Source organism: Hyaena hyaena, unplaced genomic scaffold, assembly GCF_003009895.1.
Source record: "Hyaena hyaena isolate Hyena2069 unplaced genomic scaffold, ASM300989v1 scaffold_226, whole genome shotgun sequence".
NCBI lineage: Eukaryota > Metazoa > Chordata > Mammalia > Carnivora > Hyaenidae > Hyaena > Hyaena hyaena.
The window spans coordinates 800,238-872,326 of record NW_024080858.1 but is presented as its reverse complement, the minus strand read 5'-3'; the positions used below and the strand labels follow the sequence as shown (position 1 = coordinate 872,326).

Here is a 72,089-nt window from a genome sequence, read left to right as displayed (position 1 = left end):
GGAGGAGGGGCAGAGAGAGAGAGAGAGAGAAGAGAGAGAATTCCAAGCAGGCTCCACACTGTCAGCACAGGGCTCGATTTCATGCACTCAGGAGACCATGACCTGAGCCAAAATCAAGAGCAAGGCAAATGCTGATAGAGCCACCCAGGTGTCCCTTAGCTCAGACTTATAATGGAGAAAAAAAAAAAAAACCATGAAAATACTGAATTTTGAATCTGAACTCTAAAAAAATTAGAAGTTTTTATTCTATATAATAATGGACCCTAAACCTGTCAATTATCAGAATCCCTTGATCACATAGGGTTTTCCAAAAACAACAGTTCCAGGGGCCCAACCCAGTAAAGTCTGAATCCCTGGTCCTAGGGTCAAATCTGTAATTTTAATGCTTTCCCAGATGACTCCAATTTTTTTTTCAAGTAGTCTTTATACCCAATGTGGAGTCTAAAGTGGGGCTTGACCTCACCACCCTGAGATCAAGACTTGAGCTGAGATCAAAAGTCCAAGGCTTAACCAACTGAGCCACCCAGGGGCCTCCAAACCAAACATTTTTAAATGTAACCTTAGAGATGCCATTTGAACATACTGCTTGCACTTTCAACATTCAATTCCAATATCCTACTAAATCACACTATCTCTTTCCACTGTCTTGGAATGGTTAATCTGTGGTTTATAATCATGGTCAGTATGGCCCTGCAGAAGGATTACATTTCATTACATTTTACTAAAATCACTGAGTAACTTAACAAATGAAAAGAAATTCATAATTCTATTTTAATAACACCCCAGAATGTATCCTATTATTTCAAGTGGTGTGAAATTTTCAAAATGAAACTTCGAGTCACTTGAATGTCCAAAGTCTGAAAAACACCGCTCTAGACTCAAGGCAGGAATTCAAGTCTTTTTGTCCCCATCTCTTCTACCCCCTCTCCCAGCCTCCCTCCACCCCCAAAGGCTCCCCTGTGCAGGAGCTCTCATGCACATTCTTTTTTCCGCTGAGGTCTAGTTAGGAAAATAGATACCACACTAGGTATCTGAATAGAGAGAATTCGATATGGGAAACTTGTTGCAGATGTTGGAGGGCTAAAAACAGCAAAAAGGAACACTGAGATAACACAGTTAGGCAGCAAGCGGCTTCCACTCTTAAGGAAGAGGTTGGAATTGCCAGAACTGGAAGTTGGGGGAGGGTCACCCAGAGGCAGGGCCCACCCTCGGGCGGAGCAGTGCCAAGCCAGCCTTGGTAGTCAGGCGCTTTGAGGAGAAGCCTCATGGATCCCGGGCTCTGACTCCCAAGAGGACCCCTACGTGGAGCCGCTGCCACCTCATCTCAGACTGCAGCAAGGCTCTGGGATGTAGAGGGAAGCTGAAGACAGCAGCTCGTTATTGCTGCCAAGTAAAAGAGCACTGATAGGATGATGCCTAGAAACAGCAAACAGAAAGGAGGAAGGAATAGCCCTCTACCTTCCACCTGTACCCAGTCTCTCTCAAGGGCATCTCCCAAAGAAGCCAGATGACCAAAGAGAAATATGGTTTTCAGAGGTTTGGCCCCTGTATCACAAAACAGAGTAGAGAGGGGAAGGGTTTGGAGCTGGGAGGATAGTATTTTAATCAAGCACAGCATCAGACAATCCTTTGAGTCAAGACAGTAGTGAAATTTGCATCGGCAGGAAAAACTTCACAGCTTTTGTTTCCAGGACTATGATTTTTTGATGGTCAAATAATTGTCAGGAAAGTGTGATCTACTGTAGAAGTGCCACAATGCCCATTAGCATATTAAAGGAACTGAAGAGTCTTGCAGTAAAGAAATCTGCTTTATTTTTTAAAATTTTTATTATTTATTTATTTTTATTTTTTAAAGTTTATTTATTTATTTTGAGAGAGAGTGAGCATGAGCCGGAGAGGGGCAGAGAGAGAGAGAACCCTAAGGAGGGTCCACACTGTCAGCGCAGAGTCTGACGTAGGGCTGAAAGTGGGGCTTGATGTGGGCCTCGAACTCATGAACCTGAGACCAAGACTGGAGCCAAGATCAACAGTTGGATGCTCAACTGACAGAACCACCCAGGCATCCCTCTGTTTTGTTTAATTAACTATTTCTAAAGCCCGTTTAATGTGAATTCCTTATTTTTTTCAGATATAATATTCCTCAGAACATGCAAACAGTATCATAAATCATAAATGCTGTTCTAAAAAACAAACAAACAAAATGGCACGACTTAAGTCTAAACTGCTTTTTTATGTTAGTTTCTAAAGCTGGGGAAAAAGGACATATCCAAGTAAAATAGGAAGAAAAATAGAATTCTATCTGTAAAGGATTTGATCTATTTCTCTTTCATGTTTCCTGATATCTGTAAAAGGAACATTCTCCTCTCCCCTTAACCACACTCTTAGGTATTCACTCAACTCCCAGAACAATCACTATGACTTGTAACAAAAATCATTAGCTTCAACAAAATCTGAAAGAACCAGGAAAGTGTTACATGAAACTATATGAATCACCCCAAGAGCCCTGGGATACCGGCTTCCCTTAAATACGAAATGATCCCATGGGGCAAAGGATGACTTTATCTTTATTCAAGGAGATAAAAAGAAACTTTATTACTTTTAGGACTATGGTTATTTCTGCCCCTTCCATGCCTGCCTCGGGCTGGAAGAGGTGTCAGACTGTAGCCCCTGACACAGACCGAGACTGAAATACAGACTACAGCACAGTCATCTTGGGGGTGGGTCTGAGGCCACCATATGGCGGATGCGGATGAGTGGGGAGAGAAATCTGTCTGCAAAGGTGGATGCTGAGAGAAAAGGAACAGCCATGATGGAGAGAGAGGGAGAAGAGAAGGAGGCGAGGGAAGGAGGAGGAGGAAGACAGGGAAGAGGAAAAGGAGGAGAAAGGGAGGGGAGGAAGAAAGGAAGGGAGTAGGGGAGGAAGGAATTAAAAATAACTGCCTGATGATTTTCCAGATTCCTTGGGGATTTGCTCTAAGTTGTCCCTATTGAACCAGAATGTTTCATTTTATAGCACCACAATGTCCAACTATTGAGTGTCCCCCTGAAGTTACGCTAATCTGGTTTTTGCCTTTGAGTTGGACTTTGCTCTTGAAGACAGCGGATTCCTATCGGGAAATCTGGAAATTTCTTAAGCAAAAGCAGTTTGAATTAATTTTATCTATTCCATTCCTTGTCCTAAAAACAGGTACCAAAAAGTTCCAAACAATTGATTGTGGATAAAGGTATCCATCACATGGCTTGAGCCCACTTCCTTTCATTGTGATGTGTTACCTACAGACCCGACATGGTGTTAAATCCATATTAAGATAAGACATTAAGACTCAGTTCTAGTTCTGAGGAACTTTTCTGTCCTATTCGTTTGGAAGCTGATCAGTTGAGACAGAAGACTCTGGTAGTTTTGTCTCCAACAGCAACATAACAAGGGACTGAAGTTCCTGAGCCAGAGACAGGAAAAACCAAGGCCTAGTAGTTAAGTATGTATAGTTCCAGGGGTTCAGAATTGATATGGGCATCTGGGTGGCTCAGTCGGTTAAGTGTCTGACTTTGGGTAAGGTCATGATCTCACCGTTCATTGGTCCAATCCCTGCATCGGGCTCTGTGTGGATAGCTCGGAGCCTGGACCCTGCTTTGGATTCTGTGTCTCCCTCTTTCTCTGGCCCTCCCCTGCTCACACTCTGTCTCTCTCAGTCTCTCAAAAATAAACATTAAAAAATTATTTTAAGTTTGCTATGGGTGCCTGGGCTGGCTTCATTCATAGAGCATGCAACTCTTGGTCTTTTAAGTTTGGAGCCCCATGTTGAGTATATCAATTTACTTAAAAATAAAATCCTTAAAAAGAAAACAAAATAAACTAAACTCTCTTATTCACATCCGAGCAGAGACAGTCTTCTGAAATTAGTCTTTTCTCGCTGGACCTGGCCTCACTTCATAGTCAAAACAAGGCTTCTGAATATTTCCGCAAACCTCAGTCCCCTTTGAAGGTGACCTACAAAGGGTCACTTCCATTTGTATTCTCTTGCCTGAAGGAACACCACATCCTCCACCTCCTGAATTCACTGGTTTTGTCTTGCTTCTTTTTTATTTAGTTCTCACTCTTTCCACCCTTTTGGAATTAGTCTACCTTCCAAACTTGACTTCAGCTGGAACACAAAGTTAAACTTCCTTTTGCTCAATGGTCCACAGTTGAAGGCTGGCAACTGTGTCCATTCTGGTTTAGGTTTGCTCATGGAACCCCTGCAGATGCAAGAGGGGATGTTCTGAAAATAACAGAGTGTCCTCTTGCCCAAAAGCAGAACTCTGGTCTTGGTTTATTTCATGAGTCAAACAACCTATGTAGTGTTTGTTTCTTCTCTTTAACACTTTTTTTTAATGTTTATTTACTTTTGAGAGAGAGAGACAGAGTGTGAGCAAGGGAGGGGCAGAGAGGGAAGGAGGACAGAATCGGAAACAGGCTCTAGGCTGTAGGCTCTGTGCTGTCAACACAGAGCCTGATGCAGGACTCGGAAACTCATGAATCGTGAGATCATGACCTGAGTGCAAGTCAGATGCTTAACCGACTGAGCCACCGAGGCGCCCCTTCTTTAACATTTTTAAATATATTTATTTTATAATCTATTTCTGAAGTTCTTAGGGTCTAAGAAGTTTGTTATTGCTCATGATTCTGGATTGTTTCTTCATGTATTTTGTAATTTAGGACTACGAGTTCATGTTTGGTGATTTACCTTGAGGTATCCTGTTCAGAGTTGAAAATATGTCTTTCTAGAGAAGACTTTTAATTACTTTTGTTGAGAGCACCAGTATGGTCATCAGCCAGAGAACAGTTTTTATACTATTTTGTTGGAGAATCTAGGCCTTCCAGAGAGTGTAAACTCAAACCTCAAATTTGAGAGGAGACTGAGGTTTTCAGACTTTTTTTTCAGGTTTTTCAGGTTCTTTCTTTCCTTCCCTTCCCCCTTCCCTAGCTGATGAGGCTAAACAAAAGAATTTCCTTTAAACCTTCCTTTGGGAGAGAATGAAAATTTTCAGTTCTCTTTCATAGATGTACAGTCATTTAAGGGTTCTTTATTTGAGGGTTTTATATCCAAATTTCTGCCCCTCACTGACCCCAAAATGTGTCTCCTATACTTTCATAGCCATTAAAACACAAACCCATTGTTAACTAGACTGGCAAAAAAATAAATCCCAAACTGTAAAAAGATCAGTTTCCAGAGTATTTCTTTACTTTCTTATTAGCACTTAAAAGTATTTTATTATATTTGTATCCAATATATCTGGACAACTTTTAATAAGAGAGTTTTCATATTAATCAGCAATATTGTGAGAAATGGAAGTCCTCTGTTGTTATTTTTCAAGTATTTATACTTCTAACATTTCTGTTCTTGTTATCTGTTAAGCTTCCTTTGTATAGAAATCACTTCTCAAAATGGACTTGCTTGGTAACCACTTTTGACCCCTTATAGACTTATAATGAAAATATCCTCTTAGGCAAAGTGAAAAGAAGATTTGTGCAGTTATCTTCTGGTCTCCATCAACAGACACAATCAATATGGAGAGTGCAGCACCGCTTGTTGTATACCTCTCACAAACATTGTTCAAAAGTGTTCTGGTACTCTTCAACACAAAACAGATACTATGAATGCTTCCTTATAAGAAAGCGTCTTTGGAATCAGCTTTGAGAAAGGGGAGGGAAGGAAGGAAGGAAGGAAGGAAGGAAGGAAGGAAGGAAGGAAGGAAGGAAGGAAGGAAGGAAAGAAGGAAGGAAGGAAGGAAGGAAGGAAGGAAGGAAGGAAGGAAGGGAGGAAGGGAGGAAGGAAAGGAAGGGAGGGAGGAAGGGAGGGAGGGAGGAAAGGAGGGAGGGAAGAAGATGGATTCCTATCCTTTAAGAAATCTAGACTCTTCCTAAGAAAATCAGGATTTAGAACCTAAATCTAATATTTAAAACTCTCTCCAATTTCAATTTTCTTTGGCTTGCCTTAAATGGAAGTCTTTGAGTGGGAAAATTATAACCCATATAACACTAAACACTGAATTTCACTTTCAATTTGGTCAATTTAATCAAACTCAACCATCCATTAAAATATATATATTATAGAGAAAAGAGTTATACTGAAAAATTGCCTAGAGTAATGCAAATCTCATATAATGGATAGAATATTCATAAGGCCCTATGATTTTTGAAAACTATCAACAATGCAATTTCTGTCATAATTTTACAGATCTTCTTAGGAATGGTATTACTTAGCCTTTCTTGGGCATCTATTTTACTGATTACCAATACAGAGACTATTTGGATCTAGCCTAAATTCTTCCTTCTGCAAATCAAACATATTTCCTCTTGTTCTATTCTTAATGGGGACCAGATTCTTACATAATAACCCTTCATCTTCTTGAAGACCCACCCTCTCAGCTATGCATTCCACTGCATTGTCTTAGTTACCCAACACCATGGAGGATATCCTAAAGGGAAAAGTTTAAGATCAAACAAGATGTCTCTCTTCATGAAATAGCAAATATAATTTTCCCCTTTCTAGTTTTATTAACAGTGAGAATTTCTCTTCAAATAACACTCTGAAACCAAACGTGCCACAGAAAACGCATCACTTTTAAATTCCATAGAGGCTAGTAAACACTTTCCAAATAATACTATTTGTGAATAATTACAGTCTGAGTTTTTCTGTCATTAGAATCAAGTGACTGATTGTCTAATGACTCTGTTTGCTCTAAAAATATGATTCAGACTGTTTCTGGCATGGATTATATTGTTCAAAGGTAAACTTTGATTCTGTGTCTCTCTTTAATTCTGTTTTCAAAGTCAAGTAAAACCCAGTGTTAATCAATTCAAAATCAATCAATCTGGATAATTAAATTCTATGCCCTTCATTCATGATCTATCCTATATTCCTACTCTTTCCCACTTCTACCCCAAACACATACATAAATATAAAGCCTTTTATTCTCAATAATTGTTCTTATGTCTGACATTTTTGGTTTATTAATACTTTTTCCCTATATAGGCCCTCTCTATATATGTCTATTAATCCTAGATAGTAACCATGTATTTATAAGATCATTACAAAGAACAGAAGGCAAAACCATTAATAGCAAATAGATACTTGCTATTTAAGTACTTCTCATAACCCAAGGTTTCTGCTAGGTACTTTATATAAGTTACCATATTTAATTCCTTTAGCAACCTATTATGAGTTGACTTTGTTCCTTCCAAAAAGACAAGTTGGAATCCTAACTCCTAAGATCTCAAAGTGTGACCTTATTTGGACATAGGGTCTTTACAGGAGTAATTAGGTTAAAGTGAGGTCTTTAGGAGGGGTTCTAATCCAGTATGACTGATGTCCTTATAAAAGGTGGAAATTTGGACACAGAGATGCACATATGGGGAGAACACCATGTGAATATAAAGACAGCCATCTAGAATCCAAGGAGCAAGGCCCCAGACCAGAGCCTGCAGAAGGAACCAACCTTGCCCACGCCTTAATTTCAAACTTCCAATCTCTAGAACAGAATACATTTTTGCTGTTCAAGTTATCCAGTTTGTGGTACTTTGTTATGGCAGCCATAGAAGACTAAAGCACACCTCTACAATTTAAGCCTTATTCTCTTTTTATAAACAAAGAAACTAAGGAATAGGAAGATTAAAGACTTTCCCCAGAGATACATTGGTTCTAAGTGCGGGGCTATCATTTGCCACAGATCTGTTTTGCTAGAAAGCCTGAGAGCTTTCCACTATATATACTGTCTCCAAACTTAAGTTCTTAGTTATTTTTTTCACCTGCGTATCTAAGAAAGCACACACAAACACACACATTGTACACGGGCTTACAGAGTACACCTAAAATTGTATAGTCAAGGTATTTTTATATTGTTTTTTTCTGAAAAGAGCTTGGTGAAGACACTTCTCCATGTTTCAGGAGCTACCACAGAAAGCTCAAGAGGTAGAAGAACCATTGACCTGATCTGGAAAAGCAAGGTTATTCACTGGTGCCAAGGGTATCAAATCCCTTGCTCTGGACATCCGTGGGCAATTGAAAAGACATGAGTGGGAGGGCCTTTGGACGGTTGGAGACTTTGTCCTTCCCTGACTGATTGAGATTGGATATGGGGAATGGAAGGAAATATTTGATTAATTTTCCTGGGAGAGGATCCCAGTTCAAGTTGGTAGGGAGGCAGTAAGAGACAAAGAAAGCAGGTGGTTAAAAAGCAGACAAAGATCTGAGAGGAAAGAAGAATTTCCCCACTTTAATAGCTCCTCCAGCCGACACCGTGGACAGATGGTCACCTATGCCAAGAAAGGAGCCATTACACACAAAAGAGTGGATTGTTCACCCCATGAAGGTGTCTGGCCAATGCGGCAAATGGGGACTGAAATTCAGCCTGTATTCCCCCTCCCAAGCTGTGTGCCATGGGGCTGTGCTGTGTCTAGTCAGCAAAAAGTGCATCTCTTTTCTAATTTACACAAAGGCATTGCAAAGGTTACCTGTGGCCCAAGAAATCATTACTTCAAGATCAGGGCCTTTGCATCAGACCCTCAGATCATCCCTCTGTTCTGTGGGGTAGAACAGAGCTTGTTGGTTATTGTAGAATCAGAAAGTAATACTGTATAAACATAATAGTTTTATGTTTTTGAGATTTTTTAAAAATTTCCCTTAAAGTTTTTGTTCTTGTTGTTGCTATTGTTGGGAAGTTCCTTTTTTTTTTTTTTTTTTTCCAGATAAAGAAGTAAAGAAATGTTTCTTCTGCTTTTCTCAAATTGGGGCCAAAGTTACAAGAAAAAAAAAAAAAGGAGGGATGTGTGAGCTGTTAGAGAGCAGACAGGTAGATATAAATGCTGGAGTGAAGGGCTAGGGCTCACCAGCTGGTTGGCTCCTTTCTTGGCAAAGGTGGCCACCCATTCACAGTTTCTGGCTAGAGGAGCTCTTAGAAGTTGAGAAATTCTTCTTTTCTCTTAGATCTCTGTTTTTTAACTACCTGCCCTCTGGATCTCTTCCTGCCTCCCTCCCAACTTGAACTGGAAAATTAATCAAATATTTCCTTCCATTCCCCATATCTAATCTCAATCAGTCAGGAAAGGACGGTCTCCCGTCATCCCCACATCACCCTAGGAGACCCAGCTCTACTATGCAAATTGGGCCAACTGACTTCCTAAGTCTCATTTCCTCACTGCAAAATGCAAGTTTGTTCATTCATCCAACAAATATTTACTAGGTGGCCACTATGCGCCTGGTATTGTTTTAATATTCCCAGGCCAGGGCACCTGGATGGCTCAGTCCTTTAAGCGCCTGACTTCAGCTCAGGTCATGATCTCACGGTTTGTGGGTTGGAGCCCTCACTGGGCTCTGTGCTGACAGCATGGAGCTTGCTTGGGATTCTTTCTCTCCCTCTTTCTCTGTCCCTCCCCCAACCTCAAAAATAAATAAATTTACTTAAAAAAAAGATTCCCAGGGCAAGGTCCATGTTCTCATGGAGATTAAGTTCTAGATTGGGGTAGGAGGAAAAGACAAACAATAAGCAAAATATCTGTATAATTTAATGGACGAAATCCCTCTCCTTACAAATATATCAATGTGCCTTTCTCTTTTGCATTTCTTGGTATCCTGTTAAGCAGAGCCGTTTATCTACCAAGGAGTAGAGAAGGGGATAGAGTAATGTAGCAGGAATGCAAAATTATTTAGAGTATTCAGTTGCTGAAATCCAAGTAAGATCTCTAAATCAACAGCAGGATAATGTATGAAACCCAGGTTTTTTAACAAACTGAATCAAGAAGATTGACTGACTAGGGGCACCTGGGTGGCGCAGTCGGTTAAAGGTCTCTGGATTTCAGCTCAGGCCATGATCTCACGTCGGTGAGTTCAAACCCTGTGTGGGGCTCTGTGCTGACAGTGTGGAGCCTGCTTGGGATTCTCTCTCTTCCTCTCTCTCTGCCCCTCCCCCACTCACACGTGTGCAGGCTTTCTCAAAATAAATAAATAATCTTAAAAAGAAAAAGAAGACTGACTGACTAGACATAGTTTTAAGTATGCCTGGAGTAACAAGAAGGAGGGTATGGAGGGGAGGAATCTGGAAGTCCAAGAAGGGGGAAAACGGAGGGCAAGAGGAAGTCAGACACCGGTGTCTTTGTTCTCTGTACTCATTTCCTTGGGCGGGAGATGGAACACGTGGATGGGTGTGGGAAAGCTGGAGGACATCCGGGTCTGTGGCTCACGTCCTCAGATGCAGCACAGGAAGGCTCCCAGATAGGGTTGCCAGATAAACGGCAGAAAATCTAATTAAATTTGAATTTCAAAGAAACAAAGAGTAATTTTTTAATGTAAGTACCCCCCACCTCAGCAATATTTGGGACATACTTCCGCTAATTTTTTCCCTATTGTTTACTTGAAATGCAAATTTAATTGGGCTTTCTGTGTTTTTATTTGCTAAGTGTGGCAACCCTACTCCAGGAGAACCTTCAGCGTGGGCCGCCAGCTCCTGATGGCTTGTAAGTGATAGCACAGAAGTGGTAGCAGGAGAGTTGATAGCTAGGCCTAAGGAAACACTCTTGTTCCACGTGTAAAGTTCTTGGATTGACCCTGAACATAGTAGTCTCTCAATAAATCCTTAATTAATTAATTGGGACCCAATCAGTTGTGCCTTCTGGCTATTGTCACATCTAAGCAGAAGCTGGTTGTAACTATAATACCATATGAAACTACCAGTGGGCATAAATCATATTTTAAAAAGTTAATGTGAGAATTAATGCCCACTCCAAATGCATATGTGCTTTATTATTCCAGTCTCACAAAGCACATGAAAACCACAGCTGTTGATAATGCTTTTGATTTGCCAGATCCTGTAACAGTCCACTTACTTTGCCTTGAACATGGCATTTGTACCACATTAAAGCTTGGCAAGCTTAATCTTTGCTAACCACTGGCAAATGTGAACATGCTATAAAATATAAAAATATATTTCAGCCAAAGCCATTATCAGGTATATATTTGTTTGGATTTGACTAAGAACCTCTAATTTGTTCATGTGTACTTGGCATCTTTATGTTCTTTGTGGTCATTATGCTTGCAATGAATATATTGCAAGTCAACTAAAGCTCTAAGTGTGGTAGAGGAGGAAAAGAGGGGAGAGGAGGAAAGAAGTCCTATTTCACTTCTGCTGGGGTGAGAAAGATCCTCTATAAACTCTTAGAGAAAACTCTTCCATTGGCCACCCTTGCCCATCCTCCCACTTGAGCTGCCTGACGCTAAAAATATTTTTTGAGTAGTTTGTGTATTCTCTTTCGTATAATCACATAAGAGAATCTACCCTGATGTAATCAGCCACAAGCCTCAGAATAAAAGTATGTGATCTGGCTATTCACCAACGCAAAGCTCAAGAAAACCACCATCTCTAATATTCTAACACAATGGAGTTCTTCTGTCTGGAAATCCAGAATAGGTGTAGGTGGTATATACCCTTGAGATTATTGTTCTGTTTTGTTCATCCACTCCTTTAGACAAAGACAGCAGAGCAACATCATATTTCCTCCCCAAAGGACATTACAGAAAAATTCTCCTTAAACCCCCATTTATTCACTTTCCCTAAATCTTAATCACCTCTTTCAAATATGACATCTCAGACTTATCTCATGACATGTTGTAAAACAGGAAAGGTGGGAATTATGTAATTATTATTTTCATTGTACAGAATGAAAGGTTCTATAGCAGGACTACTTAATTTAGCTCTCTATCCATGCCCGCTTTTCAGTATCCCAGTGAACCACATTGTATGCATACTTTTCAGTGCCCAGGAAATGGACACACGTAATGAGTAAAGAACGCTGAATATAAGTGTACCCATATCCTGGGTTTAAATTGGATTTTGTACCATCAAGGAAATAAAATAAGCCAAACCAAAACAAAGAAACAGATCCTTTTTCTAAAAGTCATTTACTCATTCATACATTCTGTAATTATTTGAGTTTCTACTAAATTCAAAGTGCTATCTTTGACTCTGTTTGCTTCAGAGAGTGAGATAAGTAAAAGTACTTGTCACAAGGCCTGATGTGGGGGAGGTAGCCAATAACATTAAGTTTCCTTCCTTCTCAAATTTTTATCCTTGAGTTAATCAATCAGTCAAAACCAATATGCAATCTAAAGAAAATGATTTGCTTCCAATCTACTGTCATTTCTTTAATCCCTCGTTCTATGTAGTTATATACTGTAAACATTAGGAATGAACTATAAGCCAGGGAGAATAAAACACACTCAGGCACAATCATGGCTTCTATCACTTAGCTTGCCATTTTGTGTTGTAAAAGAGGAGAGGAAAAGTCAGTCAAGTGTTCTAGTATTAATAGGTATTATCTGTGAACACACGCACAGACAGACACACTTTGGGGAGCCTGTGTTCTTAATCTAAGCAATAAGTTTATAATTAAAATTAAGCATTTATTATCTTCTCTGGTTGTTTGTAACTTTTATTCACATAAAAGTTATATAAATAATTTATATAAATAAACCTAACTCTGAAGCCAACACTTTCTGTCCCATCTTGCATCCTATTTTCTATCTCTATTTGCTCTCACCCCTACCCCCACCTGCATGCTTGGCTCCCAGGACTAGGTCATGTGTGGAGGAGAAACCAATCTGAGGCATCAACTACCTTTCAGTGGTTTTCATGGTCTATGCTCATGGCCACCACCATATTGGCTATGTAGCAACCCACACTAATTCCTGAGACATCCAGAGTCAACAGATTCTTGTATAAATAGACACAGAAGTAGTTGCAGGTCCAAAATATTTAAAGAACTCATCTCTGACCTCTACTGGTCATCTTATTAAAATACAACATCTACCGTTCTTTCAGAAGCACTTTCACATTTTTCGTTCACTCATTTACCAAATGCTTTTTAGCACCTACGATGTACCAGGCACTGTTCAAGGAGTTACAGTAAACAAAACAGACCAAAAAACCCCACTTCCTTCTTAACATTCAGCTGGGGATTTAAACGACATGTCTTGTAAATAATTTAATTGTAGAGCATTTGGGAAGGTAATGAGTGCTTTTAAAAAGAGAAAAGATAAATCAGGATGAAGGGAATCAAAAGTACGGAGGAGCGGAGCCAGAGAGCTGGTTGTAGAATTAAACTGGACCTTCAGGGCAAGTGTCAGAGAGTAGAGTTTAGTGGACTTGAAGGAGGTAAGAATTTCAGCGACTTAAGATCTAATGCATAGGGTTCTCAAAGTAATGAAATTAAATATCATCCCAGGAGCAGAGCTCTTCAGAGTTTCCAAAGAGATTCTGAAGTCGGTCAGACTGGTGTTTAAACCCTCTATTGGTCAGCTTTGGCCACAGCAACCAAATTCTCAGCAGCTTATAAAACAAGTATTTATTTTTTGCTCACATTTTATGAGGGCTGTAGGTTAACTGTGGGTCAGCTATGACTCTGACGAGTCAGCTCATCTGGCTTTGGCTCAGCTGTATGTGTCACTTCATTCCAGGAGCCACGGTTGAAGAGACAGACACTCTCTAAAGCTTGTTGTTTTCGTGGAGGAACGAAGTCAGGCTGAAGTGCACCTAATCAAATCACAAAGTTTAAAGCTTCTGCTCACGTGTGGCACATATCGAGTTCAATCACATTCCACTGACCAAAGAAAGTCAAAAAGGCCAAGCCCAAAGTCAATGGGGGCAGGGGAGTAAATATTTGGCCTGTGCATAGAAGTATGGCAACAGCAAAGAGGGAGTGATTAAAATCGTGAACAAATAATACAACAAAACTTTAATGAGTTCCTCAATATCTCTGAATCATACGTTGTCCATCTGTGAAACAGAAATAAGGACAGACTATAAAGAATAAATTAGATATTTGTAAGTGTATTTATCATAATAACTGGATTGTAATAAAGGATCAGTTATTATTTTTTTGTCTTCTTCCAAAGGTAGCGTCATCACTCTGGCTCAATTCCGTTGGAGGCTAAAGAGGCTATGAAGATGTGTTAGAAAATTGAGGCGCATGGGATTCAAGAAATCTGAATTCAGTTCTTCCTCTAAATCCTGAATGAATCACTAATCTATAAAATGAGGCAGCTGTCTAAATAATCTTTAACTTTTCTTTCCAGTGCTAAAGGTCTGGAAATGAACCCTGTATAGCAGATTGTTTTTCTCTACAGCCGCTGTTTAGTTTTAGCACAAGGTGGCGCTAGATAACAACTTAATGAAAGAAGATAAAAGCTTTTTTGTGAAGACTGAAGAGTTCTAGACTATTCTTTTCTTCTTATAGATAGTTATAAAAAAGAACTCTTGTATCTGATAGTTTCCCCCAGAAAGCATCATTCTGAGGAAATAGCATCCAAAAACAAAATGAACACTCTAGTTCTAGGACCTTGTACTTTGGGAGAGGACCCCAGGAACCTAGTGACTTTCCTGAGCAATTTCTAAGGTTTGACTTTAGAATTTAGGAGCTTCTTTCCTTTTTAGCAGAAGGATGAGCTGTGATTTAGGATGACACAACTAGTATCCATGTTATGGGAGAAAGGAGTGTCTGGTAAGGGGGAGAATTGCTTAGGAGACTCTTACCATAGACCAGAATCCACATACAAGGGTCCGAAATATAGTAGTAGGCATGAGCATAGACATATTAAGATGCTGCAATAATAGAATCTTTAGAGCTTGGCAACTATTTAGATAAAGAAGCTTCAAGTAAGATAAGTAATTCTGAGAGATGACTCTTTGAAAACTAGGTAAATGTTAGGGTCACAGAAAGTGGCAGAATGACTTTGAGTTGCCAGTATTGTTATTATTCCTGTACTTCTCATATAAACTGAGAAGAAACCATAAGTGTTTCTGCCTTCTTAGGTACTGAGGTTAACCTCTGGTATACAAACGCTTGTCCTAAAAAAGCCAGACTTGCCTGCTAGACTTGCCTGCCATGGAGAACATTGAAATACTCCAACTTGATAATTGGTCTTTTTTAAAAAAAATTTTTTTACACATTTTATTAGTGGTTATTTAAAATCTTGAGGCATTTCTCTTTTGATAATGGGCACAACTATAGGACATCTGGGTGGCTCAGTCAGTTAAACATCCAACTTCAGCTAAGGTTATGATCTCACCATTCATGAGTTCGAGCCCTGCATCGGGCTCTGTGCTGACAGCTCAGAGCCTGAAGCCTGCTTCAGATTCTTTCTGTTTCTCTCTGCCCCTTCCTCACTCACACTCTGTCTCTTTCTCTCAAAAATAAATAAATGTCTAAAAAAGTAAAAGTAAGAAAGATAATGGGGAAGACTATACCTATCAGGCAGGGGGTATATGGAAAATCTCTGTGTCTTCCACTCAACCTAAAACTGCTCTAAAAAATGAAATTTATTTTTTAAAATCCTAGAAGATTCTGGAAAGATGGTGGGGCAGGAAGCACTAAGAATCTGTCTCCTCCACTAGGCAACAATTGCATTGGTGGAATTAGTCTTATGTAACTATTTTGGAACTCTGGACAGTGTACTGGAGGCATGCAATTTTTGGGGCAAGACTTGGAATTTCAGTTTTGGTCTCATTTGGAGGGTCTTAGCACAGTAGCAGCTACCCATTCCCCACCTCCAGCCATGAGGCAGGCAGCTGTGCACATGCTCCTAAAGCAGCTTGCATGCAGCTTGCAGGAGCGAGGGTAGGTGAAAAGGTCCCAGTCTTCCAAATATCAAGGATCTGTGCACTGATCATTGATTGCTGCTTCTGATCACAGAGGTGCAGACAAAGAGGCAGGCAGCCATTGATGTTGCACCTACCTCCATTAAGCAAATCTCTCCCCATCTGGGTGAAATGACATCCAGGATATTTAAAAGGCTAGCACCCTTTCTGTACCCCTTTCATTTCCTTTTTCCCCTTCTTAGTAGTCAGACATTAAAGACCAGAACATTAAAATACAGCTGTATATATAGGGAAAATCAGAAAGTAACCAGGCACCCAGGATAAGGTTTAGCAAAGATCTAAGACTTTAAGTTTACACTTTGACACAGAGACTGCCTACACAATCAAAAACAAAACAACAACAATAACAACAACAGCAACAACAACAAAAACAGTAAACCCTAGGAAAGGGGGAGAATCCAATTTCCAGAGTTACCACATTATTAGAGTAAAATGTTCAGTTTTCAACAAAAAAATCACAAGGCATACAAAGAAAAAAGCAAGTATGGCTTATTAAAAGATTAAATTAACAGAAACTGACCCTGAAAAAATTCTGATAGCAGAAATACCAGACCAAAACTTTAAAAAAGCTATCTTAAAGATGCTCAAAGAACTAAAGGAAGATGTGGAGAAAGTCAAGAAAGCAATGTATGAACCAAATGGAAATATCAATAAAGAAAAGGAAACTTACCAAAAAGAAGCAGAAAGTAATTCTACAGCTGAAAAGTTCAACAAATGAAACAAAAAATTCACTGAAGGAATTCAAAGGCAGATTTGAACAGGTAGAAGAAAGAGTCAGTGAATATGAGGAAAAGACAATGGAAATTATTGAGTCTGAGGAACAGAAAGGAAAAAGATGGAAGAAAAGTGAACAGAGCTTATGGAACCTGTGGGACACTCTCAAGTAGATGAACATACACATTGTGGGAATCCCAGAAGGAGAAGAGAGAGAAAGGGCAGAAAGAATATTTGAAGAAAATAATGGCTGAAAACTTCCCAAACTTGATGAAAGACAGGACTATAAACATCAAAGAGTCTCAATGAATTTCAAGATGAACTCAAAGAGATTCACACCAAGATACATTATCATCAAACTTTCAAAAGCCAAAACCAAAATGATAGTCTAGAAAATAGCAAAAGAAAAGCAAATAATCACATAAAAAAGGATCCTCATTAAGATTATAAGATTTTTTTTATCAGAAACTTTGGAGGCCAAAAGGCAGTGGGTTGATTTAGTCAAAGTGCTAAAAGAAAAAAAAGTCAACCAAGAATCCTATATCCAGAAAATTATATATCCTTCAAAAGTAAGGAAGAAGTTAAGACATTCCAAGATATATAAAAGCTGAAGAAATTTGTTACCACTGGACCTGCTCTGGAAGACATGCTTAAGGGAGTCCTGCAAGGTGAAATAGGAAGAACATGAAACCATCACAATAACTAAGGGTCTATGGAGAAATGAAGATCTCAGTAAAGGTAAATGCATGAAAATTAAAAGGTAGTATCATTGTAACAATGATTTATAATTGTATTTTTTGTTTTCTATATGATTTGAGAAACTAATAGGGTTAAAGAAGAAAAATTACTAGTCTGAAAGTTAGTATTATAGTAACTTTAGTTTGTAACTCCAAAGCTTGCTTTTTATATTTTTCTTTAAGAGAGAGAGAGAGAGAGAGCGAGCAAGCATGCACCAGGAGAGGTTTGGGGAGGGGTGGTGTGGAGAGAGAGAATCTTAAGCAGGCTTCATGCTTAGCATACAGCCTGATGCAGGGCTGAATCTCAAGACTGTGAGATCATGACCTGAGCTGAAATCAAGAGTCAGACACTTAACCAACTGAGCCACCCAAGCATCCCATCTTTTTACATTTTTTAAGAGACAAATGCTTTTTAAAAAGTATTGGTTTATATTTTGGGGCATACAATATATAATGATGTAATTTCTAAGACATCATGAGCTGAAAGGTGTGGGATGGAGCTATAGCAGGGCAGAGTTTTTATAAATTATTAAAGTTAGGCTGGTATAAATTCAAGTTATAGTGTTACAACTCTAGGACATTAACCATGTCCCTTGTCACCACAAAGAAAATAGCTAAAGTATATTAAGAAAAGGAAATGAGAAAAGAATTAAACATTTTACTACAAAAATCATCTAAACACAAAAGAAGACAATAATGTCAGAAATGAAGGATAAAAAACCTATAAGGCATTTAGAAAACAAATAGGATAATGACAAAAGTAAACCTCCCAATCAGTAATTACTTTAAATGTAAATGGATTGAACTCTCCAATCAAAAGACAAAGATCTGCAGAATCCAATTCAATGATCTAACAATATGTTGTCGACAAAAGATTTGCCTTAGATCTATATACAAATAGATTAGAAGTGAAAGGATGAAAAAAGATATTCTATGCAAATAGCAACTAAAATTGAGCACAGGTGGATATATTATTAGACAAAATACACTTTAAATAGCAAAAACTTACAAGAAGTCAAAGAAGTGCATAAAAGATTAATAAAAGTTTCAGTATAGCAAGAAGATATAAACATTTGTGTACTTAATGACAGCCCATCAAAATATATAAAGTAAAAACTGACAGAATTGAAGGGAAAATATGACAGCTCCAGAATAATAATTTGGAGATTTTAACACTTATTATCATAATAACAAACAAATCAACTAGACAGAAGATAAATAAGGAAATGAACACTTATCACAATAGACCAACTAGATCTAACAGACATACCGAACACTTTTACCAACAACAGCATACCACATTCTTCTCAAGTGCACATGGGATATTTCACAGGATAGGTCATATGTTAGGCCACAAATTAAGTCTAAATAGATTTTAAAAGGTAGATATCAATCAAAGCATCCTCTTTGACCATAATGGATAAAACTTAGAAATCAATAACAGAAGGAAAGCTGGAAAATTCACAGAATTGTGTTAATTAAATAATATACTTTTAAACAACCAATGAGTCAAAGAAGAAATTACAAGGAAATTTTGAAAATCCTTAGAAACTAATGAAAGCAAAATCAAAACATGCCATAACTATGGGATGCAGAGAAAGTTGCACCAATGGGGAAATCTGTAGCTATAAATACTTACATTAAAAACAACAAAGATATGGGGCGCCTGGGTGGCTTAGTCGGTTAAGCGTCCGACTTTCGCTTGGGTCATGATCTCGCGGTTCGTGGGTTCGAGCCCCGCGTCGGGCTCTGTGCTGACTGCCAGCTCAGAGCCTGGAGCTTGTTTCAGAGTCTGTAACTCCCTCTCTCTCTGACCCTCCCCTGCTCACGCTGTCTCTCTCTCTCTCCTAGAAATAAATAAAACATTAAAAAAAAATTAAAAAAAAAAAAAAACAACAAAGATGTCAAATCAACACCCTAACTTTATAACTTAGGGAACTAGGAAAAAAAAGAAAAAACTAAATTGAAAGCTAGCATTAGCAAGAAAAGAATAAAGATTAGAGCAGGGATAAACAAATAGAGAATAGTAAAACAGTAGAGAAAATCAGTCAAACCAGGAGTTGGCTCTTCAAAATGATCAACAAAATTGACAAACTTTTAGTTACATGGACTAAGAAAAAAAGAAAGAATAATCAAATTACTGAAGTCAGAAGTGAAAATGGAGACATCACTACTGATTCCATAGAAATAAAAAGGATATGAGTACTATCAACAATTATATGCCAATATATTGGATAACCTAGATGAAATTGACAATTTCCCGGAAATGCAGAATCAACCAAGACTAAATCACGAGGAAATAGAAAATGTGAATAGACCTATAACTAACAAAGAGATTGAATTATCAATAAAAAAAAAAAAAATCTGACAAAGAGAAGCCCTGGACTGAGTTGCTTTACTGGTACACTCTACCAAACATTTAAAGAACTAATACCAATCTGTCTTAAACTTTTTCAAAAAATTGAAGAGAAGAAAACACTTTTTAACTCATTCTATGAAGCCAGAATTATTCTCATACCAAAATCAGACAGATACTAAGAGAAAATTACAGACTAACATCCCTTGTGAACACGGATGCAAAAAAATCCTCAACAAAACACTAGCAAATCAAATTCCCCAGCATACTAACAGGATTATGCATCATGACTAAGAGGATTTATTCCTGGAATGCAACGATTATTTAACATACAAAAAAATAATCAATGTAATAAATTACATTAACAGAATAAAAGGGGAAACATGATCATCACAATTGATGCAAAAAAGTACCTGACAAAGCTTTAACACCATTTCACGGTAAAAGCAAAGCAAACAAAATGAAACAACTAGAAATAGAAAGAAACTACCTCAACGTATGAAAAACCCAAAGCAAACGTCATACTCAATGATGAAAGACTAAAAGCTTTTTCTCTAAGTTCAAAAAAAAGGCAAGGATACCTGGTTTTAGCACCTCTACTTTACATAATCTTGAAAGTTCCCGTCAGAGCAATTAGGCAAGAAAAACAAATAAAAAGCATCCAAATTGGAAAAGAAATAAAATGATCTCTGACATGATCTTATGTGTAGAAAACTAAAGTTCACACACACACACACACACACACACACACACACAAAACCATTAGAATACATAAACTCAGCAAAATAGTAGGATACAAAGACAACACATGAAACTTAGTTGCAGTTCTATACACTAACAATGAACAATCTGAACAGGATATTACAAAAGAGTTTCATTTATAATAGCATGAAAAATATAAAATACTTTGCAATTAACAAACAAGGAAGGGAAGGATTTGTACAATGAAAAATATATAACATTGTTGAAAGAAATTAAAGAAGACAAATAAATAGAAACACATTCCATATTCATGGATTGGAAGACCTAACATTATTAAAATTAGGATATTACCCAAAGCAATCTACAGATTAAATGTGATTCCTATCAAAATTGCAATGACACTTTTTTTTTTTTGCAGAAATAGAAAAACTCATTCTAAAATTCAGATAGAACCTCAAGAAATCTTGAATAGCTAAAATAATCTTGAAAAAGAAGAACAAAACTGGGGGACTCAGACTTCCGGATTTCAAAACTTATGACAAAGCTACAGTAATCAAAACAGAGTGACACTATGAGGAAGACAGACCTACATGCCATTGGAATAGAATAAAGAACCCAGAAATAAACCCTTGCATATGTGGTCAATTGATTTTTGATAAGGGTGCCAAGACATTCAATGGAAATGAACAGACTTTTCAACAAATCATGCTGGGAAAAGTGAATATCCACATGCAAAAGAATGAAGTTGGATCCCTACCTAACACTATATATAAAAATTAACTCAAAATGGACCTAAATGGAAGACCTAAAACAAGAAAATTCTATGAAGAAAACAGTCAAAAGCTTCAGATTTGGCAATGATTTCTTAAAAGTGATAGCATACGGGGCTTCATGAAAACTAAACAGTTTTTTTTTTTTTAAACGTTTTATTTATTTTTTGAGAGAGTGAGAGATAGAGATAGAGACAGCATGAGCAGGGGAGGGTCAGAGAGAGAGAGGGAGACACAGAATCTGAAGACAGGCTCCAGGCTCCGAGCTGGCAGTCAGCACAGAGCCCAATGTGGGGCCTGAACCCACGAACTGCGAGATCATGACCCGAGCCGAAGTCAGACACTTAACCGACTAAGCCACCCAGGCACCCCGAAAACTGAACAGTTTTGTGCATCAAAAGACACCATCAACAGAGTAAAAAGGCAGCCTACAGAATGGGAGAGAATATTTGCAAATAATATATCTGATTGGTATCTGGGTTAAATCCAGAATGTATAGAGAACTCCTAAAACTCAACAACATAAAAAACAACCCAATCAAAAATTGGTAAAGGACTTGAACAGACATTTCTCCAAAGATATACAAGTGGTCAATAAACACGTGAAAAAGATATTCAACATCGCTAATCATTAAGGAAATGCAAATCAAAACTACAATGAGATACCACCTCATACCCATTAAGGTGACTACTATGAAAGAAAAAAAAACTGTTGGCAAGGATGTAGAGAAATTAAAACCTCTGTGCTCTGTTGGTGGGAATATGATATGGGACAGCCACTGTGGGAAACAGTATGGAGTTTCCTCAACAAATTAAAAGTAGAATTTTTTCTACCTTTTTTTCATACGATCCAGTGATTCTACTTTCAGGTATATACCTAAGAGAATTGAAAGCAGGGTCTCAAAGAAACATTTTATACTCATGTTCATAACAGTATTATTCACAATAGATAAAAAGTCAAGAATCCATCAACAAATGAATAGATAAGTAAAATGTGGTACATATGTACATGGAATACTATTCGGCTTTAAAAACTGAAGGAAATTTGGGGCTGGGTGGTTCAGTTGGTTAAGCAGCTGACTCTTGTTTCAGGTCAGGTCATGACCTCACAGTTTGTGAGACTGAGCCTCATGTCAGGTTCTACATTGCCTGCTTGAGAATCTCTTTCTTCCTCTCTCTCTCGGCCCCTCTCCCACTTGTGTTTTCTCCCCTCTCAAAAATAAATAAACATTTTTAAAAATGAAGGAAATTCTATAATATACCACAATATGCATGAATCGTGAAGATATTATGCTAAAATAAGGCAGTTACAAAGAGGCAAATACTGTATGATTTGACTTAAATGAGGTTCTTAGATTGGTCAAATTCATAGAAATAAAGTACAGCCATGGTTGCCAAGAAGTGGGGGGAAAGAGGAATGGGCAGTTACCGTTTAATGGAAATAAAGTTTCAGTTCTATAAGATGAAAAAAGTTATGAAAATGGATGGTGGTGATGGTTGTACTTTATGAATATATTTAATACTGTTGAACTGTACCCTTAAAAATGGTTAAGGTGGTAAATCGTATGTTATGTGTATTTTACCACGCCAAAACCAAAATGTGAAAAAAAGGGGCAGTAAAATGCAACAAAAAGGAGAAAGAACACACGAACTCTGTGGCAATTCTCTAGCTTCTTGTACGTTAATATGGCAGCATGGTGTAGAAAAGAGCAGTGGTTTGTGGGTCAGAGAGACTGGGTTTAAATCCTAAAGTCCAGCTCTACGGTACTATCACTTCGCTTCTGTATAATATTGGCCAGAAGAGAACATGCTCATTTAGGCTTCTAAGCTACTCTATTATCTTCAAATGATTTAATCTCTCTGAGTCTCAATCCCATTCATAACACAGGAGAAACAGTATCAAACTCAGAGATTTGTCAATAAAGGTATTGTGGCTACAGAGTAAGTAATCAGTAAATGTCAATTCTCTTTCCCTTTAAAGACAAAGCTATTAGGATCTTCTTATGTGAACTCTGACAGACAAATTCAATATCAGTACAGAGACATAATGGCTTTCATTATCTGTAACACTTTTTATAAGAAATGCTGAACTCTCATGATCCAAGATACTAAAAAATTAAATATATTAAGCTGGCCTGTAGCTTGAGACTTAAGATATTCACTGGTTCGCAGTAAATAAGAAGGAAGAAGGAGTTACACAATGTATCTGTGTTCTAATTACTCAATCTCCACCCAACTGAAACTTTGCTTCATAAGGGATTAGCCATAGCCCCTGAGAGCAATAAACATCCTCAATTGCAAACCCCATTTTGCTATCTTACAGAACGCTTATAAATCTCAGTTGCAGTGAATGTATCTCTTATATTATTCATGAAATGAATATTTTGAGAAAGTTTTTACGGTAGTCATCATTGTTAATCCTTCAGTCAACTCTCCAACAGAGGAGAAGAAGAAATTAATGTGCAACATTAATATTTCTATTTTGCACTGAAAGGGTATACAGTTGCTCTTTTCAAGGGATACAGGACAATTTCTGGGACGTAAGACCAATAGATAATTATCAGAGTTGGGTCGTTGCTGCTTCCATCTCATTTTGGAGACAGGCAAAATTTATTCCTCACCGAAAACTCAGTGGACAAATGCCCTACAGCAAACAAGTGTGCAGTATCCACCAAGGGGGTGCATTTGCTCCCTAGGAGAGAGACAACCAAGCAAGAGTACTTGAAGGGTTGGTGCTCCAGCTTTATGAGAGTCAGGGAAGAGAATGCCAGGGCAAGTCATAGAAGCATACATTCTCTCTGATGGAGAGAAAGGGACAAAGCTCCACACTCTCTCACAGCTAATGTGAGTACCACTGACAGAAAGAAGTAACATTCTAGTTCTGCTCTTTTGGTTGAGAACACTCTATGTTTTCTTCATTTGACCCAATTACCTTCCCTTTCAAATTACTTGTCCCTTGTATTTGATCGCATGAGGGCATCCAGATAGGAACAGTGTTTGCTAGTGTAATCTTTCCTTTCCCACCCCTTATTGAAGGACCTTCGGTACATCATCATGTGGCCTCACCATGGCCCCCACTCTTGAGATGAAGAGAACAGCAAGGCCCACAAGAAAGTGTAAGATTGCTACTTGGTGAAACTATATGGTTACAGTGTATTCAGTGAAACTACATGGTCACAGATAACGTGACTTGTTTCCTAAGGTTCAGGGCTGTGAGACACTAGAATGCATTACAGAGAACATAATTTAGATTATCCTCTGCTGATTTCAAAGAAGTAAGGAGATAACTTTTGGGGATGGTTTGTGTTGAATTTAAAGAGAGCACAGATGTTCCAGAAGGTGGCCTCAGGCCACATGAGTGAGGCCTATGTGAGGGCAATATGGGGGGAGGGGTCACAGTGTTCTAGGGTTTGATACCAGCTATGCAGGTCCAAAAAGTGGATTTTGTCTGTAGTGCTAGGAAGTTAGGTTGCAGAGCTAACCTATGCAAGCCAAATCCTCAAAAGATGGCCACATCAAAGAAAACACAAATTTAATTGTTTGTAACAGGTATATAATAAATCTCTCCAGTGACCTCCAAACTTGTTGCCTCAATCCTGCCCATTATTAAGGTAGCTGAGAGACCAAATTCATAATCAGAATGTTACTTGTTGAACACACATTTAGAACAAATGAGTTGGATAAACGTAAGGAGTGTTCCACCTGCGTATTCGAAAAGCCATCTGAGGGGACTGTGCTTTCCCGGTGATCTGACACGGGTAGCCTCCAGGAAAAGTGTCTCATGAGATATGATCAGCAACAAATTCTCACTGCCTAGTCTCACCTTTTCTAAACAAATGCAGATGACCTATCTACCATCCCTCTAGCCATACGAATCCTAGTTTTCTTCAAATGGAGCACAATCCAATTCTCACTGCTTGGTTTTCTATTCAGCCATTCTCCTAAACCTGTATCTGGCTCATCTCAACTAGTCCCAGTCTCTTCAGTCTTCCATTAATTACCAGCTTTCAGGGCGGGCCACTGACAGTTCGTCTCTTCAGTTATGTGTCGGTTCTTATTACTTCCTCTGACAGGAATGATTTTCAGGTTCTGGGGGCACTTTGATGTACATGTGATGAGCTCCTACAGGCTGCCTGGAGGCAGGAAGATGCCTCCCATTGGCTTGTTCAGCACCATTTATTGTGTTCATCTGTGGAATGCGTTTGTAATGTGTTTTGTTTATTTTGCCTACGCACATTCCCGCCTTCCTAGAGGAAGAGATGAATAAACCACCCTGCCTTTTCCCCCAAGAAAGTAATTTTTTCACCTTAGGTGGGCCATCTGTTTCTCCTAACACAGCTCTGCTTTGACTTGAATTGAATACATCTTGTCCCAGGCATTTTGCCAGCTGTAGGCTCCAGGAAATGGAGCAACTAAAAGTGGTTTCCTTGTGATGTCACAGTCTTTTTTTTTTTTTGAAATGCAACTTATGGAATTAACCTAAAGGAAATTGTGCATCACTGTTCATAGAAGTGGTTCGCAGAGTGGCAGGAGTCCCAAAGTAACAACCAAACTGTTTATGAATTTCCTAAGAATTAATCCCGTTGAGGCATGAGGGTACATCTGGCAGTGGGCCAGGGGAAATTTGAGGATTTGCTTTGGAGCCAAAACAGACCCCTAAGCTAAGGGTTCTCAACCCTGGATGTGTATCCAACTGACCTAGGGAGTTTTTCATGTCTTGGTCCCACACAACTGGCTGCTTCTGAGGCCCAGCCATATTGAGAACAATTCCCCTAAACCACTGAGAATCAAAGATCTCTTCTTAAGCTCTCAAGCTATTGGGGGAAAAAATTACCCAGGGCAAAAAGATTGTCAAAATCTATAGGCTGCACAACAAAAGAAATGATTAACACCCTACAGAGTGGGACAAAAAGCATTTGTAAATCATATATTTGCTAAGAGGTTAGTATCTAAAATATATAAAGAGCTCATACAACTCAATAGCAAAACAAAACAAAGATAAATAATCCAATTAAAAATGGGAAAAGTTCTATTTTTAGTTCCATAAAAATAGGACTACTGTATGATCCAGCCATTCAATTTCTGGGAATGTGTGGGAATGGAATGAAAACAGATTGGCAAAGAGATATCTGAATCCCCCTATTCATAGAAGCAGTATTTACAATATCTAAGACATAGAAACAATGTGTCTGTAGGCAGATGAAGGATAAAGAAGTCATATATATATATGTATGTATATATATATGTGTGTGTGTGTATATGTATGTACATATATATGTGTGTATGCAAAATTATAATTACAATATTACACAATTGTGGTAATTGGGGTAATTTTTTAAATTGAGGTAATTTAAATCATTTTTACTTATATACTGATTTATCAAATTAAATTAAGTATGTTTATAAAACTTACATATGTTGTTACATATCATCCTTAGACTGGGCAATGTGGATTTGGAGGAGTAGTGATTCAGCTGGTGGGGTTTGCAATGGCTTCATTGGACCCCTGCCCCAATCCCAAAAGGTTGGTTTGACTTTGGTAAATATGGATTTTATTTGATTCATAAGTAAAATTTATAATAAAATTTATTTTTCATTTGTTTTAGAGAATTGGGACTACCAAACCAAGTCAAGATTTCCTGGTCATTACTATTCTCACACTTCCTGAATTTTCAGAAGAATCTATTTTGCAGCTGTAAGGTATAAGTATGCAAACAAACAAAACAACAACAAAAAGGCTAAGTTAAATTTTCAGTAAATTTTCCAGTGAAGGCCAGAAGTTCATTCATTCAATAAATAGCTAAACAAATTATCGAAAGCATGCATGGTGCTAAACAAAGTTATAGGCACTGAGTATACTTAACAGGGTAACATGAAAATCCTTCCTCATGGGGAGCCAACAAGTGATTGCAGGAGGTGATCATTACTCAAAGGCAAAGCATAGATGGAGCCAAGGAGAAAGCTGTGAATATTATTTCAGCACCCTCTCCTTGCGCACTCTGCTCTCCTTGAGTTAGAGTTACTAGAATATTGTCATTGATGACACAGAACTGTTAAGCAATTATATGAGTGGGTGCCATTTACTGCTCCTTTGTCATGATTTAGTATAGAAAATTCTACCATTTGAGAAGCATTTTCCAGCAAGCGTCCCCTGGAATCTAGTCCCTTGAGATATCTACTTTAGGGGAAAAAATGTTTGGTGGTTAAATAAATTTGGCAAACACTTCATCTTTTGGAGAGTCACAATGAACTAACATAAAATATAATCCATATGACCTCCATCAGTTTGGATTCCAAATTTGGGCATCTTCTTTTTCTAACTACTTGCTTAAGCCTCCATTCCTCCATATTGTAGGTAATTCAGTATCTCTCTCTCAAGGACTCACCATTCTTCAACGTGTCGAGGAACCCTGGGAAGTTACTTAGTCCAAAGGGATCAGTATTGTTTCAAAGTTCCATGTGGAAAGAACTAAATAGTTCACTTAAAGTTCTGATTTTAGGGGCGCCTGGGTGGGTTAGTCGGTTAAGCATCCGACTTTCGTTTAGGTCATGATCTCGCGGTTCGTGGGTTCGAGCCCCGCGTCGGGCTCTGTGCTGACTGTCAGCTCAGAGCCTGGAGCCAATTTCAGAGTCTGTGTCTCCCTCTCTCTCTGACCCTCCCCTGCTCACGCTGTCTCTCTCTCTCTCTCCGAAATAAATAAAAAATATTTTTTAAAAAGTTCTGATTTTAGTCACTTCTACATGGTGTTATTGTTGAAAACCAGTTCCTAAGCTTCCAATGAGTCCTTGGCTTGCTATAAGGGTGTCCTTTAAGCTGCAGAACACTGTAGAGGCAGCAGAGTGGCGCTGAGGACATGGATTCCCAACATGAGAGCTTATTGGCTTTGTACTCATATAATCAGCCACTGTTCTCTAGACATGAGGGCTTTGCCAAAGTGGCCAGGTATAATTGGGTTTCTAACCACAGCTACACACTGTATCTAAACACGCTGTCCCTAAATACACTGTCCTTACAAACCTCTAGCCCCTGGTGTTGAGCCTAAATCACTATGCCAGACTCCCTCTTTCTTCCTGAGGGAACTTCGATGGGTTTTACTGCCATGTGACCTTTTTTAGGGCTTTCTCAGCCCTTCAGAAAGCTCTCATCTCCAAAAGGTAGGGGATAAGGCCTTGATCCCTTTCTTTCTGGAGGATCTTTGGCCCAGGTAAGTTTAATTAGGCAAATCAGGGAGAAAGGGGGAAGAGCAATCTTTGTAAATTTCCTTTCCCCAGAGACATGTATATCAACTCACTTCATGGTGGCATAATTAAGAGTATTCAGGGAACTATAAAGAAGATCCAGGGAGTAAATATCTTGTTCTATCTTGCCGCTTTTCCAGACAAACAAACAAAGTTTCAAATTACTATGAATGTTTCTAGGAAGCTGGAACACTTAAAAATTATTGATTATAATTTGGCCTTATTTGAGAGGTAGCTAAAATATGGGAGTAAATAGAGCATATCACTTATAAGCTTTCATGGATAAAGGATAAAAAGAAATTCTAGGATATGGAGGCACTAAGTGACTGAAGGGCCCCCTGATACATGCAGAAGAGAAAATGAAAGAGAGAAAGAGAAGGATTTTCCTTGTTTTATTTTTTGTAATTAAAAGCTGCGAAGTGTCTGGGTAGCTCAGCCAATTAAGCATGCAGTGCTTGATTTCGGCTCAGGTCAGGATCCTAGAGTTGTGGGATCGAGCCCTACATTGTGCTCTGCACTGGACATGGAGCCTGCTTAAGATTCTCTCTCTCTTTGCACCTAAAACCATAAAATGTCTAGGAATAAATCTAACCAAATAGGTGAGACATCTATACACTGAAAACTACAAAGCTTATGAAATAAATTGAAGAAGACACAAAAAAAACGGAAAAATATTCCATGCTCCTGCATAGGAAGAATAAATATTGTTAAAATGTCAATACTACACAAAGCAATCTACATATTCAATGCAATCCCTATCCTAATAACACCAGCATTCTGCACAGAGCTAGAACAATCCTAAAATTTGTATGGAACCAGAAAAGACCCTGACTGAATAGCCAAAGCAATCTTGAAAAAGAAAACCAAAACAAGAGGCATCCCAGACTTCAATCTGTATTACAAAGCATTATTTGATGGAATAAAGACAGTCTCTGTAGCAAGTGGTGCTGGGTAAACTGGACAGTGACAGGCAGAAAAATAAACCTGGACCACTTTCTTACACCATAAACAAAAATAAACTCAAAATGGATGAAAGACCTAAATGTAAGACAGGAAGCCATCAAAATCCTCGAGGAGAAAGCAGGCAAGAACCTCTTTGACCTTGGCCCCAGCAACTTCTTACTCAACACTCTCCAGAGGCAAGGGAAACAAAAGCAAAAATGAATTATTGGGACCTCATCAAAATCAAAAGCCTCTGCACAGCAAAGGAAACAATCAGCAAAACTAAAAGCCAACTGATGGGATGGGAGAAGATATTTACAAATGACATATCAGATAAAGGGTTGGTATCCAAAACCTATAAAGAACTTATCAAACTCAACACCCAAAAAACAAATAATCCAGTGAAGAAATGGGCTAACAATATGAACAGACACTTCTCCAAAGAGGACATCCAGATGGCCAATGAAACAATGCTCAGCGTCACTCATCATCAGGGAAATACAAGTCAAAATCACAATGAGATACCACCTCACACCCATCAGAATGGCCAACATTAACAACTCAGGCAACAACAGATGCTGGCGAGGATGTGGAAAAAGAGGATCTCTTTTGCACAGCTGGTGGGAATGCAAACTGGTGCAGCCACACAGAAAAACAGTATGGAGATTCCTCAAAAAATTAAAAATAGAACTACCCTACAACCCAGCAATTGCACTACTAGGTATTTATCCAAAGGATACAAAATGCTGATTTGAGGGGGCAAATGCACCCCAATGTTTATAGCAGCACTATCAACAAGGTATGGAAAGAACCCATATGTCCATCAACTGATGAATGGATAAAGAAGATGTGGTGTATATATATATGTACACAATGGAGTATTACTCGGCAATCAAAAAGAATGAAGTCTTGCCATTTGCAACTATGTGGATGGAACTAGAGGGTATCATGCTAAGAGAAATTAGTCAGTCAGAGAAAGACAAATATAAGACTTCACTCATATGAGGACTTTAAGATACAAAACAGATGAACATAACGGAAGGGAAGCAAAAATAATATAAAAACAGGAAGAGGGACAAAAACATCAGAGACTCTTAAATATGGAGAACAAACAGAGGGTTACTGGAGGGGTTGTGGGGGATGGGCTAAATGGGTAAAGGGCATTAAGGAATCTACTCCTGAAATCATTGCTGCACTATATGCTAACTCACTTGGATGTAAATTTAAAAAAAATTAATTAAAAAAAAGAGTCTGTCTCTCTTTCCCTCTGCCTCTCTCCTCCACTCATGTTCTCTCTAAAATAATAATAATCATAGTAGTAGTAGCAGTAGTAGTAATGGGGAATAGTGTATCTACAGAAGTCCCCATATAATGCATCATAAAATATGTTCTGCTTCAGAGAGAATCTGACTCCCAAAAATTCTCTTGTGAATTTCTTCCACTGAACTAAAGCCCTTAAATCCTCCAGGCTTCTTAGTAAACCAGTCCTTATCTCTCAGTGAGTCAGGTTCCTGACAGAAAAATCTCAGAACCTTTTGGTCAGGGAATGTCAGCATTTGCCAACATGGCTTTAGACTCATTAGTTTTCTGATACTAAAAAGATCATAATTCCTATGGAGAGGAGAAATATATTGAACTAGATATTCTTTTTTTAAATGTTTACTTATTTTTGAGAGAGAAAGAGAGAGAGTGAGCAAGCTCAACTAGCAGGGGAGGGGAAGAGAGAGGAAGACACAGAATCCAAAGCAGGCTCCAGGCTCTGAGCTGTCAGCACAGGGCCTGATGCAGCGCTCAAACTCACAAACCATGAGATCATGATCTGAGCCAAAGTCAAAAGCTTCACTGACTAGCCACCCAGGTGCCCCAAAACAGTATATTCTTAGGCCCCTCATTCTCACTAGTACTTGGCCTCTCCATTTTTTCAAATATTTTACATCAAATAACTTAAGACATAAAACCCAACATTCAATGTTAAAGCTTTCTTGATGCCAGGATATTTTACACTTCAGCTTTGCTGGACCAGTCAGCACAAGTCACTTGGATACCGTGGGAAAATATAGTGAAAATTCTATAAGGTGGTAGGTAACAGTGTGGGGCAATTTTTTGTTAATTCATCCCCAAAGAAGGAACCCACTTTGAATTCTAGTATTAAAGGCAAAGACTAACTTGCAATTGATAAAAGACAGTGTTATAGAAAGGCTTTTTTCTTTTCTTTCTTCTTTTCTTTTTTCTCTTTCTTTCTTTCCTTTTGTAGAATTGTTGCCATGTTTTTAGACTTTCAGCAAATATATTTGCCTCCCACTCTAATATATACCCATATCCTATAGAATAATGAGTTATGTGTTAATAAGATTATACTATATGTAAAACATTCATGCATTTAGAGATGAAATATCTAGGGAAAATATTTCCATTGCTTGTTATTACTTGGCATTTCATGTGTCCTATCTGATATTATTCACATAAAGGAAGCTGGTTTTAGTTATCTAATATAGTTCTATATTTATTACTTCAACTTAAAAATGCTTGTATTTAGATTTCCAAACATGTAACTTTTAACATGTTTTATTAGTGGGGGTGCAATAAAGGAACAATTTTGCAGCTAATTTAACACCTAATAATGTCCCTGTTTGTGATATGAAAGAAATGGCCTGTCAGACCACAGGTCTGCTCATATTTCAAAAAACATTATATGTAAATATTTCTAAAATGCCCTATATTTGAAGTTCGCCTTATTCCATAAAATATTTATGGGTTTATTGTTTATACTTTTATAAAAGATGATACCTGATTCTGAACAGATTTATTATGTGAAACTGTTCAGTATTTTTTGAATATCTATATTTGAGAAGTTATATAAAAGTTAGATGATTACAAACCAACAATTGCAAACTGGAAATGAATGTTAAAAAGATGCCGATTAACTTATTTCAAAATTTATGTCCAAACAAAACCTGCACACAAATGTATACAGCACCTTTATTCATAATTGCAAAAACTATAAGCAATTAAGATGTCCTTTAACAAGTAAAAGAATAACTGAACGGTGGCATATCTCTATAATGGAGTATGATGCAGTGATAAAAAGAAATACACCATCAAACCATAAAAATATGAAGATGACTTTTAAATCCATATTACTAAGTAAGAGAATCCAGCCTACAGAGAAGGTAAAACTACAGAAATGGTAAAAAGATCAATAGTTCCCAGGAGTCCCAGGAGGGAAAGACTACAGAGACGAGGCACAGGAGATAGTTTAGATATTCTGTATCATAATGTAATGGTGAATACATGATGTTATGCATTCATCAAAACCCATAGACAGTACAGCACAAAAACTGACTCTTAATGCATGCAAATTAAAAAAAAACAAAACACTTGATGATGGTGTATACCAAAAGGACACAGAATACAGTTGAAAGAGCTCCCAATGGCCAAAGCTAGAACCATTAGAGCAACAAAAAAACGTTAAAAGTAATATTGGATTATAATCTTAAGTATAAAATATATAGCCATGAGTTCATACCAATATAAATTAATAAATAAATAAGAATAGATAAATCTCATGTGCAGAAGAATCCCAAAAAATTATGTAGCTACTCTCTCCTCAAGAAGATGGAACATAATTCCCCACCCCTTCAGTGTAGACTGAGCATAGTAACTTCCTTCCAAAGAGTGCAGTATGGAGAGAAGGAGAAAAAGAACAACTTTACAGTGGAGAAACCTGGTAAACACCACCTCAGCCAGGTGACTAAGGCTACTATCAACACTGATAAGTCACATTCATAGTATACACCTTTCATATGATGTGATGAAAACGGCGCTTTAACTCAGTGGTTTTCTTCCCCGAAACATACAAGCCAGGTTTAATAACATGATAAATACTAGGCAAATCTCAATTGAGGGACATTCTATAAAACATCTAACCAACACTCTTCAAAACTTGTCAAGATAAGGGGCATCTGGCTGGCTGTTGGAAAGCATGTGACCCTTAGTCTCAGGGTCATGAATTCAAGCCCCACATTGGGTGTAGAGATTACTTAAAAAACTTTTTAAAAGATCCTCAGATCCTCAGAAACAAGGAAACAAGGAAAGATCCTCAGAAACAAGGAAAGTCTAAGTAGCTGTCACAACCAAGATAAGCCTAAGGAGATGTGACAAGTAAATATAATGTGTCCTGGAAAGGATCCTAGAACAGGATATTAGGTAAAAATGAGAGAAAAGAAAAGAAAAGAAAAGAAAAGAAAAAAGTATGGATTTTAGTTAATAGTAATGTACCAATATTGACTAGTTGTAACAAATGCACCACAATAATCTGAGATGTGAAATAATAAAGAATACTGGGTATAGGGTATATAGGCAGTTTCTGTACTGTTAGCTATTTTTTTCTGTACATCTAAAACTATTCTAAAATTTTAAGTTTATTAAAATAATGTTGAGAAGCATACAATCATAGAAAGTGGGAAACAGAAGGGACCATAAAAATCACCAATTAAACCCTTTAATTTACAAGGTGGAAAACTGAGGATGTATAGTAGAACTTAATAGCCTGCACTTTGGAGAAGTCCTTGAGAAAACCATGGTGGCTGGCTGCTGAACTTCATTCTCAGGGACACTATAACATTAGTCATAGTATGTGATAGATGATTAAGTAATTACTGAATGGTGAATAATTTCCCAAACCTACCCTCTACCCAAGTATTTTGTCCATTCAATGTATTTACTTTAAAAAATGTTTTTTGCTGTTTATTTATGTGTGTGTGTGTGTGTGAGAGAGAGAGAGAGAGAGAGACAGAGTGCAAGAGGGGGAGGGGCAGAGAGAGAGGAGACAGAATGTGAAGCAGGCTCCAGGCTCTGAGCTGTCAGCACAGAGCAGGATGTGGGGCTTGAACTCATGGACCGCGAGATCATGACCTGAGCAAAAGTCGGATGCTCTACCTACTGAGCCACTCAGGTGCCCCTCTTCAAGCTATTTATTTACTCATTCATTTGTTTAAGAAATATTTACTCAGTGTCTGGTATCGTAAGTTTTACTCCTAGAACTATTACTACTTAGAAACTCTATCCAAAGGAATGATATTTTGGCCATTTTCCATACTTGACTTTGTAGGAAACTCTGTTCAGCTGATTTAAGTTTATAAGTGCCCAAGGAAGAGTTGTCTCAAGCCACGTATTAACAGGAAACAGACTGAGGAGGCACCTTAAGAGAACAATGGCTCTTATGAGTCACAGAGTATATATGTGGTCCATTTACACTCAAATCATGGGCTACGATCTTTTTGAACAGTATTTGGATCTCCAATCTTTCATTCGAATATCCTTTCACTATTTACTGAGGTAATAAACTAAGAGCCTAGTTTTGTCTTGCTTTCCAGTTTCAGCTCCACTACTTACCAGCTGTGTGATCTTAGCCAACTTACCTAACCTTTTTAAGGTTCAATTCCTACCTCATAAAAGAATGTTGCTTAGATAAAATAAACCAACATTTCTAAAGTGTTTAGCACTCTTGGCAATGACATTATTATTACTAATATCATTACTATTATTGTTATCATTACCAACCTACCAGATGCTGGTACCGATGAAATAACTGTGGGAGGCTTAGAGCAATAACTCCGGATCTACAAAAGAGCACACACTGGCACACTTAATCTTTCATTTTTTTCTCTAGGTATAATAAGTAGGTTGTTTCTAACAAACCACAGAATTATTGTTGGGATTTGGGCTATGATTCTATTTACTGTCAATCCAGTGCCTCTTTTAGACTGCTAGGAAACTAAAAGGGTTATTTTCAAGTTCCTTTCCTTCTTCGCCTCTTTTCTTGCCAACGTTTTGTGTGTGTGTGTGTGTGTGTGTGTGTGTGTGTTTTCATGTTAATATTATCACTCATTCTAAATATTCCCTGGGCTCCTTAAAAGTGGATAGTTTTTCTTGATACCCTTCTCTCCTGGTGTTCATTTTTAAAAATCATGCTTAATATTATATTTAAAGATCACATTATTCAAGGCGCTCACATTTTATCATATTTTTATCATATTTAAAGATCACATTACTCAAAAGCTCTGTGTATAAATGCTGAGAAAAAGTCCAGCACGTCCAGGGGGTGGCGCCTCCCTCTCCATGCCCAGGTAAAAGAGGTCTTGTGGGGTGCCTGGGTGGCTTAGTCGGTTAAGCGTCTGACTTTCGCTTGGGTCATGATCTCGAGGTTCGTGGGTTCGATCCCCGCGTCGGGCTCTGTGCTGCCTGCCAGCTCAGAGCCTGGAGCCTGTTTCAGTCTGTGACTCCCTGTCTCTCTGACCCTCTCCTGCTCACGCTGTCTCTCTCTCTCTCCTAGAAATAAATAAAAACATTAAGAAAAAAAAGGTCTTGTGTTTGCTATTCTAAGAGTTTCTGAGCAAGAAGTCTCCCCTCCAGTCCGCATTCTCGCCACGGCTGCCTGTGTGGGAACCCTAGCGGCTGCCAAGTACATGAGCCCTTTGAAATTGCACCCCCCTAGGAATGCCTCTTGGAAGCAGTGTTCTTTCTGTAGTTGTAGGGGCATCAGCTCAACACCTTACTCCACGGCTCCTTGGTACTTCTGCCTCCTCCAGAGCCTCACTTGACACTACTCAGTGGGGTCCGTTCTCACAAGTTCAACGTCAGCAGCAGAAAGCTACAGCTAAGTAATATTGGTTATCTTGTTCAACCCCGTTGCGAAAACCATTCTAAGCACAAATGTTCCAACTTCAGAGGACATCTTAAGGGAAACTTTAAATAGTTTTAATGAAAAAGAATCCTCTTTTACCAAGTTCAAAAATAATTCAGTTAATAAAACAGGTTAATTGTTTCTTTTTAACTGATTGAAGATTTTAAAGGGGTTTGAAAAGTAATTTTATCTGTGGCTCATTAGTACTGCAACAGACAGACTGCAAATTAGTTTGCAACGAGCATGATTATTTTGAAACTCCTTTTGTCAAGGATACTCACATAAAACAGGTTCTACTTCTCTCTTGGGCGGAAACTGTGAAGGTTAAAACCAGCTGCTGCTTTTCCCCCACGCTGCCACCCTCAGTGACTCCAGAAGGATGTAAGCCTGAGGGAGATGAGAGAAAGGATTCAATTATGGAACAGCAGAGCAGCAGATTCTAATCAGGGCGTGTGCATGAGCTCCCAGAGATCCCAGAAATCAGAGGAAGAGCTTATATGGGTTTCCATTTTTTTTCATAAGCTTTAGATATCTGATGCCTAAAATTATTTATATGTAAGACATCTCCTGAGACTTAATATGATTGGAAGAATTTTGTTGTTGTTGTTATTGTTTGTTTGTTTATAAAATACTAATCAACTTGCTTTTTCAATTTAATAACAATACTTTTAACAAAATTGCTTAAGTTCTGTATCAAACATTTCTCTATTCATGAATTGACTCTGTCACTAATTTGTGGGGATTTTCTATTTGCAACAAATCTGATTGGACATAAGGATGATAACATATACCTATATAAATCACACAGGGCACCTGAGTGGCTCAGTCAGTTAAGCATCTGACTTTGGCTCAGATCATGATCTCACAGTTAGTGGGTTTGAGCCCCACATCGGGCTCTGTGCTGACAGCTCAGAGCCTGGAGCCTGCTTCAGATTCTCTGTTTCCCTCTCTCTCTGCTCCTCCCCTGCTCATGCTCTCTGTCTCTTAAAAATGAAAAACATTAAAAATTAAGAATAAATGACACACATATATAGTAAGTATCACATAAAAAGCAGGACATATTTTCTAGAACTCTGGGCAGTATATACAAATGTCCTTACCTACCACACATAAGAGGTTTACTTTGGGAGGCTCCAGAGACTGTCTCAGAGAGAGATGGTCTCCAGACCAACATAAACCAGGGTTTGATGACGTCTGAGTAACCGGCCATCAGGAGAGAAAACAAACAAGATGCCTTAAGTCTCCATATATGAGAAGACAAATAGTGGTTTCAGATTTGAATCCCAAATTAAAAGTCACAAGGGCATTCTCTCCAATTGCAGTCATTGGTTTGCAATTCAACCACTTTTCAAATAGGCAACTCTGGGTAAATGACATCAGGGTAAGTAATAGCCAGTATTTTAAAATTTAACAATGTTTAATAATTCTTCCTAGAAAGTGGTGGTAGTGCAGCTAGCAATAAGTACCTACCTGAGACCACAATAAGGCGCTAGGAAGCCAAGATCAAAATGCAGGTTTTAGGGGAAATCTTTCCTAAGTGGCTAGCAACATGGTCCAGAGGCATTAGACAGTCACTGTGCTATCTAGAGCTGTTGCATACTACTTGAAGCGGGCATGCAAGAAACACAATGCCAGACATATTAGGAATTGAATATAGTGGAGTATAAAAATGAATCAACAGCTATGGAACACATGCAAGGAAACAAAATGAGCAGTGCAACAAAAAAATTTCAAAAAAGAATCCAACACACAGGAAATTAACAGTAAAATAAAGAGGAAAAGAGAGAATACATCTACCGGAAAAATCAATTTGTGTTGGCCCCATACTTCCGGTCTAGACTGACTGACACGGGGTAAACAAGATGGATAGCACACAAGATGGAGTGAAGGCTATATAGTTTCCATTTTCCTCTTTGAATGCACATATTTCTATACTTCTAAGTCATACACATAAATTAACCCTATCTGTGGCATAGTCTTTTCTTTAGTAAGTATCACAGAAATCATATTTATAAATATACAAAGAATACGTGTAGTTAATTGCATATATGTTTCTCATCTCTTTTTTTGAATTCTATTCCTTTTGCTCCAGCTTCAATAAAATGGAGACTTGAGATTTCATCTTTTGGTCTTCATTTTCTTCATTTTCATGCTTCTGGTCTTATTGCTTTTCTCTACACTTTGCTCTACATACCTTCATATCAGAGTGTGCATGTGTGGCTTCCCTAAAACAGCCATAGCCAGGAGCCTTTCACTTACTTCCGTTTTTCTTGACATACTCTTTCTTTGACTTCCATGATAATACTCTCCTGATTTTTCCACTGCTTCCTGTTCTCTAGTCATCCCTTAAATGGTCCCTAAGATTCTGATTCTGATCCTGATTAACCCTCTTCTCTTACTTTAGAATCCATTCTGAGAAGCACAATAGTGAAGAGCATGGGCACTAGAGCCATAGTGCGAGGGACTTGCCGCTGTCTGGCTCTGTGTGAGATGTGGGGCAGGTTAGCAGGTTACTTAACATCTCTGATGTTTCCTCATTTATAAAATGGGACTAATAATAGTATCTACTTCATAGGCTCATAAGGAAGAGCAAATGAGTTTCAGTCATGTGAAGTGCCTGGCACACAGAAAATACTCGGTAACTTTTAAGGGATAAAGCCGTGACTTCAATTATCATTTAGTTGAATAACTTGATAAGTTACTTGCTTGATATTTTGTTTATTAATTAGCTAACTCTAATTCTCTAGCCTATACATTTTTCAGAGCTCCAAGTCCGTTTAACCAACTGCTTAGTAACCATTCCTAACTGCATCCAGGGCTCCTTAAATTCAACATTCAAAAACTAAGTTCTTTCTTGAAATAGCAGAAAATGAAATTAAGAAAACAATCCCATTTACAACTGCATCAAAAATAATAACATATCTCAGAATAACACTAATAAAAGATGTGAAAGATCTGTACTCTGGAAACTATAAAATATAACATATTGATGAAAGAAACTGGAGATGACACAAAGAAATGGAAAGATATTCCATTGCTCATGGATTGGAAGAACAAATATTGCTAAAATATCTATACTACCCAAAGCAATCTACACATTTAATGCAAATCTTATCAAAATACTAACAGCATGTGTCACAAAACTAGAACAAAAAATCCTAAAATTTATGTGTAACCACAAAAGACCCTAAATAGCCAAAGCAATTTTGAAAAGGAAAAGCAAAGCTGGAGGTATCACAAATCCAGACTTCAAGTTACATTACAAAGCTGTAGTGATCAAAACAGCATGGTATTGGCACAAAAATAGTACTGGCACAAAAATCTTTAGATCAATGAAACAGAAGAGAAAACCCAGAAATAAACCCACAATTATATGGTTAATTAATCTTCAACAAAGCAGGAAAGAATATCCAATGGGAAAAAGCCAGTCTCTTCCACAAATGATGGGAAAACTGGTCAGTTACATGCAAAATAATGAAACCCAACCATTTTCTTACATCGTAACAAAAACAAATTCAGAATGGATTAAAGACCTTAATGTAAGATTAGAAACCATAAAAATTCTAGAAGAGAACACAGGAAGTAATTTTTCTGACATTGGTGGTAGCCACATTTTTCTAGATATGTCTCTTAAATCAAGGGAAATAAAAGCAAAAATAAACTATTGAGATTACACCAAAATTAAATTCCTCTGCACAGTGAAGGAAACAATCAACAAAACTAAATGGCAACCTACAGAGTAGGAGAAAATATTTGCAAATGACATATCCAATAAAGGGTTAGTATCCAAAATATATAAAGAACTTCTACAACTCAACACTCAAAAAAACAAATAATCCAATTTAAAAATGGGCAGAAGCTATGAATAGACATTCCTCCAAGAAGACCTCTAGATGGCAACAGACAAATGAAAAGATGCTCAACATCACTCATCATCAGGTAAATGCAAATCAAAACTACAGTGAGATATCACCTTATACTTGTCAGAATGGCTAAAATCAAAAACAGAAGAAATGACAAGTGCTGGGAAGGAGAAAAAGGAACCCTCTTGCACCATTGGTGGGACTAAAAACTGGTGCAGTCACTGTGGAAAACACTATGGGGTTTCCTTAAAAAGTTAAAATAGAATCAGCCTATGATCCAGTAATTGCACTACTGGGTATTTACCTCCAAAATACAAAAACGTTAATTCAAAGGGATATAAACATCCCTATCTTTATAGCAGCATTATTTACAAGGGCCAAAATATGGAAGCAGCCCAAGTATCCATTGATTGATGAATGAATAAAGAAGATGTGGTGTACACACACACACACACACTGGAATATTATTTAGCCATAAAAAAGAATAAAATTTGGACAGGAAAGTGTTAAAAAATAACATGGATGGAGCTAAAGAGTATAATGCTAAGTGAAATAAGTCAGTCAGAGAAAGACAAATACCATATGATTTCACTCACATGTAGAATTTAAGAGACAAAACAAATGACCAAAGGGAAGGAGAGAGAGAGAAACCAAGAAACAGATTCTTAACTATAGAGAACAAAGTGATGGTTACTGTGGGGGAGGTGGGGGGAGGATGGGGGAAATAGGTGATGGGGATTAAGGAGGGCACTTGCGGTGATGAGCACCAGGTGATGTATGGAAGTGTTGAATCACTGTATTGTGCACCTGAAACTAATTTAACACTGAATGTTACCTATACTGGAATTAAAATAAAATAAAAAATAAAAACACTTCTAACTCAATGGAAAACAATACACTAACTCATTTCTATCTCCTCTTCCTGTTCTATTCTTTTTCCAAGATTAATAATGCGTTATTCATCCAAGGCTCCAAGTCTTTGAGAATTAATAAAATCTCCTCCCTTTCTCTCAACCACCTCTATCCTTAAACATAAAAACCTCATTGGTTACCAAATCTTTTCAGTTTTGCTTCGTAACTATCTTCTCTTTGGGGTTACTGCAAGAGCCCCTCTTCTGTTTCTAGCTTCCTTCCGTATCATCCTTCTTCCAGACTGCAGTCAGGGGCTTATCCGTTTTAATACTTTTCATCGCCTTTCTGTTCACTTTCAGGATAAAATCCAAAATGTTCAGTGTAGCATATGAGGTACTTCATCAACTTGTCCTTTCTACTCCTCTAACCTTACCCCGTGCCATCCCTGGTTGCAGCTACAATAAACTACTTGTAACCCCCAAAGTTGTTGCCCTCTCCTTCACAGTCATGCCCCTCTTGGTACAACCCAGAATGCCCTTCCCTCCATTCTAGATTATTCCTATTGTATTTTTTCCAACTCCTGCAACTGTAGTCCAAATTGAGTTTTAAAAATTAGCCAACAATTAAAGGAGAGTTAACAAATGCTACAATTCCAGTGCAGTTTGCTCAAAAAACAGAGTGAAATTCCTTTTGTGCCTTCATTTGAGGTACAGATTTCTTTTTTAGTCATTTTCTTTTTTACTTTCCATCGACTGGTAATGACTCCTTGGTGAGGACTTGGAGAGTTAGAATATATCTTCAACCAAAATGCTATAAGAGATCTGGAGGGTGAGGAAAACTTAGTGAAAAAAACAAAGAAATTGTGAAAAAGATAGAGGTGCTCAGCTATCTGCCTAAATCACACTAGCCATTTCTTCTCTTCCTTCTCCTCTATTCCCATCTCTCAGTCTGTCTGTCTGTCTGTCTGTCTCTCTCTCTCTCACACACACACACACAGAGACACACACACACTTCTCTTAAATTTAAAATTACTCTCTGTGTTCTTTTTAAATCCTTCAGGTTTTATATTTTATTGCTCCAAGAGTCTGCCTCCCTGAGGTTCTTGTATAGCCTGGTTATTTCCCTCTGTAAAGAAGCTGTTCAGTTCATCCTCGCCTGGTTTGGAAGCATCCAAGGGAGGCAGTTCTTGTAGCCCTGTCTCTCTTCCACTCCCCTCCTCCCCCAGTCCTGGCTGGAGCAGTGAGTCTGTCAATCCCAGGCAAGAGACAAGGCAGACAAAGGTTTATTTGTAAAGAACCTCCTTCTAGCACCTCCTTTTTCCTTCTTTTGCCCAAACTCACTCGGTGAATTGGAGCATTTAAGAAGATTCTTCTGCCAAGAAGACCAAAAGGAACGAAGAAGAAAGGGTATGTATTTTTTTTCTTAAAAATCATTTTGCATCACATATTCTACTCCAAATTACTGCTATAGATTAGAGCAGAAATGTATTTATGTGTTGAGTCAGAAGGGAAATGCAAAGAGAAAGACATTCTATAAGGAGATGGATGTACTTTGACAAAGATGATGCCTCCTGGGATAAAGGAAAATAATCAGATTGAAAGGGACTAGAAAATGCTTATTCCTTAACTAGGAGAGTCACTTAATCATAGGTTTAAAAAGAGACAGTTCCTTCACTCATTATTCCTGATTAATGTCCGTGTCCACTCTAAATCTGATCCCATGTAACAAGATCTTGTTATCCCACCTCTCAGAACTATGTGAGAATGATGGAGTATATAAGTTTGGTCTTTTAATGAAGCAGCTATTTCCATGTGAAGTTAACTGCAATGTCTAAGAAAGTAAATGTTTTTGCTTTCAAAAGTCTTGATTCCTAAAAAGGAACTGGTATAAACGTGTGATACAAAGAGGGAATTCACTGAATTCATCCTTGGTGTTCCCACCAGGGAATACACTACAGTGTCTGTACTACTAAGATAAAGGGAACACTTTTTCCCTCTTGGGCTTATAAAAATTCCTCTTTAAAATTCCTTAACTTAGCTATGCAAGCTGTAAAAAGCTCTCCCAAATGTGGGTCCTTTTCTCCAGTGATGGTGATCGTTGTGGCCAGGAAAACAAGTAGAATGGTGTCAGACTGAACATTAATATCATCTTAGAGCATTTTCCAAGGGGCCTGGAGGAAGATCACTTTCAGGGAGGATGTGAAATTCATTTTTCGACTGATGAAGGTCTCTTGGGTACTTGGGCTGATCATGTCTGTTGTAATGATGTTTGAAAGGCTTATCCACTTATTAAAACCACCTCTTCTTCAATATACACTTTAAGAAGCTCCACTCCAGCACTCATTCTATCACAATCCTCTTCTAACACAGTTAATTGGAAAGAAAGATTTTTTTTAAATACCAGCTTTTTTCCATCATCAAAGAAAGATGAATGGGAAACATCACGGGCTAGATGGCAATTTTAGTCTCTTCCAACTATAATCTTTGATATTTTAAATGTCAAATTCTGGGCTGGAACTGTCATTTGCTTTTACAGCCTTTGCTTCTCTCTTGTTGTTTTTTGAAAGAGATCTGAAAATGGACTGCCCTTTCTGTCTAATTCATCAACTCTGTTTCATTCCACTGCTCTTAGTACCAGTTCCCAGAATTGACATCAGTTGCCTGTATGAGTGTTGCACCATAAATCTCTTAACACTTAAACTCCATAGTTAGTTTTGGCCATTATATGGGATAATTTTTCTCTTTTAGTCTTTATTTAACTTAACCATTCAAAAGCCTTCTGGTGCCAAATATCCTCACACAATCAAAATTTGCAATTCCCTATCTATATGATTTGTTGCTTAATTAGAAATATCTTGCCCATCATTCTATATCCTCTGCCTTGATCTTTTAAAAATTATGCCACTATTGGGATATGAATGGTATCATATAGTGTTAGGAATGATATTAATTACATAAATTTGAATCCAAAGAACCAACAGATAGCTATTAAGGATATCTTGCTTATTCCTTTAAATATTCAGTTTCTAGCTTTATTTTCTTTTGTAATTTGGATGCACTCCAAGAGGAATTTTAAGTGCATGTACTTCAACTGAAATAGAAAAAATAGAGCAGTTTGCTTCAAATTTGCCAGAGTCATTTCACTCTTGTTGGCACTTGAAAATATATGGCCTTGAGGGATTGCCAAGGATTAAGGCTGGTGTCTTCTAATGAAAAAAACAATCAATGTATCACAGGAATATACTGGGTCAAACATTTTTCCACTTGCTAAATAAAAGTTAAAGCTATTTATCTTCACTCAAGTAAAAGAAGAAAAAACTTCAGTTCAAACATGTAATTTATAAAGTGCTTAAAAAAAGAAAACTGCCAGTAAGTGCTTGCCAGGTGTGGAACTTTCCATCATAGTATGTGACTGAGAGACTGTGACAGAAGCACTATTTTGTGCTCTGGCATGGACATAGTCAGAAGAAGTACATGGTATGGCAACATACCCACTTACTTTTCCAGAAATTTATTTGTTCATTCCTTCAGTGAATGTTTTTGGAACATTTACTGTGAGCCTAGTATTGAAGCAGGCTCTCTGAGAGATGCAAAAGAAGTAGAAGTCATAGTCCTTGCCTTCATGATGCTGGAATCTCCTCTTCCAAGCCTCTAAATGTTGGCTTGCCCCAGGCTTCAGTCTTTTGCCTCTTCTCTTCTTAATCTATACTCGCTACCCTGCCAGCCCCATAGCTATAAATATGATCAATAAACATCCCGATAATTCTCAAATTTTTATTTCTAACTCTAACCTTCAGACACATAGTCAACTGCCTACCCAACCTCTTCACTTGGATGTCTAGTAGGCATCTCAAACTTAACGTGTCTGAAAATTTGTTCTTGAATTTCCCCCAAACTGACCCCATCCAATTCTTCCTCAGTTCAACAAATGTTAATACCACTCAGGTCAAAACCTAAGAGACATCCTTGATTCTTTCCCTCTTGCCTCATATCTTCCATCAACTTTCACCAATAGCCTTTTTCTTCTTCTAATTTTGTCTCCCCACATCATCACAGAGCAGTCAAGGATTATCTAAGACATGAATCAGATCATGTGACTATTCTATCAAACTCTTCCAATGGTGGGGCAATCTGGGTGGCTCAGTCAGTTAAGGGTCTGACTCTTGAATTTGACTCAGGTCATGATCTCACAGTTCATGGGGTTGGGCCCGGCATCGGGCTCCATGCTGATAGCAAGGAGCCTGCTTGGGATTATCTCTCTCTCTCTCTCTCTCTCTCTCTCTCTCTCTCTCTCTCTTTCTCTCTCTCTCTCTCTCTCCCTCTCTTTCTGTCTATCCCCAGCTCATGTGCACTCTCTCTCTGTCAAAATAAATAAAACTTAAAAAAAATCTTCCAATGGTTTCCTAATACAGTCAATAAAATCCAAACTCTTCATCATGTTCTATAAGGCCCTTTATGATGTTTCCATATCGTCCTTCCTGGTTCTAGTAAAAACACAGAGCAACCAATTTACTCAATGGCCAAATGCCTTTCCACTCCCAACTGTAGCCCTATTCTCTATCATTAATGGACATTATTTAGTCAAATTCACAGTCCTCTGAATGTTTGTACTTAATAGATGGTTTGGTTGGAAATTAACATAAAGGGAAGAGGTGAGAGGGAATAACAAGGCAAAGACACATGTAGGATTGAAGAGATAACTGGTTTGACTTTCTACTAACTGAGCAGAAGTAAGTGGTAGATGTGGGGGAAAGTGGAAGGACGGAGGTAAGATTAGTCCCAAGAAGTTTGCCATCTTTTAGATACTATGACACCACCTCAGGCTCTTCCTTAGGATAAAAAAAAAAAGTGTTTTTAGAGACTAATTCATGTACTACTACATATATGAACCACACGTTATTCTATTAGTCACTGGATATGTGATGGTGAACTCCCTACCTTCAGGGAGCTTTCTGTCTTATGAAAATGATAGACATAAATGAGTAAGCTCATAAATATATAATTTAAATTGTGATAAAGATTGTTAGGAAAAAGAAGAGGGCACTGTGAAAGAATCAAGTTGAAACTACTTTAGATTGGATGGTCAGAGAAAGCCTTTGAAGAAATGATATTTAAAATGAGACCTCAAAGTCAAGAATAAGCCAGGCAAATAAAGAGCACTCCTTGCAGAGAGGCAGCATGTACAAAAATCCTAATGGAGGAAGAAAGATTTCTATTTATTATAAGGAAATACTCTCTCTATATTTATTGCAATAGTTTTTACATGGGTCAGATGAGCTATTTTCTAACAAAATATAAATTATCAAAATTAACTCAAGGGATGGAAACTATGTAATATTCAGGACATATTTATATTAGAAACTATTTATTGTGCATTTGAAATTTAAATTTAACTGAGTATCTTGTATTTTACCTGATGACTTTATATTTGAACAGTATTAAATATCATCTGAGTGGCAATATCATGTATATAATCAGAGACAAAGGAATGTAAAAGAGGTCAAGGAATGGTGGTATATGGATTTTGAATTTGTCTGCATTTTTGTGGCAGGTGTGGTGGAGAGCTCTGAGGAATATATCTCAATACCAGTCTTTGTGACGAGTTTGTCCTCAGCTTTTCACTCACTTATCCTTTTCACCTTTTTTCATTATCGTTTGACCCTGTACTTTCTTCTCAAACTGCTTCACTAGTTTATAAGATCTTCCTCTGATTTTTCTTCTACCCAGTTTACAAATGTTAGTTTCCCAGTGTTTTCTCCCCAGCCATCTCAATTTCTCCTTCTTAATACCCTCATCTATGCATACCAAAAAGAAGTATACCAAAATGCTAACAACACTTATTCCAACATGGACACTTGTTGAATTTTATTCTACCTATTCTTCTCTTTATTTTCCATATTTTACAATGAGCATTATTACTTTTTTATTAAGTATTTAAAAAAACATATGCAATCAGGTTTTAGCTGTAATTAGAACCATCTAATAGAAAGAAAGCTTAAGCAGTTAACAGTCATGAAATGTGCTCAGGATCAAACTATATCTATATGCAGGAAATATATAAAAGGTAATTAGAGCCCAAGTTTAGTAAATGTATGACTTTTCCCAAAAGCCACAAGATTTAGACAAAATTAAGCTAGATCACTAAAAATAAGAACATGACTGCAGAGTAAAAAAACAAAACAAAACAAACCCTAGGGAGACCAAAACTATATGAAAAATGCTAATGACTAATACAATAGAAAAATTCTTCAAACACAATTGGTAAAAAGGTTGCAAAGAATTTATAACTCTCTCTTCACCTCTCTCCTACATTTAATTTTTTGATAGAGAGTAATCTGGTAGAAAAAGTTAGAGAAAAGGGAAATGGTCTTTGCTGTTGCTGTTGAATCTTCCAATAAAAGTACACACATGTATAAATATATATTTTAAGTCAGGTATGAGTTGACTGGAATAAATGATAGTTTTGATTTTAAAAAAGGAAAATAGAACAGAAATATGGAAGTACATTTTAAAGTCAGACAATACCCTGCCTTCCTGGAGCTTACATTCAAGTTCTGGGATACATAAAATTTTAACAATTTAGAGGTTAATAAATGCCATGAAAAAGTAGGGCAACTAAGGCAGATTGAGAATATGTGAGGAGAGATGCAGTTTTAAATGGAATAGATTTTATCGAGGAGTAAAGTGAACTAAAACCTGAAGAGGGTAAGTAGTTAGATGTGCCATTAATCTGTTGGAAGAGGTTTTCTGGGTTTTTTAAAAAATTAATTTATTTTGAGAGAGATAGCATGCAAGAAGGGGAGTGGCAGAGAGAGAGAGAGAGGGAAAGAGAGAGAGAGAGAGAGAGAGAGAGAGAGAGAGAGAATCCCAAGCAGGCTCCATGCTGTCAGTGCAGAGTCCAACCTGGGGCTCAATCTCACAAATCATGAGATCACAACCTAAGCCGAAACCAAGAGAGATGCTTAACCAAATGAGCCACCCAGGTGTCCCTGAAAGAGCTTTTAAAGCAGAAGAATTAACCAGTGCAAAGGCCCTAAGGCGATAATATGTCTAGCATTTTGAGAATTAGCTAGGACAGAATCACTAAAGGGAAGAGTAGATAATTTCAGAGAGATACCAGAGCAAGATTGAATATGGAGGCTGTTGCAATGACCTTAGCTTTAATTGAAGAAATTGGAGTGATTGGAAAAGGACAGGTTTGGTTATTAATATTTTTCTTAACTCCTTTGTACTGCTTAGCACAGTGCCTGACATAAAGGAAACACTAAAAAATACCATTACATTGAACCAAATTAAACCAGCTTGCTTCTGTTTTCCTCACATAATTACTTAATTACTTTATCAATGAGTCCTACATGAGCGCTCTTCTTTGACTCCATCACTTTCCCAATATTGGCTGCTCTTCTTCTGGATACCCCTTCCAGCTTGGTCTTGGTGTGTGGGCAGAGGAATTCTTTTGTTTCTTTGTTTATTTTTATTTTTGAGAGAGAGAACACATGCATGCTAACATGTGCAGGGGACAGGCAGAGAGAGAGGGAGACAGAGGATCCAAAGTGGGCTCTGCACTGACAGCAGAGAGCCTGATGTAGAGTTTGAACTTACCAAACGTGAGATCATGACCTAGTCAGAGTTGGATCCTTAACTGACTGAGCCACCCAGGTGCCCCCAAAATAACTGTCTGTTAGTGATCCTTTCTAACTTTTTAAAACTTTATTTATTTTGAGAGAGAGAGGGAGAGAGCACAAGTGAGGGAGGGGCAGAGAGAGAGAGAAAGAGAGAAACCCAAGTAGGCTCTGCACTGTCAGCACAGAGACAAATGTGGGGCTTGATCTTGACCTGAGCTGAAGTCAGATATTAAACGGACTGAGCCACCCAGGCACCCCTTGGGTAGAGGAATTCTAAGTCACCTGAAGCAGTATATGAAGATTTGAGCCTGAAGATAAAAGAATGATTCCAGGATATTTTTCAACAGCCTAAATAATCTAGAACAAAATATACAAGCATCATTCCAGAAGTAGGAAAAGCAGACTGAATTTCTCCTTGTGCAAACCATAATGGGTCTTATTTGTTGTAATATGGGACCTAATAGCTACTTTCCCTATCCAAGAGATGAGAGTCAGAGCAACCATTAATTCAATTTGGGAAAGGTTGTGGAAGAGAGAAACAAAGTTCTGATAATTTGGCTTAAGTAATAAAATGACAGAAATACCATACAGCTCATTTTTAGAATCTGTAAGATTTGGGGTTCCATCTTTCAAATGCCTCCCAAAATAGCTGCAATGGCAAGAATAATGTAGAAAGCTTTGCTTCTATCCAAGATAGAATAACAAGAACCAGATTTACTCACTCCTCTGATACAACAACGAAACAAAACAAAACAAAAGCAGAAAGAACATATGAAACAACCTTTGTCAAAACACTGGATTTAAAGCAAGGAAGGGCATCTTCCTATGAGAGATGGGGAACAAATAAAGTATAATTTCCCCCAGTCTATTACCTTGAAGTAATTTCCAGGTTGAAAAAATAAACGGAGAGGGAACATGGAATCCAGCAGACTACCTGAATTGAGAAATGGAGCTGAGAGTCAGAGAGAACAAAGCAGTCACAGTTTACAGAACAGAGTACTAGAGAGAAGAAAGATACACAGACAATGCTGGATGTCTGCCTCACTGAAGAATTCAGAACACTAATATGTGTGTGCAAATGAGGAAACTATCCATAGTCAGGGGGAAAATCTGAAAGATTAGGGAGCAGTGTCTGGCACTCACAAAAAGCCAGGAATACTTGCAGACAGATTGAAAAATCTTGTAACTCATTGGCCATTGGGTAGAATACTCAGGAAAGAATGGTATCAGCAGTGAGGAATAATTAGCCCTTAGTTGAGTTAGAACCACCTAAGAAATCATAAAAGCAAGTCCCGAAAGGATTAAACTGTTTCCAAGTACCTTAGTTATATCCCAGAACAAAGCACAAGAGTATTTATAAGAATACAAAAATATCCAGTACCCAACAAGGAAAAATTTAAACTGTGTGACATCCAGTCAAAGATTACCAGTTGTGCAAAAAAAGCAAGAAAATGTAACTCATAACTAGAATAATCAACCAATTGAAACAACCCAAGAATTGGTACAAATATTAGTATCAGCAGCAAAGAACATTAAAACAGATACATCTTTAAGGTACTGAAAAAACCCAAAACTGTCAATCTATCATATTATAACCAGCAGAAATATCTTTCAAAAACAAATGTGAAATAAAGACATTTTAGACATATAAAAGTTTAAAGAATTCATCAGCAAAATCTCTCCACTATAGGAATGTTAAAGAATATTCTTCAGGCATAAGGAAAATGACAACAGATGGAAATACAGATCTACACAGAAAAATAAAGAGCACAGGAAATGGAAACTACATGGATAAATACATAAGTTTTTTTCTTATTATTTAATTCCCTAAAACACAATTGTTTGAGCAACAACAGTAATATGAGGTGTATAGCATATGTGTCAGTAAAATACATAATAATAGCATAAAGAATGGGAGGAGAGAAATGGAAGTATACTATTGTAAAGTTTTTATACCATATGTAAGAGGCATAACATCATTGGAAGGAAAATGATAAGTTAAAATCTTAAGGCAACCACTAAAATTACAAAATGAAGAATTATACTTTATGAGCCATCAAAGGAAGTAAAATGAAATCGCAAAAAAAAATGTTCAATTAGTCCAAAAGAGCAGATACAAAGAGGAAAAAAAGAATAAAGAACAAATAGACCAAATAGAAAACAAAATGCAAGTTGTAGATTCAAACCTAATGATGTGAATAATCACATTAAATGTAAACAGTCTATACAGTCCACTTAAAAGGCAGAGATTTTTAGTTTGGATTAAAAAAAGCAAGGCCAAACTATAGACTACCTATAAGAAACACATTTAAAATCTAAAGCTACAAATGAACAAAAACAAAAGTATGGGAAAATATATTTAGAGACCAGAAGATCTAGTATAATTAGAATGCCAGTATTCTTCAAATTTCTCTATAGGCTCAATGCAATATCAAAATTTCAGGAGGCTTTTTCTGTAGAAATTGACAAGCTGATAACACAACTCATATAGAAATGTGAAAGACCTATAACTGTCAAAACAATGTTATGAAAGAAGAGAGTTTCAGGGCTAATTCTACCTGATTCTTAGCATTATTATAAAATGACGGTAATCAAAACTAAAGTATTGCTATAAAGGTAAATAAATAGATCAATGGAAAAGAACAGAGCCCAGAAACATGTTCACATGTATATTAAAAACTAATATTTGACAAGGATGCAAAGGTAATTCCGTGGAGAAACAACCATCTTTTCAACAAACGGTACTGAAACTACTGCACAACCATATGAAAAAATACGGGAAGAATTTCAACCACTCCACTCAGTAAATAAAAAATTAACTAATATAGATCACAGAACAATGGGGAAACTAAAATTATAAAATCAGTAGAAGAAAACATAAAAAAAAATCTTTGTGACCTTGGGTAAGGCAATGATTTCTTATATATGACAAAGCATGTTTTTTTGTAATTGAAAAAATGGACTTGATCATTATTAGAACATTTGCTCTTTGAAACCACTGTTAAGAAAGTGATAAGGAAAGCCATCAAGAGTAAATGTTTAGGAAGCATATGTCTGATAAAGAACTTGTATCCAGAATATGTAAAGGATTCTCAAAACTCAGGAAGACCACCCTAATTTTTAAAACACAGCAAAAGATTTGAACAGGTTGTTCACCAAAGAAGACATACAGGTGAGAAATAAGCGCATGAAAAGGAGCTAAACACCATTAATTATTAAGGACATGCAATATAAAACCACAATGAGACACTTATCATAGTGGCCCAAAATTTAAAAGACTGACTATACCAACTGTTGGTGAGAATGTGGAGAAACTGGAACTTTCATACACTGCTGGTAGGAATGTAAAATGGTAGGAATATCTACTTTGGAAAAGTAATTTAGCAATTTCTTATAAAGTAAAACATATTCCTATTCTACTCCTAGGTATTTGTTCAAAAATAATGAAAGCTATTACCTTACTAAGACTCATATATAAGCATTGAAAACAGCAATAGCCCATAACTTAAAACAACTGAAATGTCAACAGGTAAATGGATAAACAATGTATAGCATATATAATGTAGTATTTCTCAGCAATAAAAAGAAATCATCTATTGATACCTGCAATATGTGTATAAATCTCAAAATAAGTATGCTGAGTGAAAGAAGCCAGATAAAAAGACTACATATTTTATGATTCTATTTACATGAAACTCTAGAAAATGTAAAGTTATTTCTGGTGATAGCAGATAAGTGGCTGTATAAGAGCAGAGGAAAGGGAGGAGTAAGAATGATGGATTATAAAATGGCTTGAGGAAGCTTAGGAATGACAGATATGTTCATTATCTTGATTGTGATAATGGTTTTATGGGAATATACATATGCCAAAGCTTATCAAAATGTATTCTTTAAATATTTACAGTTTATTATATGTTGAGTTTATCTCAGTAAAACTAGTTGATTTTTTTTTTTTGCCTATATGGTGGAATTTTCTTTTATATCTCAATATATTGTTTAAAGCTTTATGGTTGTGGTGATTCCTGCCAAATAATAAATGCTCAATGAACAGAACCTCTAATTACCTTTCTTTGAAGATTAACCTGAAAAAAAATGTCAAGAAATGAGGCTCTTTTTAAACATATCATTTATCTAATGGGTATAAAGAAGACCTTAATCTGAAGTAATTGAGAACTAGAGCACTTCAGAGAACTATACTTTTCAATATAAAATTTAAACTATGAGCTATAAAAAGTTTATTGGAAGGCATTATTATATATCTATATACTAGAATTGTGATGAAATACAACACTGAGTCTCTTGCTCCATCAAATCTGGAAAAAAATAAAGTGAAATAGATCTCATTTTTGTCTTTTCTTTCACTAATGTTTGGAGGTAGGAATCAGATTATTTAAAATTCTAAGAAAATATATAAGCAAAACCTAAAATAACTAATTCAAATTACATTATGAAATAAAGAAAATATGAAGCTCCTTTGGAGCATGAAGGAATATTTTTAGTTTCTAAGTTTATAAAAAGCAGTGAATGTGTTTATTTAAAAATTTTTATCAGACTTCTAATTTACAGTTCTGCATATAAGAAGCCTGGAAGTCACTCCTCTGTCCTAGTGATAAGTAAAAAGCTGAACAGATTGAAAAATCAACAACTCTTCTTGGATTCATAAGAGAGGGGAGGACATGAGGGGAACCATGTCCCCAAGACTGGGGAGACAGGCAGATGAATATAGGAATTAAAGTCTTCCCAGAGCAGAGACTTAGTAGTAGAAACTGTCATGGGAACTAGAACCAGTGTAAAAAAAAAAAAAAAAAAAAATCCCCCAAAACAAAGAAAAAACAAAAAACCTGAACTATAATTGTTGAATTGGTGGAAGCTCACTGTGGACAACTGAGAGTTAACAACTGCACAAGGACCGAGTCATCGGGGTCCTCCACAATAAATGAAATGTACCTCTAGGAGTGAACCATGTGCACACAGTAAATATCAGAGGATGATCCCCTGGGGCTTCCATCAGGGGGAAGAAAAAGGAACCAATTTTGAAATATGCCAGAGCACTTTGTTCTTAACAGAGTTCTCCTGCCCTGGGGAGAAACTACTTAACCAGAGCCTAACCTGCTGAGGTATTAGCAGTGCCTACATGACCTAGTGAAAGGGAAATACCCCACTGCAGTTAGCTCTGCCCATGCTGTCCAGCCAAAGAGGGAAGAAAAAACCCTGAGAATTATTTGTGAAAGTCACAGCCCAGAAGCCCAGTCTAAAAGACTGAGATCCAATCATAGGGCTATAAAATGCTTCCTCTCCTCTCACATCTCACCACCACATTACTAAAGGTCTATTTATAGCAGTTCCTTTTACTCAGTACATCATATGCAGCTATCAAGGAAATATTACAAGGCAACTAAAAGACAGACAAAGTGAGCATCAGAACCAGACATGGCAGGGATGTTAGAATGATCACACCAGCAATTTAAACAACTATGATTAATATATTAAGGACTCTGATGGATAAAGTACACAAGTGCAAGAACAGATGGGCAAAGTAAGCAGAGAGATAGAAATCCTAAGAAAGAACCAAGAAGAAATGCTAGAGATAAAAAACACTTCAAAAGAAATGAAGAATGCCTTTTACTGGCTTATTAGCAGACTGGACACAGCTGAGGAAAGCATCACTGAGCTGGAGTACATATTAAATGAAACTTCCAAAACTGAAAAGCACAGGATAAATAAAGACTGAAAAAACAATGGAAAAGACTATCTAAAGATTGTGGGACAATTACAGAAGGTATAATATATGCAAAATGGGAATACCAGAAGGAAAAGAAAGAGAGAAAGGAACACAAGAAATACTTGAAACAATAATGACTCAGAATTTACCCAAATTAATGTCAGACACCAAACCACAAATCCAGGAAGCTCAGAGACCACCAAGCAGAATATATGTTCCAAAGGCTACACACAGACATAGAATTTTCAAACTATAGAATATCAAAGGTTAAAAAAAATCCTTAAAGAAATCAGAGGCAAAAAAAGCCTTACTTACAGAGAACAAAAATAAACATTATATCCAACTTCTCTTCAGAAACCATGCAATCAAGAAGAGAATAGAGTGAAATATTTAAACTATTGAGAGAAAAAAATTTCAACCTAGAATTCTGTGCTCTGCAAAATTATCCTTCAAACATAAAAAAGAAAGATTTTCTTAGACAAAAATTGAGAAAATTCATTGCTAGTAAACCTGCCTTGCAAGAAATGTTAAAATAAGTTCTTCATTCATTCATTCAATCATTCAATCATTCATTCATTCATTCAGAGATAAGGGTGCAAATGAACAAGAGACAGAGAGAGAGAGAGACAGACAGAGGGAGAGAGAGATAGAAGGANTTTTATTTATTTATAGGAGAGAGAGAGAGAGAGACAGCGGAGCAGGGGAGGGTCAGAGAGAGAGGGAGTCACAGACTGAAACAGGCTCCAGGCTCTGAGCTGGCAGTCAGCACAGAGCCCGACGCGGGGCTCGAACCCACGAACCGCGAGATCATGACCTAAGCGAAAGTCGGACGCTTAACCGACTAAGCCACCCAGGCGCCCCCCGAGGGCTTGTTTTTTTTTTTACCCGAAGTGGGGCTCAAGCTCACCTGAAGGGGGGCTTCTGCTTACCCAAAGCAGGTCTCATGCTCACCCCAAGTAGGGCTTGAGCTCACCCAAACTGAGGCTCAAGCTCAGTGATGTGGGACTCAGACTCCTGAACTGTGAGATCATGACCTGAGCTAAAGTCGGATGCTTAGCAGTTGAGCCACCCAGGCGCCCCTAATAAAAGTTCTTTTGAGAGAAGGAAAATAATATAGGTAAGAAACTCAGATCTACATAAAGAAAGAAAGAACATGAAATAAAGAATAAGTAACCATAAAAAAACTTATTTTTCCTGTGCTTAATTAATCTAACCAGGTAACAATGTATTCAAAATAACAGCAATTGGGGAACCTGGGTGGCTCAGTAGGTTAAGCGTCCGACTTCGGCTCAGATCATGATCTCACGGTTCATGGGTTCGAGTCCCACGTCGGGCTCTGTGCTGACAGCTGGCTCAGAGCCTGGAGCCTGTTTCAGATTCTGTGTCTCCCTATCTCTCTGACTCTCCCCTGCTCACGCTCTCTCCCTCTCTCTTTCTCTCTCTCTCTCTTAGAAATAAATAAAACATTAAAATTTTTTTAGAAATAATAGCAATGATGTATTCAATTATGCATGTTTATGTATATATCATATATGCTTATTATACTTGTATATAAATGAAACAAATGACAGTTATGATACAAGGAATAAGAGAAAGGAATTAAGATAACTTGTATTACAGGGGCGCTTGGGTGGCTCAGTTGGTTAAGCGTCCAATCTCAGGTCATGCTCACGCTCGCTCTCTCTCTCAAGAGTAAATAAAACATTTTTTAAAAAAAGATAATTTGTTATTACAAAGTACTCACACTGTCCGTGAAGTGGTATAGTATTTTTGAAAGGGAACATAGATTAGTTGCAAATGTATATTTCAACCTCCAGGGCAACAACTAAAAAAAGTAAAAATTTATAAATAATATGCTAAGGAAAGAAAATGGAATCATTCTGTGGTTTTAATTAACCACAAAAGGAAGCAGAAAAAAAGTCAAAAAGAAAAATAAGAACAAAGAACAAGGGCAACAAGTAGAAAACAAAAACAAATATAGTAGCTATTAGTCCAAATATATCAATAATCGCTTTGGATGTCAACGGTCTAAATGTCCCAATTAAAAGACAGATCATCAGAGTGGATTAAAAAACATGACCTAATGTTAAATTTTGTATATAATGCTTTATACTTTAAAAGCATTGTTAAACTATTTTTTTCCATTGGGATAAGTGTACTCTTTAATCCCCATTTCCTTTTTCACCCATTCCTCTACCTACTTCCTTTCTTATAACCATCAATTTGTTCGCTGTAGTTGGGAGTCCGTTTCTTGGTTTCTCTCTCTCTTTTTTCCCTTTGCTCATTTGTTTTGTTTCTTAAATTCTCCATAGGAGTGAGATCACATGGGGTTTATCTTTCTCTGACTGTCTTGTTTCACTGAGTATTATACTCTCTAGCACTATTCATGTTGTTGAAGATACTAAGATTTCATCCTATTTTATGGCTGAATAATATCCCATTGTGTGTGTATGTATACATACATATATACCATTTTTTGTGCTTTGTTATTTATACTTCAAAACTTTACATTCAGGATAATTTTAATATTCCCCCATTTTATGAACATTTCCCCAAGTTCATGAAATGTTTAGATTCAATTACTCTTTTTTAAAATTTTTATTTATTTTTGATATAGAAAGAGACAGAGCATGAGCAGGGGAGGGGCAGAGAGAAAGGGAGACACAGAATCTGAAGCAGGCTCTGGGCTCTGAGCTGTCAGCACAGCCTGCTGTGGGGCTCAAACTCACAAACTGAGATCATGACCTGAGCCGAAGTTGGATGCTTAACCAACTGAGCAACCCAGGTGCCCCTAGATTCAATTATTCTAAATTCAAATTCTGTTATCTTCCACTTCTCTATGCTGAATTTTTGGTTAAGAAAAATAAATTGATTGCTCATATCTATATCTTTTTTCCCCATTTTAATTATTTATGTTTATACCTGTGCCATTCTAATGTCTTTAAATACAATCTTCTTCTGGGTCAAATAATAAAAGGATCTCTGAAGGCAACAATGATGTTTGAATAAAAGCATGATCAGATTATAATTATTATTTTTTTGTTTTAGTGATAAAATTCAAGTCATACTGAAAAATTCAGTAATATTTAAAAGGGAGGCTGATTTCATTTCATCTTTGTTTTTGATTAGTTGGTTGGCTTAACAAATAAATTAAAAATCATGTAGGAGCTCTTGCTGTAAAGTAGGATTGATGGTATTATAAACTTGAAAATTGATTACTCAACAAAATTCTCATCATTCATCATGTTGGTTGACTATTGTTGATTGGTAGATTTTATGGATCATCCATATTAAGATTTATTCTTCTAAAATACCTTTCCTATTGAACAGTAAATACTATAGACTAAATTGTGCCCCCCTCCAAATTCATATGTTGAAGTTCTAACCGCCAATTTAACTATACGTAGAGATAGGGTCTTTAAGGAGGCAATTAAGATTAAATGAGGTCATAAGGGCAGGGTCTTAATCTGATAGGGTTGAAGAAAAGGAAGAAACACCAGACACTTCTCTCTTTCTCTCTCCACGTGTGCACAGAAGAAAAGCAATGTGAGGGAATAGTGAGAAAAAGGCCATGTAGTAGCCAGTGAGAGAGGATAAATCTGCTGTGATCTTGGACTTTCAGCTTCCAGAACTGACAACAGAATTTCTGTTGTTTAAGCCACCCAATCTATGGTATCTTGTTGTGGTAGTTATTATAAGTTTTAGTAAAGAATTGAGAATGATGTTATAAAGAAGAATTAAAAAAACCAAACACGACCCAACTATATGTTTTCTATAAGACACCTACTTTAAGTATAAAAACACATAAAGGGGTGCCTGGTTGGCTCAGTTGGAGGAACATGCAACTCTTGATCTCAGGGTTGTGAGTTTAAGCCCCACAATGAGTGTAGAGATTACTCAAAAACAAAATCTTAAAAAATATAAAGACACTTATATATAAAAAGTAAATGGATGGAGGAAAATACACCATATTAACACTAACTGAAGAAAGCAGGAGTAGCTATATTTATTTGAGACAGAGCATATATCAAAAGAAAGTTCAGGAATAAAGTAGGATATTACATAATAATAAAGGGTTAATTATCTGGTAAGACATAGCAGTTCTTGGTGGGTATGTGCCTAACAGAAGAGCATCAAACTGCACTAGGTAAAAACTGATAGGATTGTGAGGAAAAAGAGATGAATCTACTATTTATTTGCCATAGATTTCAATACCCCACAGAAATGGACAAATCCAGCAGGTAGAAAATCAGTAACTATCAATGACTGAATACAATTGACATCTATAGACTACTTCACCCAGTAATAGCTGAATAGACATTCTTCTTAAACTCACATGGGACATTCACCGAGGCAGGGATCATAAAATGGCCCAGAGATCTGGGCCATACAACACAATTTAACAAATGGAAAAGAACATAAATCATACAGTGTCTTTTCTCATAACATAGTAGAATTAAACTAAAAATCAGTAACAAAAAGGTAATGGAAAATTCCAAAATAGGTGGAGATTAACACAATTCTAAATAACATGTTGGTGTTAAAAAGCAATTGCAAGATAACTTTTAGAATATTTTGAGCTAAATGAAAAAGAAAACAAGTGAACTATGTCAGAGAAATATAAAATACCATGACTTCACTTATATGTAGAATCTAAAAAACAAAAACAAAAATAAAAAAAAGAAAAACAAGATTCATAAAGAACTAGAGGTTGCCAAAGGACAGGGGTTGGAAAATAGGCAAAATAGGTAGAAGAGATGAAGAGGTACACATTTTCAGTTAAAATAAATAAGTCACAGGAATAAAAATTAAAGTATAGGGAATATAGTCAACAATATAGTAATAACTTTGTATAATGACAGATGGTAACTACATTTATCATGGTGAGCATTTCAGAATGTACATAATTGCTAAAACACTATGTTATACACTTGAAACAAATATAACATGTTGACTATACTTCAATCAAAAAATAAAAGGAGAGGGGCATCTGAGTGGCTCAGTTGGTTGAGCATCTGACTTTGGCTCAGGTCATGATCTTGCGGTTTGTGGGTTCGAGCCCCGCATCAGGCTCTGTGCTGAATGCTTGCTCAGAGCCTGGAGCCTGTTTCCGATTCTGTGTCTCCTTCTCTCTCTGCCCCTTTCCCGCTCATGCTCTGTCTTACTCTGTCTCTCAAAAATAAATAAATGCAAAAAAATTTAAAAAAATAAAAGGAGAAAATTATGAAAAGTGGAAAAATGTAAACAATGACTGGCTTTTTGATGATATGAAGAAATTATAAGCATTTTTGGTGATAAAGGATATTGTGTTATGTTTATAAAAAGTCCTTACCTTTAGTGAAATATTCTTAAACATTTGTAGAGAAGATGATGTGGATGAGGTGCCTAGAATTTGCTTTAAAGTAATCAAAACTGAGGGAGAAAAAAAGTGAAGGTATAGGTAAAACAAGAAAGGCCATGGGGTGATAATAATTGAAGTTAGAAGATAAGTATGTTGAGGTTCATTACATTATTATCCTTATTTTTGTATATATTTGCAGTTTTTCACAATAAAAAGAAAATAAAAATCACTACTTTGATAACAAACAATTAGAGAAGAAATCAATGAAATTAAAAACAGAAAATCAATAGAGGGGCACCTGGGTGGCTCAGTTAAGCTTCTGACTTAGGCTCAGGTCATGATCTCATGGTTTGTGGGTTTGAGCCCCGTGTCGGGCTCTGTACTGACAGCTAGTTAAGAGCCTGGAGCCTGTTTCAGATTCTGTATCTCCCTCTCTCTCTGACCCTCCCCTGCTCATGCTGTCTCTCTCTCTCTCTCTGAAATAAATAAAATATTAAAAAAAAAAAAAACCAGAAAATCAATAGAGAAAATCGATGAAACCAAAAGCTGGTTCTTTAAAATGATTGAAAAAATCAACAAGCCTCTAGCCAAGCAAACTAAGAAAAGAAAGAGTACACAAGTTACTAATATTAGAAATGAAATAAGGAACATCACTACAGATCTCATGGAAATTGAAAGGATAATAAAACAATACCATGAACAACTCTATGTCCATAAATCTGTTAAGCTAGATGAGTGAATCAACTCCTTACAAGACACAATTTGCCAAAATTCATACAGATACAGACAACCTGAATAGATCTATATATATATATTAGAGAAATTGAGCTAATAATTAATAATTTCCACAGACAGAAAGCAACAGGCTCAAATGATTTCCCTGGTCAATTTTATGAAAACTTTGAGGAAGAAATTATACCAATTCTCTACAACCTCTTTCAAAGGATAGAAGCAGAGGGAATATTTCCTAACTCATTCTATAATGCCAGCATTACTGTAATACCAAAACCAGAAAAAGCCATTACAGGAGAAGAAAGCTACATGACCAATATTTCTCATGAACACAGATGAAAAAATTCTCAGCAAAATATTAGCAAATTGAATCCAAACAAGAATAAAAAGAATGATATAGTACAATCAAGAATGATTGAGGTATGCGAGGCTGGCTCAATGTTTGAAAATCAATTAATATAATATATCATATCAATAGGCTAAAAAAGAAAAATCCTATGATCATATCAATAAATGCAGAAAAATCATTTCAGGAAACAACACAATGCATAATAAGATCTCTCAGTAAACGAGAAATAGAGGGGAACTTTTTCAACTTGATAAAGACTATCTACAAAAAACCTATAGCTTAACATCCTTAATGGTAAGAAACTCAAATTTTTCCTACTAATATTAGGAACAAAGCAAGAATGTGCCCTCTCACCACTCTATCATACTGAAAGTCCTTGCTAATGTAATAAGCCAAGTAAAGGAAATAAAAGGCATATAAAGTAGGAAAGAAGACATAATACTGTCTTTGCAGATGACAGTGTTATCTATGCAGAAAATCCAAAAGAATTAACAACAATGACAAAAAACTTCTGGAACTTGTAAGTAATCAAAGCAAAATTGTAGGATATAAGGTTAATATATAAGCATCAATTGCTTTCCAACATACTAACAATGAATAAGTGAATTTTACATTAAAAACACAATACCATTTACATTAGTGACCCCAAAATAAACTATTTAGGTATAAATCTAACAACTAAAATGCAAAATCTATATGAGAAAAACTATAAAACTGTTGAATAAAATCAAAGAATTAAATAAATGGAGAGATATTCCATGTTCATGGATAGGAAGACTCAATATTGTCAAGATGTTAATTCTTCCCATCTTTATCTACAGATTCAATTCAATCCCAATCAAAATCACCACAAGTTATTTTGTGAATACTGACAAAATGATTCTAAATTTTATATGGAGAGGCAAAAGACCCAGAATAGCCAACACAATATTGAAGAAGAACAAAGTTGGAGAACTGATGCTACTTCATTTCAAGATTTACTATAAAACTGAAGAATTCAGAGGGGAGGGGGGATGGGCATGGAGGAGGGCACTTGTGGGGATGAGCACTGGGTGTTATGTGGAAACTAATTTGACAATAAACTATTTGTAAAAAAAAAAAAAACAAAACTGCAGAATTCAGAACCCTGTCATACTGATAAAAGAATAGACAAATAGATTAATGGAACAGAGTAGAGCTCAGAAAAAGAATCCCCAAAAAATAGTCAACAGATCTTTGACAAAGGAACAAAGGCAATACAATGGGCAAAGGGAGTGACTTCAACAAATGGTGCTGAACAACTGCACATCCACATACAACAAAATGAATCTAAATACAGACTCTACATCGTTCACAAAACTTAACTAAAAATGAATCATAGAGCTGAAATGAAAATGCACATTTGTAAACCTCCTAGAAGATTAACACAGGAAAAAAACCTAGATGACCCTGGATATGGTGATGTCTTTTTAGATACAACATCAAAGATATGATCCACAAAAGAAATAATTGATAAATTAAACTATATTTTAGCTAAAATTTCTCCTTGAAAGAAAATGTCAAAAGAATTAGATGACAAGCCACAGGCCTGGAGAGAATATTTGCAAAAGACACATCTGATAAAGGACTGCTATCTAGAATGTACAAAAATTTCTTAAAACTCAATAAGAAAACAACCAATGATTAAATAATAGGCCAAATGGGGTGCCTGGGGGCTCAGTTGGTTGAGTCTTGTACTTTTGATTTCAGCTCAGATCATGATCCTGGCTCAGGTCATGATCCTAGGATCATGGGAACAAGTCGCGCACTGGACTCTGCGCTAAGTGTGGAGCCTGCTTAAGATTCTCTGTCTCTGTCTCTGTCTCTCCCCCTCTGCCCCTCTGCCCCTCTTCCCTGCTTGTGTGCTCTCTCTAAAAGAAAAAAAAAAGGCTAAAGATCTTAACAGATACCTCATCAAAGAAGATATACAGGTGGTAAATGTGTATATGAAAAGATGCTCCACATCATATGTCATCAAGGAAATGCAAATTACAATGAGATACCACTATACACCTATTAGAATGTCCAAAAGCCAGAACACTGACAACACCAAATACTGGTAAGGGTATGGAACAACAGGAACTCTCAAATGTTGCTGGTGGCTATGCAAAATGGTATAGTCACTTTGAAATACAGTTTATCTGTTTCTTGCAAAACTAAACATATTCTTAGCATATAATCCTGCAATTGTGCACATTGGTATTTATCCACAGAAGCTGAACTTATGTCCATACAAAAACTGGCCCATGGATATTTCTAGCAGTTTTATTCATAATTGCTGAAAATTGGAAGCAACGAAAGTCCTTGAGTAGGTAAATGGATAAGTAAAATGGATAAATAAATTAATGGCTAAATAAACTGGATAAATCAAATGGATAAGCTGTGGTACATCCAGACAATAGAATATCATTTAGAGCTAAAAGAAATGAGCTGTCATGACATGAAAAGACATAGAGGAAACTTAAATGTAATTTACTAAGTGAAAGAAGCCAATCTGAAAAGGCTACATATGGTATGATTGTAACTATATGACATTCTGGAAAAGGTAAAACTATAAAGACAATAAAAAATACCAATAGCTTCCAGGGGTTAAGGAGGGAGACACACATAGGCATATCACAGAGGATTTTTAGGGCAGTGAAAATACTCTGTATGATACTGTAATGATGGAGTCTTTATACATTTGTCCAAGCTATAGAATGTACAACACCAAGCATGAACCTAAAGTTAAAGCATGGATGTGGGGAGATTAGGCTGTGCCATGTAGGTTCATCCTTGTTTTTTATTTATTTATTTTTTATTTTTTTGGTAAGTATCATTCTGGGGGACTTGGATGGCTTAGTCGGTTAAGTGTCTGACTCTGGCTCAGGTCATGATCTCATAGTTCATGAGCTCAAGCCCCTTGCGGGGCTCTGTGCTGACAGTTCAGGGCATGGAGTTGCTTCACATTCTGTGCCTCTCTCTCTCTCTGCCCCTTCCCACTCATGCTCTGTCTGTCTCTCAAAAATAAATAAACATTTAAAAACAAATTTAAAAAAAAGTACCATTCTGGTGAGTAATACTGGGAATCTGGGAGACTATGCATGTGTGAGGGCAAAGCATATATGGGAAATCTGTACCTTCCTTTCAATTTTATTGTAAACCAAAAACTACCCTAAAATTGTCCCTTATGAAATCCATAATCTTACCTAAAGTAATTCACCTTTGAGATGTATCTAATCATTGAAAACTTCATACAAAATTTCAACAGTACTGTTTTCCTTCAAAGTACAATATACATATATACCTTCCTCTCTTTTTAAATGTTTATTTATTTATTTTGAGAGTCAATATATTTATTTTGAGAGAGAATCTGTGCTCTCAGCACAGAGCCCAACACAGGGGCTCAATCCCCTGAACCACAAGATTACGACCTGAGGCAAAATTAAGAGTCCAGTGCTTAACTGACTGAGCCACTTAGGTGTCCCTCTTCTCCAGTTTTTAATACTTCGTGGTAGGAAAGATACTTTAGATCAAGATTGAATCTGAATGGCTGTGGCTTCAGATCTGATTTCTCCACTATTTTGCTAGTTTCCTTTACTACACCTTTTCATGTCTAAACACAAAAGCCAGAGAAGCCTGATTAAATAGATGATGACTATTCCACAGTTGTATGCAAATACTCTATTCAAAGAATTATCTCCTGGAAGAGGAATTATACTTGTTTGGGACAGAAGCTACAGAAAAATATTTTACAGTAAGGGAAATGTTACAACTGCATCTGTGGAATGTTATATTGACTTAGTCAATAATGAGCTCCTCAGCATGGTAAGTGTTCAAGAACAGGCTAAATGTTTATTAGGAGGAATTCAAGCCTGTTTTCAACCAAGGAGAAGATGAAGTAATCTACGTGGGATAAAACTTCACAATATTACTAAAAATTGGCAAAAAATTGAGCCCGAAAATCATTCTGCTGGATTTGAAAAACTTATTTGAGCAAAAAATATATGTATAGACTATCATTTGTCAATGTCAGAATAGACAGGCTTTTTGTTCCTGTCAGAGTGGCACCCAAGCTCTTGGCCAATGTTGCTGCTAAGTTATGCAAGTTAAGAACCAGTAAACTCAATGATGGTATTTGTTCTAGAAAGTTACTTGAGTTTAACCACCTTAAAAAGCAGTTCTTCTCTGTTGAATGTACCAAAAACAAAAAATTACTTTGGGTACTCAAAATTGTGGATTCTGGCTCTTACTATTATCTCTCCCAATCTTCAGCATTTCTTATTTAATATTTCTTTGTGGAATCCAGGCATTTGATTTTAAACTATTATTCTATGGGATTTTTATTGTAAGTAGTCATAAAACTACACTTAGAAACACAAGGAGAGTACAAAAGATCAACTCCCAATCTTTCTATTCAAGTGTTTATGAGAATGCTATATAACTTCATGTTCAGATGAATTCCATCTTTTAAAAAAACAAATACGGATGCATTTTGCTTTTTTTTCTATCTCAGGGCAAAAAGCCAAAATGAAATTTACAGTTCTTGCTGTCACTGTTGGACTAACTTTGCTGCTAGGAGTCCAAGCCTTGCCTGCAAATCGCCTCTCTTGCTACAGAAAGATACTAAAAGATCGCAACTGTCACAACCTTCCAGAGGGAGTAGCTGACCTGACAAAGATGGATGTAAATGTCCAGGATCATTTCTGGGATGGGAAGGGGTGTGAGATGATCTGTTACTGCAACTTCAGCGAATTGCTCTGCTGCCCAAAGTAAGGGAATGTAGTCACAAAGTATATAACTGTGAAATGTATGCGTAACAACTCTTTTCTAAAACAACTTTATAATGTGTTTGTTGAAATTAATCACCCTTCTTTAGTAAAATCCTATTCAAACCTAGAAAAAAGGTTTTTTTTCTAGAATCATCACATTGTATATGGAACTGAATGTTTTCATTTAAGAAACAGAATTTGGCAGATTTTAATAAAAGTAAATGAAATCCAGAAAATAACACTTCAATATATTAAATTGTTAATTCCCTATCTGACTTTTACCACAAAAAAAAGCTGCCAACAGGAGAGGTCAACTTCAAGATTAATATCTTAAATCAATGTGAAAACTAATAAAAGGCTTTAGATAAGAGAGCCTGCTGAACAGGACCAAGTAATTGCACAGAAAAGTGGTAATGGTCAAAGAAAAAGTTTCTACCTCTATGTATATGTTAACTAGAAATGAAGTAAATAACTATTTTGAGTATATTACAATGGTAGATAGATCAGTAAATTCTTTTGGCTCTTGTTTTTAAAATCACCTTCCTCTGGGTTACTGAAGAGTCTCAAATACTATGATCTTGGCTATTTCATACTGAAATTAGCTCTTTCAAATTACTTCCACCATAATCATCATATTTTCATTTTTCTAAGAAAATCTGAGATAGGAAGGGCAGATATAATCATCTTCTCAAGGAAAGGTGTAAAGAGGCACAATTTGTTAATATCAGTACTGAAATTAAAATTCAGGTCTTCTGATTTGGACCAGATATTTTTTTCTACCAAGGCAGTTGTTTTCTTAATGTATCTTCCCAGAACAGGAGCTTCAATGTCACCTAGTTCTTGTTAAAAATGCATGTCCATCCGTGAGCCCTAGATCAGACCTACTGAATCAGGAATGTTGGAGGTGAGGCATAGCAATTATGACTTAACAAGCCCTGTAGGTGATTCTGATAAAAGTTTGAGAATAACTTGTACTAAATATCAGGAACTTGAGATAACTGATGCATTAAAATGACTTAATTTTTTCCCAGACTACATAAATGAAATGCCATTTAATATTGAAATACCATTTTTACTTTTTTGTAATTCTAAGTCTTGAAGCCAATTAACTGAAATGCATTTGTATTTATTTTATGATATAATTTTGTCTTCATCTGTGTCAATGGATGAGAACAGAAGTCTGGATATACAAAAGTAATTTCTATCTGATTTTAGTTACCCTTTCCCCAGTACCAACAGATTTACCTTGCTAAGTATATTTCCCTTTTCTTCCCGCTGTCAACACAGATTTTAATTTGCCATCCTATTTTCATTTTTATTGAAATATAATTGACAGATAGCACTGTATAAGTTTAAGGCATACAGCATAATAACTTGATAGACATTTATTACACAATGATTACTATAATAAGTTTAGTTAACATCCATCACTTCATGTAGTTACCAAAATTTTTCTCCTTGTGATGAGAACTTTTAGGGTTTATCTTCTTAGCAACTTTCAAATATATGACACAGCAAACTATACTTGTATTCTAGTTTACATACTAAGTACATTTCTAATGAGTCAAAGTAATATGATTTTATATTATTCCATGCATTTTTACACTTTACCTTATGTGATCTTTTTAACAACAGGATTGAAGAGTTTAACATTTGTCCTTTTCCTTTAAAACCTAGAAATTTGTTTCTTGACTTTTCTAAGAATTTTTTAACCTTCTATTTCTTATCTGTAGATTTAAATTTCTTGCCCCAGCCCCACTCATATCAGAAAAATAGTATTTTTGTTATGATCATAAGGTTTTGAAATTTTTAATTTTTATTTTTCTTTATAGATAAAGGATAGCATAATATCAATGGCAAATGGGAGGAAAGTAGGAGAGTTAATTACCTTCTTGGTCTTTGTTGCTCCTGTGGCAAGTCCTCCCACTCATTTGCTTTGTAGTTTATTCCCTAAAAAGAATAGTTATATCTGAAATCCTGGAAATCATTGTTCATTTTTAACCCAGAAAAGACTAATAGATACCTTAGTTTTCAGCTGCATTTAACTCATGTCTTACTTTCTTTCAGAGATATCTTCTTTGGACCAAAGATCTCTTTTGTGATTCCTTGCAACAATCACTGAGAATTTTCATGTACTCCAGAGAACATCATCTCGCATTTCCTACATACTGCACTATAGCAACATAACTGCATTTCAAGTTTCTACCCAGTGCAATAAAGCACAGATCCTATAATTCTTGTCTAACATAGTAAACTTGAGTTAAATAAATAGTAATAAAAATTAATTCAATTGAAAATTTCTCTGTGGACATTGTTGGCACTGGTTAAAATTTTTGGTTATTTTGGTTAGAGGGGTGTCTGGGTAGCTTAGTTGGTTAAACACCTGACTCTTGATCTCAGCTCAGGTCTTGATCTCAGGGTCATGAGTTTGGGCTCCATGCTGGGTATGAAGCCTACTTAAAAAAAAAAAAAAAAGAAAGAAAGAAGGAAAGGAAAGGAAAGGAAAGGAAAGGAAAGGAAAGGAAAGGAAAGGAAAGGAAAGGAAAGGAAAGGAAAGGAATTGGCTATAAAATTTTCATCTGTGAGGTGTTCTGTAGGCTCAGCAAAAAAATTTTTGAATAGTTGAATAGCCATAATCCTGGCTTAAAGGTTGAGAACTTTTAGTTCTTAGTTGATAGTTACTGACAATGTAAGCCTAATGGAAAGAATCAGATATAAATTGAGGTTCTTGGAAGGGAATCTAGAAGTTTTCTAGTAAGAGGGTAAAAGGGCTGGGGCACCTGGCTGGCTCAGTTGGTAGAGCATGCCACTCTTAATCTCAGGGTCCTGAGTTCCAGCTCCATGTTGGGCACAGAGTGTACTTAAAAAAAAAAAAAAAAAAAAAAAAGGACAAAAGGGAGCCAGTATTTAAGTACATATTATGTATGCCAAATATTTCAAGCACATTTTTACTTCACTCTCTCAAAAAAACCTTCACAGTAAGTATTCTTAAACCCATTTTTCAGATGCTAACTGAAGTTTAAGATAATTGCTAAAAATCAAGGCAGAATTTGAAGAGTTCTAATTCCAAAGCTCATATACTACATAGTTGCACACATAGCTGTATCCTTAATTATGTTTATCCTTGATGTATCAATTTTTCTTGAGAATAACATACATTAAAAGAAACATGTAATAAAGTCACATGTAAAGGTAAGTCTTCAAAGATATTTTCTCATAGAGGCAGCTTTGGACTATGCCCCATATCTTAGGAGGTATGCATTGACTAGTGGCCATCAGAGGTAATTTCAGAAAGTCCTTCATTCTATAAAAATGTATTAAAAGGTTGCTAAGCATCAGCTATTATTTAGATTTGGGGATACATAATAAATGAGATAGACCTGTCCTCTTGGAACTTGTAGTCTAACAAAGTGATTACACAAACAAATACTTATTTATAAATGTGAAGCCTGATAGAGGGTAAGTGCAGAGGGCAATACAAAGTATTATTATGGGGAAAAGTTTAATACCATAGCATGCAGTAGACCTATCATTTTGTGAGTAAAAGTGACATTATTTAATTGAAATGTACTTGGAGGTCTCTGATCTGTTTCTGAGGATCACACCCAGAACAGTATCTGTTATCTATTTAGTATCCAATGAGTGTTACTGGGCTGGACCAAACAATTTTGAAGTAGTCAGAATTCAGTTCCCCTTAAAATCTACACAAAAATAAGTCAGTGTTTTAATTGTATGACCTCCTACAAAAATACATGAAGAAGTAGAATTGTTTAAAAAAACTAATTCATTATTTTATCAACATAATATGATTTGATTGGGCTTCTTCACTGAATTAATTGGTATTAAAATCAGACTAAATAATGCATTAGATCCTTTCTGAAACAGTGTAGGGAATAGGTAAATAAGAAAATCATCAGTAAACCTGTTTTGTTTTCTACTTGGTATAGACCCTCTGTGAGGGAGGAAAAAAGCGTTAAAGATTCAGTACCTCTAATTATAAATGATACATCAGCGTGAGGGCATCTGTGAGGCAACAACGGCCTTTGAAGAAGTGTTCCCTTATTACTGCAAACAAAATCTGATGAGAAAAATGGTATTGAAAAAAAGCTAAATATTTAATGGAATTTTATAGATTATTATGATTATTCTTCATCATATATTCCTTTCTGGAAATAACTTTTGTAATATGAAATTAAATTACATTTTTTAAGAAATGAATGTATAACAGAAGCACACATTCTTTTTATATTACCAAATAAATATAAAAATATGAATGTTCACACAACTTACCTTATGCAACTTTTCCCAACTAGGTCAACATATTTAAAAAAATTTTTTTCTTTTAATCATATTAATAAATAGATGCTTTATCTTGTCAATAGCTTTTAGCTATAAGACAAACTTTTATTAAAAATTTACTATTTTTCTTAACACTGTCTTACAAATGAATGAGGTAGGTACTATCATGATCCCTGTCCTACAGCCAAAGCACCAAGGTTTAGAGAGATTAAATAGCTTGAGGTTTCATTATCAGAGCAGCCAGGTTTTGAATAGGGCCAGTCTTACTCTAGCATCTAGAATCTTAACCACTACATTATTTAATAGCATCATCTAGTCTATTTCCTTTTTAGGAAAACAAACCTTTACTGACATGGACACATGATCGTACACTTTATTTAGTTCATATAAACTAAATGCCTCCTGATCATATGAACACCTTGAATATTTTTGTTTTCAGGGATTAAGTACTATCCTAAAAAATTATTTGAGAATTGGAAGCCAGATGGAGAACCCAAATAATGAGCAACAACCACTGGAGGAAGGGAAGGACAGATTAAGAACATTCAACAGACCATCTTGAAACTTTAACTTGTTTCAAGCTAACAGGTACACAGGAGTTCTTTCCAAAAGAAATCATTCTTGCAGGTCGCCTGAGTGGTTCACTTGGTTAAGCCCCTGACTTTTGATTTTGCTTAGGTCATGATCTCATGGTTTAGTGAGTCTGAACCCTGCATGGGGCTGTGTATGCTAACAGCAGGGAGCCTGCTTGGGATTTTCCTTCTCTCTATGGCCCTCCTCCACTCATGTTATGTCTCTCTCAAAATAAATAAATAAACTTAAAAAAAAAAGAAATCATTTTTGCAAAATACAAATGATCTCACCAGTAAAGCATTACAAGCTTTAAAATAATTCTCCCCAAAGAAAAATAATCATATTCATATATTTCTAAATCATTTTGCATTAACAGTGTAAGCCCAAACTTTTCTCTCAAAGATTTGAAGAGAAATTGGTATTAGAAAATTATAGTAAATTGACACTGATTTAGCTTCCCCAATTTACTTCTATAGAATGGTATCACCATAATGGGCTCATCTTTGCAGAGTGGTATATCTAGAGAGAAATATGTGGCATATATGTAGCCCCTATATTCTAAGAATTTTACAAATAAAAACCTGTGTCAGTATTACCCTGATACCAAAGTCAGGCATGGACAATACAAGAAAACTCCAGACCAATATCCCTTATGAATATAGATGTAAAACTCTTCAACAAAATATTAACAAACAAAACCCCAAAGCACATTAAAAGTATTATATACAATGACCAAGTTAAATTTATCCTGGGAATGCAAGGGTGGTTTACATAAGAAAACCATTTAAGGGATATCTGGGTGGCTCAGTCAGTTGAGTGTCTGACTTTGGTTCAGGTCATGATATCCTAGCTGGTGAGTTTGAGCCCTGTGTCTGGCCCCATGTTGACAGTCAGGAGCCTGGTTAGGATTCTCATTCTCTCTCTCTCTCTGCTCCTCCCCTTCCCCACTCTCAAAATAAACAAATTAAAAAAAAGTAAAATGATCTGATGTAATACACCACCTTAGTAGACTAAAGGGGGGAAAACACATGATCATCTCAATAGTTACAGGAAAAGTATTTTACAAAATTCAACACCATTTCAAGATGAAAACACCTAGAAAACTATGAATAGAAGGAATTTCCTTAACACGATAAAAAGCATTTATGAAATACCCAGAGCTAACATCATACTCAACGGTAAAAGACTGAAACCTCTCCTCCAAAGAAAAAGAACAAGACAAGGATGCCTGCTTTCACCTCTGCTGGTCAACACTGTACTGGAAATCCTAGCAAGAGTAATTTGGTAAAAAAAAAAAAAAAAAAAAAAAAAAAGAAAGAAAAGATATCTAAATTGGAAAGGAAGAAATAAAATTATCTCTGTTCACAGTTAACATGAATCTATATATAGAAAACCTCATAGAATATATACAAATACTATTAGAGGTAATAAAATTTAGCACAGTTGCAGGGGTCAGCATGCGAAAATCAGTTGTGTTTCTGTACACCAGTAATGAACAATCCACAAAAGAAATCAAGAAAACAATTATATTTACAGTAGCATCAAAAAGAATAAAATATCAGACATAAATTTAATCAAGATGGTGAGAGGCTTGGAAACTGGAAACTATAAACATTGCTGAAAGAACTTTTTAAAAACCAAAATAAATGGAAAGATATCCCATGTTCATGGATGGATATACTTAACATTGTTAATATAGCAATCTTAGAGTGATCTACAGATTTAATACAGCCTTCATCAAAATTCTAAAGGCCTTTTTGGCAAGAAATGAAAAAACCAATATGAAACTACAAAGGACCTCAGATAGCCTAAATGATATTGAAAAAGGAGGAGGAGGGTAGGAGGACTCACATTTCCTGACTTCAAAACGTACTGCAAGGCTACAGCAGTCAAGAGTCTAGTACTGGCATAAGAATAGATACATGAACCAATGAAACAGAATTGAGAATACAGAAATAAACCCAAATATCTATGGAAAATTAATTTTTGACAAGGGTGCCAAAACCACTCAGTGAAAAAAGAATAGTCTTCAATAAATGGTGCTGAGACAAATGGATAACCACATTCAAAACAATGAAGTTGAGCCTCTACCTCAATATATTATGTATATATATATATTTATAAATATATATAG

At 36.6% G+C, this 72,089-nt stretch overlaps 2 protein-coding genes across 2 annotated transcripts in view; one reads left to right on the top strand and one right to left on the bottom strand.

Annotated features, from left to right (window-relative positions):
• LOC120239119 (60S ribosomal protein L38-like) overlaps positions 1-3,288 on the bottom strand; it is a 4,392-nt gene extending 1,104 nt beyond the window's left edge. Inside the window, 1 exon segment of the mRNA XM_039243224.1 lies at positions 3,282-3,288. Within this exon segment, the coding sequence (XP_039099155.1) occupies positions 3,282-3,288 (7 nt within the window).
• A 38,503-nt stretch (positions 3,289-41,791) lies between these two features.
• SCRG1 (stimulator of chondrogenesis 1) lies at positions 41,792-67,380 on the top strand. Its single transcript, XM_039243241.1, has 3 exons — positions 41,792-41,952; positions 64,828-65,083; positions 67,151-67,380. The coding sequence occupies exons 2-3, from the start codon at positions 64,842-64,844 to the stop codon at positions 67,203-67,205; spliced, it is 297 nt and encodes a 98-aa protein (XP_039099172.1). The 5' UTR covers positions 41,792-41,952; positions 64,828-64,841; the 3' UTR covers positions 67,206-67,380.
• Positions 67,381-72,089: the final 4,709 nt, after the last annotated feature.

Bases quoted from the DNA above. Each gene is read 5' to 3' on its own strand.
- SCRG1 (XM_039243241.1), top strand. From the start codon at position 64,842: ATGAAATTTACAGTTCTTGCTGTCACTGTTGGACTAACTTTGCTGCTA. The intron at 65,084-67,150 runs GTAAGGGAATGT...ACTTTCTTTCAG, and splicing joins GAATTGCTCTGCTGCCCAAA to AGATATCTTCTTTGGACCAA.